The 72,089-nt window shown below is 38.0% G+C and overlaps 1 protein-coding gene across 1 annotated transcript; it reads right to left on the bottom strand.

Annotated features, from left to right (window-relative positions):
* Nucleotides 1-35,908: 35,908 nt before the first annotated feature.
* Nucleotides 35,909-55,105, bottom strand: LOC111889301 (germacrene A hydroxylase). The gene is made up of 2 exons (XM_023885440.3): nt 54,212-55,105; nt 35,909-36,577 (listed from the first exon to the last, which is right to left on the bottom strand). Exons 1-2 carry the CDS (start codon nt 55,097-55,099, stop codon nt 35,972-35,974), a joined length of 1,494 nt encoding a protein of 497 aa, XP_023741208.1. The 5' UTR covers nt 55,100-55,105; the 3' UTR covers nt 35,909-35,971.
* Between the last annotated feature and the right edge of the window lie 16,984 nt (nt 55,106-72,089).

Raw genomic sequence — 72,089 nt, 5'->3', positions numbered from 1 at the left:
AATTAGAAGGATTAGAAGAGGTAGAACGAGAGTATTTAGACTGAGATGTTTTCTTGACTTGAGGTTCTAAGTGACCCTTTTGTTTTTGATCATTAGTGGTACCGAACTTAGAACTTTGGTTGCTTTTGCTCTCAGAACCGAGCTTATGCTTTCGGTAGCTTGTGTTTTCTGAACCGAACCTTTGCCTTCGGTTATCATAATTTTCAGAACCGAACGTGTCCTTTCGGTTGTTATAACCCTCAGAACCGAACCTCTCCATTCGGTTGTTATTACTTTCTTGTGATCTAACAGTACTTTTCTCTGACTTTGAATTTCTGTCATGATAAGAGAAATGGGCGTTTTGAGATTGCCAAAACTGTTTTCGTTCTGAGAGATTCTTCTTGTATCTCATATTCCTTTGCTGCTTATGATTCTTCACTTGCTTCGGCTGTCGATGGATATTTGCTTTTTGCTTTTGCTTTTTGTCAGCTGGTTCACTCTAAACTGATGAAGTTTCGCTTGAAGGAGTGACTTCTTTTGCAGGATCTCCTTTTTCTTCAGGAACATCTTTTATACCACTAGTACTTGGCATGTCAAAGTTATCAGTCTTGTTCAGAGGCTCTGGTACATATCTGCCTTTGGTTTTCCAGGACGTCCGTTCTGACAGACCAACAGTTTCGTCAGCATTGTCGATAGGAGCGGACCAGAAGAACTCATCACAACCATCAGCATTGTCTTCGTTTACAATGGCTGTGAGTTCAGCTGTTTGATGTTCGGTTACACCTGTGACCTTATACACTTGATTTGGAGTCGTCCTTACCTTTTGGTATACAACAACCTTTTCTTCAAGGATCGGGGACTTTTGTTGGGACAAACGAGCAAACTCCACAGAATTTTCTGAAATAAGATTTTTGTGGTTTTCGGGTTCGCTCTTGACAAACTCAGAACAGTCAACTACATCCTCTACAGAAATTTCACTCATATCATCATCCTCATTAAGCTCAGATGCATTTTCAACATTAATTTTATTTTCTGAGCTCAAGTTGGCATTCAATGAGTCAAACTTTTGTATGGTTTCGGTCCTTAGTTTCAATTTATCATTTTCATCGAAAAGGTTTTTCAGTATGTCCTTATGGTCCTTGGACTTTATGAAAGATTCGATTTTGTCTAGTCCATACATATAAGTCGGATTTACATCCTCAGACGAAACTACACTTTCGCAATTATATGCTTCAGCGTCGATTTCATCCTCCTTAAACTCAAGGAAGGGCAAAATCATGCGATGAATTTTCTGCCCTATTTCACAGTTTAAATGAAGTTGTGTGATATTAGTGTAAAGACGCTTAGCAATTAAACAAAAGACATTTCTCTGTTTTAAAAGTTTGAAATTTTCTCTTTGTAAATAAATGTTTTCGTCCTTGGATCTGATTAACTCCGACTCCTTCAGCTCGACCCACATCCTCCGTTCCTCACTTTTTGAAGACGCCCTGCTTAATTGGTCAGTTAGGTTAGAATTGGTGACTCGTGTTTGAGTTAAACTGCTGTCTAGATGCGAGATTCTTGAATTTACATTTTTTAATTCTTTTTCATATGAGCTTTGTGGGACTTTGAATGAAACAAAAATAGATTGTACCTTCTTTATTAACTCATCAAGCTCGTTAAACTGCACGCTGAGAGGTTTTGCTGTGAATCACAAGTCCTCTCGCTCCTTTGTGTCTTCATTCCCACCATCTGTGTTGTATCCCCTCATTTGAGATACATCCGACACCATCAAGCACTTTCATCGCTTCCTTCATCCTTCGCAACATAAGCCTTTCCATGAGATGGCTTCCTTACTTCATCATCCTCAGAGTCGGTTGACCAGACTTCCACGCCACCGAACTCATCATCTACTACCAAACCCTACACAATTAAAGCATTCATTGAAGGGTTAGTGACAGCTTTCTTTTTCTTGATCTCTTCCAGCTTTTTCATTAACATAGCTTCTTCATCTTTCTCCTCATCCTTTTCTGCTATTTTCTTGAGGACACAATCTTTGGCATAGTGGTTCTTTCCTCCACAATAGTAGCAGTTCACACCCGAATCTCCTTCAGCTTTTGGTTCCTTCTTTGGTTCTTCTACTTTCGGTTCTTCCCTGACCTTTTCAGAACTATAACTTCCCTGCTAATTTCGGTTCTTATTGGTAGAAACCTTTTCTTGATGAACCTCTTCGGGTTTGACACCATCATTGCATAGTCTTCAGAGGTAAGGTCATAGTCCTCTAAGTTGAAGTCTTCATCTTCCATCACACCTTTGCTTTTGGACAGAAGGGCCAATGATCCCAAGCTTGAAACTACATTTTTCTCCTGCAAGACAATCTTTTCTTGGGATTTCAAAATCCCTACCAGCTTTTCCAATGAGTAAGATTTGAATTGCTCATGTGCTTTAACGGTGGACACAACCGCTCTCCACTCGGATCTAAGACCGTTTAAAAACGTAACCATTTGTTTAATCAACTTCCTTTCAATATCATGTTTAATCATCTTACTAAGAAGATGATTGAAGCGATCGAACATTTGAGTTACAGTTTCTTCAGGACTCTGCTTGAATTCACTAAACTCGGACAAAAGTAGGGTTTGAATGGAATGCTCGAGATCTTCATCTGTGGAATATAACTCTTGCAGCCTATCCCATATCTCTTTAGCAGTGTTGCACGAACTCACTAGCCTGAAAGTATCAGATTGAAGAGCGAATCTGATCAGTCTCAATGCTTTAATATTGCACTGAAATTTATCTTTTTCGTCTTGGGCAACATCTTTTACATCTTTCAACAGATCATTATACTCTTTCTGAGTTTTAATGATTCTTAATGTTGCTGAATGAGCGAATGGTCCAGACACGGTTGCCTCCCAAATAAGATATCCGTTGTCCTCAGATCCAATGACATAATCTTCAAAGTGATGTGCCCAGACTTCGTAATCATGGGTGTAAAGGATGGGAATCTTCGTCGTTGATCCAATGTTGTTTGAGATGTTAATGGGATTTGATTGTGACTCGTCCATGCTAGATCGAATAACCTGTTTAAAAGATCAGAATTGTAATATATTAAGTTAGGGCAAAACGAATAAATGTTGAGTTACGTCAATTATGGGATGACAGCTCAATAAATATTAGTTAATGCAGAATAACCCTAATCGCAAACTTTTTCACAGAAAAGATGTGTATGAATTACACAGCCTCCGGCTCTGATACCAATTGATAGGACAAAATTACAAACGTGAAGATCGATTAGATCTATGAAACAGGTATTACGATGAACTCAAAACAATAAATAAAATAAGAGTGGATCAAAATATGTCGAATGATTAGATCAAACAATCCTCAGCAGAGCTCGACTAAGAACTTCCGCTGTAGAGGATTTAGGGTTACAAGAACGATAATAATAAACTGCTGAATAATGCTCTGATCGTTCTATTCTATCGTTAACCTAAGATGCATGCAAGCACCTATATTTATATTCAACCCTACTAAACTCACAGATGGACAGGCCCACACTGGAGATACAAAATTGGACTAGCTAACGAGCCCAATAGACACAACACTTACAAAACACGACCCAACAGGGGGGATAAGGTGACAACCCGAAGTTGTTCATCACCGATAACCCGTTCTACCCGTAAAGATTCGTCGTTTGTCAATCGTTCCATTTTCATTTTCGGTTGAATAATTTAAATTTATATATATTATTACAAATCCAATGAGTGTCCAAATTCTTTAGGAACTCATGAATCTAGCCCAAAAACGTTTATTTCAAAAAGTTAGAAACATCCCCGCCGGGTGACGGAAACTTAATCGGGTGCGACCTAAAGCCCCGTTTAAAGCCGGTATCGGGTAGAATTCCACCGTGTCCAGGTTTTAGGACCTATATAAACGTGTTTAAACATTCATTTGAAGCTTTTTCTTCCTCTCTCTACTCTCTCTCTAACCTCTCTCCTAAATCCAAGTTTAAGGGTCCAAAACTCAATTTTAAGGCCTCAAATCTCTAAGGTACCTTTCTAAACTCATTGTATAGCATATTTGGCCTTCAAATTCGAGATTAAAACATGAATTAAGACCTTGTAGATGATTTTACGGCCCTGGAAGGAGCTTGGGCCGTAAACACATAATTAGTGGGTTTTTATGCCTTTAAACCCCTCCTAAACAATTTTGGGACTTAGATATGGTTAGATGGCTTTATGGAATGGACCTAGAATGCCTAAAAATATAATTTGGAGACTTGTATAGGAGTTTACGGCCAAGGATGGTGTTTAGGCCGTAAACTCATAATTATAGGGTGTTTAAGCCCTTAAACCCTTCCTAAACCTCAACAAGACATGGATATGACTTCTAGAATAATTGCTTTAGCCTTGGAACACTTTAAACATAAATTTTGGGGGATTTATATGAGTTTACAGCCAAGGCATGTGCTTGGGCCGTAAACTCCTCAACCTTGGGTGTAAACTCAATTTAAGGTGTTAGAAAGCCACTTTAACACCCCTAAAGCCTTAGAATAATTTTTAGAAGTGTTTACAAACAAGTTTTTGGCCTTAAAACATAATGAATCCCTCTCTAGGAGAGTTCACGGCCATGAGGGGGGTCTCATAGGCCGTAAACTCCAAAAAAACACCTCAAAAGTCTCATAAAATTTCATGTAATGCCTTGGAACAATTTTAGAAATCACGTGTGATTGATTTGGAGGCATTAAAACAATTTTTCATGGGTTTATAGGAGTTTACGGCCATGAGTCCTATGCTAGGCCGTAAACTCCCTTAAGTAAGTCAGTTGGTGTTTAAAATTTATTCCAAGCCCTTAGACCAAACCTAGAAATTATTCCCTAAGTGTCCGAAATCGTCACGTTTCTTGTTCGGTGAGTTCATACCCCTACGCCTTTTCTGTGTTTTTCAATGTTTTCAGGGGGGGAATACAGACAAACTATAACTGTTTTCAAATCATAACATTGATATGTTTCTAATAATATCTGGCAAATTATTAAACTCTTTTACTCCTTATGTATTATGCTGAGCATAAGGGATGATTTATCAATTACAACTAAATGGATTTTAGTTAAGAAAATAACCAAACTAATCAAATTATTATGGGAATAATTTAGGAATTCTTTAGTGTTCGTTTCATCATGTACTGATATCTATATAAAGTTATTAGATAAACTATGTCTGATTCAGTTTATCTCCGTATCATTTGAATGTATTGCCAGATAGTTTCTTTGTATGTATCTATTTTCACTGCATCATGTTTCATAATCTTTTGTATGTTTGATATCGTATGAGAACCCTATGAATAGTTTAGTACTAGCTTGTGAGTTTGTCACTACCCTTTATGGATGATCAGTAAATCCTCCCCGGAAGTGTAACCAGAGTCTCCTGGAGGGAGAGCGAGGAATTTGTGAATAGATCTATTCGGGACTGACAATCCCACACCTTAACTGCTAGCTACAGTTAGGCGGGCACGCCTGGGGTGACAAATTATGGATATCGTCCGACGTCTGACAAACGTCAAGGAGGTCTCGTCGTCGTATCAGCATGGTTACCCGACTCACAATATGTATTAATATAAGTTTATTCACAGCTTCGATATTAGAATTTATATCTAGTACGGGATGGTAGTCCCATGGCTTTCAGTCTATCGAACTTGTATCTAGTGCGGGATGTTATTCCCATGATTTCAGTATATATATATATATATATATCTTATATCTAGTACGGGATGATAGTCCCATGATTTCAATCTATATCTTGTACGGGATGGTAATCCCATGGTTTTGAAACCATATCTAGTACGGGATGGTAATCCCATGACTTTATCCAACAACCTTATATCTAGTTCGGGATTGTAGTCCCATGGTTTTTAATCTAAAATTTCAAGTATATTAAACTATCTTGTAACTAGTTCGGGATGATAGTCCAAAGGTTTTCAAACTACTTTCTATCTACAATTCGTGTATATCAAAGTATTTCATATCTAATTCGGGTAGAAATCCCATGCTTCTCAATATATAGTTTTATGTATTAAACTATACCCTGTGTTATTCAATCAATCTTGCATTTAGGAAAATATGGGATTTTCCTGGGCTTAACATATATCAAGTAATTGAACTGTAACGAAAGATAACCAAACTAACTTTACATAAGAAAATATGGGATTTTCTTGGATAACAAACCTTTTCGGAAAACTAAAGGAAACCGATACATTTTCATAAAACAAAACCGCTTATGAACTCACCAGCTTTATGCTGATTTTCAAACTGCTTGTATTCTCAGGTCCACATTACACAGGTAGCCAGCGATATCTTTTGGAGAAGACGGAGTGCTCAGAAGGCTCGTCTTAACTTTTGTTCATATGATATATGTATAAAACTTGTATAATTTACTTTTGAAACAAATGTAAACTTTCAAATATATGTAATGTAATGGTTGTTTACTGTGATTACGATGTACATTGGATTTGATACTCAACATGGAGTCAACCCCGAAAATGTTTCCGCCTATGGTTTTCGGGGTGTGACAGCGTTGTTCTGGGTTGAGTTGCCAGAACTATTTGGGTCGATCAAGACCGCCATCGTTGAGTATTTTGATGAGCGCTATGTAGCTCTCACAGAGACGGCTGCCGCGGCGGCTACAGCGGCTGTAGCAGCGGCAGGGGGAGGAGCTGGTGGGGGTTTTCAGTATCGGGACTTTGATAATACGAAGCCTCCCACCTTTGATGGAGTTCAGGACCCGATTGTTGCTATGCGATGGTTGTCGTACGTGGAGGGGTGTTTCTTCACGTGTTCATGCCCTGCTGATGAGAGGGTGAGGTGTGCTCTGAACCTGTTGAGGCTCGTGGCGAAGGATTGGTGGAGATTAACCACGGGGTCATATTCGGATGCACAGAGGGCTGCGGTTTCATGTGATCAGTTTAGAGAGATGTTCAGCACTCGTTATGTTCCGTGAGTTGAGAGAGAGAGATTGGCTCAGGAGTTCCTTAAGCTGAAGCAGGGTTTGAAGTCGGTGACTGAGATCACCAGGATGTTCACTGAGAGGGTGATGTTCTGCCCTGAGTTCGCTTCAGAACAGGCTCAGATGTCTCGATATCTGAGTATGCTCAAGAGAGATATCAGACAGTTTGTGTCTACGCAGAGGTGCGAGACTTTGTTGGAGTTGCAGGAGGCTGCCAGGCGGCGTGAGTTAGAGATTGAGTTGCAGTTGCGTGAGCTGAGGCAGGCTCCGGTGCAGTCGCAGCCAGCGCCGAAACGGTCCAAGACTATTGATTCTAGGGTGGGAGATCAGAGCATCCACGCTTATGGGAAGTGTGGGAAGGGTCACACCGGAGTTTGTAGGTCCGGTGGTGCATGCTGCAAGTGCGGAATGGAGGGGCACTATGCGAGGGATTACCGGCAGTCAGCGCCGGTTCGAGATTTGAGGATTTGTTATCATTGTCATCAGGTTGGACATTTGAGGGTCAACTATCCACAGCTCGCTGCAGGACCGGTGCAGGCTCCAGCACCGACCACTTTGAGGATCACGGGTGGAGGTCAGGGTGGAGCGGAGCCCCCAAGGGCTCAGGGTCGTGCTTTTCAGCTTGCAGCAGAGGAGATCAGAGCAGTGCCGGATGTAGCTGTGGGTATGTTTCTTTCTTGATGTCTTTTTTATCTTATGGTTATTGTGGAGTATTGTTTATCTTCTAGTCTCATTGTGTGATTTTTGGTGCGATATTTGTTGTTCTTTGAGGTTTATGGTTTGGTTATGGGTTAGTGTTGGGAATTTCGTTGGTTATCCTTCATGGGGGTTATTAGTGGAAATCTGGCGTTGGTCTGAATGTCAGGTAGCATCTGCGTTCTGAGGAGTGGTTAGCCGCAGATTGAGGCTCTTTTGAGCTCGGGTCGATCAGTGTTGATATGTGATTTTGTGCAGGTTGTTAGTGCTAGTGGGAATCAGTCCGCGTGTAAGTGTTGGTTTTGTGCAGGGTTGTTTTGGGAGGTCGGTGATAGCGACTGGTGGTTGATAGTCAGTGCCCTAAGTGGGGGAGAATTGGAAATTCTCCGGAAGATCGATGACCATGTGAGGTTGTTTAGCTATTTGGGATTCAACAGTGTTCTGTCAGCCAAGAGTGTAGGCTGGTATGAATAAGTGACAGGCATGCGAGGCGGGATACAGACCAAGGGTATTTGATTGTGGAGGGCCTGGGATCAGGCCGGGATCGAGGTTGTATGATGGAGATAGAGTTCGGAACCCCTAGAGGGCTAGAACAGTATGCATGGGAGGATTTCCCGGAAAGATAACTCGGAGTGATGAATGCTAGTTGAGTGGTCCGGATAGACTGAAGGCCAGCAGGCGTATCAGTCAGGCCGAAGGCTCGGAGGACGGTCCAGCCAGGCTGAAGGCCCTGGAGGGTGGCCGAGTGGTCCAGATTGGCTGAAGGCCTGGTAAGGCGGTCCAGTCATGCTGAAGACTCTGCATGTATTGTTAGATCAGTTCAAGGAAATGGATTGAGTATGTCGCGATATGTTAGCATTGGAAGGTCTGGCCACGGGTATTGATCTCGATTAGTGGAGATGGTGCATGGACTCGAGAGTCCTTGCAAGCAGATTCAGAGCATGTGTGTTGCATGATAGCGGTTATGCTATGAGGGAGTGGTGTAGCATCGGGCGAGCACCGTGGCACATGTCGCAGTGACAAGGTAGCCAAGTGGATTCCCTTGGTAGGGAAAGATAGAGGAATGTAGCTCCGAGAGGGAGTGTAAATTCACGGAAGTGAAAGAGGCAGTGCAGAGCTATGGTTGGAGTGATCCAATTATGGTTATTGAGCAGCGTGATTGCGGCAGTGGTATGGAATCACATCCGGATGGGATGTTGGTTGAGGTTGCGGAAGGATTTCTGCGAGGGTAGAGCCAAGAGGCTCGGAAAGGATGTTGGGATGGAGTCTTAGATTTCCAGTTTGATTCTGATCAAGGAATTGTGTATGTAGTGGCGATTCATCCTGGGGGATGTTTAGAGGTGTCGTCCATGTGACGAGTTTTCCTATCCCGAGGGTCTTAGAGCTAGTGCAGCATGTGCACGCGATTGCAAGAGGAGAAATCATGGGAGTTGCTCTGAGGCTGAAGAATGTGTTGTTCTGTCAGCATGGGATGGTTAGAGTTGAACCCGGATCGGGAATCTGGTGGTTTAGGGTTATATCAAGCTCGTAAGAGCCAAGTGATTGTTGTGATCAGGATCAAGGAAGTGCCATGGATTGGTACTCGGTCGATAAGTGTGGAGCCTGATAGGTGTGGTTATCAGAGGGTGAAGTCAGTGGCCGACTTAAGGCGGTAGTCAGGACATCGCTAGAAAGGAGAAAGTAAGTTTCGGGTTTCAATAGTTGCGTATTGAGGAACCTGGTTGGGTTAATGCTAGGTGGTGCGTGGCAGGAGAAGTTCTGGAGTAGAGATGTCGAAGGCTTCGAGGGCGAAGCCTAATTTAAGTGGGGGAGAATTGTAACGCCCCGTTCCTAAGAGTACCTAATTGTGAGTCCCCGGGATTTAAGAGAAATGATATTTTAGTCATCTTGTGGGAAAAGTGGAAAATGAAGGGCAGGTATGAAATTGGGGACTCACCGAGTACGCCCATCGTAATTGGGTAAGTGACGCGGGTGCAAGGTTGAGTACACCCAGCGTACTAGAGGTACGCCCAGCGTACTAAAGGTACGCCCAGCTTACTCTCAGAGTTCTAAAACCCTAAATTTAGGGTCAGCCACAATATAAGGAACATGTTGGTGCATACCCTAGCCTCCTTAAGCTCCTCCTTAACCTCAGAAACCCTAGAAACCCGTATTCCCTCCATTTTTGGGTGTGTTTGGCCTTGGAAAGCTCATTTTGGCAAAAGAAAAGTTAGAAGAAGAAAGGAGATGTTGTCAAAGAAGGAAAGGAACGATTGGAGCTTGTAGATCTGAAGAGATATCATCCTTTGGAGCTTATCTGAGGTATAAAGCTTCTTGCTTTCCTTTTATTTTGCATAGATCTAAGTGTTGTGAAGTTTTAGCATCTTTCTTGTCCCAAAGTTCTCATCTTGATTCATGCTTTGTTTTGGCCGAGATTATCTGTCCTTTCAGACCTTTGGAGAGGTCTTGAGCGAGAAAAATGAGGTCCCAAGGGCTATAGTTGTTCCATGTGTGAGATATATAGGTCTTAATGGATTAAGAGCTTTTGGACGTCCCAAGTGATAAAGTTTGAGATTTTATGAATCTTAGGCGTATTTAGCCTAGGGATCTGAAGTTTGGGCTTATGAGCTTAAGCGATTAAGAGGTTATAAGGACTTTATGAGTAGCGAAGTTACGCCTCGCGTAACATGGTTGTACGCCCCGCGTAGCGGGTCAGGGCCCCGATCCTCAGCTGCGTTTTAGTGTGTACGCCCCACGTACCAAGGAGGGTACGCCCAACGTACTCCCCCTGATTGGACCTTAATATTGGGCCTTAGAGTTTGGGCCGTTTGTGGGTAGTTGGTTTATGGGCCAAGTTTGGAAATTATGGATAGAGTGTTTTGGGCCTAATTATTGTTATGGACCTTGGATCTAGGCCCATTTTGTGAGGTGGGCCCAATTTGGTAAATTGGGCCAATATTGGACTTTGTATAAGATTTGGACTTTGGCCTTGGCCCGATAAATCGATGTATGCTTGGCCTAATGTTTATTTTGTTATGATGGCTAGTTCGGGATTTTGCGGTGAGTTGGTGATTCGAGAATCTGCTCTTCAATTCAGAATTTCGGCAGTGCGAGGTGAGTTATCCTCACTATATCGACAGGTTCTAAGGCACCATGGCCGGCCCATTATCGGATTGAGATCCGGGTATTTGTTGTTATGTTATTGCTTTGATATGTTTGCATCCTGGTAGCTAGGATGGTATATGTTAGAGACCTGGTTAAGGTCGGTTCCCTGATATGTAGGGTGATGCTATGCTAGTGACCAGTTAGGTCGGTATCCTGGTTAGGATGATGATATGTTATGTGATCTGCTTGATCGGCTTGTTGACTATGAATTCTTATATGATTGTATGTTTATGTGCACATGGTTGTTTGGACTAGATTTGGGTTGAGGCAGGTCCTGCTTTGTGCTGTAGGCCAAGATACCCAGGGCGGACCGGTTGTCCCGAAGGCCCAGCGAGCAGTCCGGATAGGCTGTAGGCCCCAAGAGGGCGGACCAGACATGCCGAGGCTCGGAGAGTGGACCAGGCCGACTGAAGGCCCGGTAGGGGCGGACCAGTCATACTGTAGACTCAGAGAGTGGACCAAGTGGGTTGTAGGCCCGATGCGGGCGGACCAATCACACTATAGACTCGATGTATATGGCTAGACTCAGAGGGTGGACCAGGTGGACTGTTGGCCGGTGCGGCGGACCAGTCTCACAGTAGACCCGAAGTGCATGGTTGTTTTTTGTTCTATTATGTTATGTATGTTATGTATGATATGGGCCGGAAGGCATTATGATTTCGACCAGAAGGTCGTAGCCTGGAAGGGCGTATGTGTGGTTGGTATTTTGGGGATATCTCACTAAGCTTTCGGGCTTAAAGTTGTGGTTTTATGTTTTTCAGGTTCTTCAGGAGACCGTGGCAAGGAAAAGGCGTGATCGTACCGCTCCTCATGTTTATGTTGTGATGTGATTCTGGGAATACTATAATTTAACTGTATTGAAAACCTTTTTGTAATAATTTAATGAAATCGGGTTGTTTTGAAAAGTTTTAGTTGGTTAAAATTTTTCGGTCGTTACAGATAATATGATTGAAAGTTAATTCTGTGAATGTAAGTTAGTTGTTACCTCATAAGGATTCCTAATAACATCAACCCACCAAGAAGGTTGTCACAACTGGAAATTTTGTGTCATGTAACCTATACATTCAAGTTAATGTGAATCAAAAACTTCAATCAAATACATCATACAAGTACTACAAATAGTCATCAAACAATTGGAAACCCTAAAAGTCCTTGTTTAAGTCCATTTTGGACTAGGACTCCCCTATTGGATCCAAATGAATCAATAAACTTCGAATTAGCCTATCATGGGCTTAGAACCCTAATTGGGCTCTAATTGGACCCACATTTATTTATTTCAACATTTTAGGTCATGTTGGACCTAGAATGAAATGAATTAAAAGCCTTGATACATGAATAACCTAAGCTAGTCCAATAAAAATATAAAAATCCTACTACATTCTTTTAGGCTTAAAACATACCCAAGATTAACTCTAATAGTGGGCTTAGGAGTAAAAGGCCCAAATTTCTTTTTTTCCCTCCATGTTTTCGGCCCAATACCCAAGCCCAAGAGGAGTGAAGATAGTTGACTTTTAAGTGACACATCATTATTATCCATAGGACATCCATGCAACATCTCATACCTCCATGCAAGCATCACTTCAAAGATCACTTCACTTCTTCTCTTCCTCTCTCTCACTCTCGGCCACATCTCAAACACACACACACATTTCACAAATTCCCTCAAAGAACATTCAAGAAAACTCTCTCATTTCCTTCCCATAAATTCGAGATTTCAAGAAGCTTTCAAGGAGATCTTTCAAGAAAAATCACCATCTAAGGTAAGTTAATGTTTAATTATGATCTAACTCCCTCTATTCCATTAAAATCTCTTCTAAATTCATTCATATTTGTGATCTTGCATCCTAGAGGTCGAAATCTTCACCAAAGGGTGCTTAGGCCAAAAATCACTTCATTTTCCTTCCATTTTCTTTGCAAAGCCGAGCCCCCACACCAAGGTGAGCTTCATACCCCCTATTTTCTGTTTTTATGAGTTTTATGGGGGGGGGGGAATACAAGTGAAAGTGTAGATCTATATGTGTTTTGTATGCCTTGTATGATTTCCATGCTTATATGTATGCTTTTATGTGTTTTAATGTTGGATCTAGCCATAAAACCCCTCAAAACCGAGATATAACTTATGTTTTATGATTTTAGCTTCAAATATATTTCTACATACAAAGTGTTTCAAGAAAAATGGCTAAGTGGTTTAGTAATAATTTTCTTTGGGTTAAAAACACAAATTTTGGGCCTAAAATGTGAAAAATACAAAATTAAGGGTCCAAATTGGCATATCACGGATTCTGCTGGATGAAGTGTGCCAAAACAGTTTCCATAAATCAATTTCTGGAAATATACTCATTTAGGGGATTAAAAACATAAATTCCAAACTTAATGGGCTAAAAATGACATTTTTGGCCCAATGAGGCCCATTATGCGAATTTTTCTGTTTTGGACGGCCAAAACTGTGATTTTCTGTAAAACAGTGGACTATAAGTGTTCCAAATCCTTTTCAGAGGTTTAAAATGCTTTTTAAATTTAAAAAGGACCAAAGTTGCAAAAAATTTCCAATTTGGGCCAAAATTGCCAAAGTTGCGAAAAAGAAGGGTTAAAACCGAGAAAACTGCATTTTCAGGGACTTAAACTGTTTTCTATGAGAAATATGCTAAAAAATATTAATTTCAATAATTTTTGGTGTTAAAATGTCAAGAAAATTAACAATGAGGGGCTGAAAACAGAAAAATTTCAAGACTAATTTCATATACACAATTTGATCAAATAATGGCACCACGGCTATCGACGAAATACAATACATCACAATACCAAAAGTTGTTGTTAAACGAATTGGCTCGGTCTCGATCCAATAGAAATCTACAACTACTAACACTACGACACTACGATTTATACAAGTAACGTTTGGTAATACATTATATGTGCGAGTGTGCACAGACGTCTACGCACCATCTTTGGGCCCCAAAAGTGTAAAATCTTGTTCGTTGAGCCTAGCTAGCCCAATGACCTGATCTTAAGGCCCGAAGACATTTTTTTTACGAAGTGTTGGGTTTTACCGATCCGACACAACGTAAATGGACTTTCAATGGCTTGTATACCACCGGTCCCCAAGGGTCCTTTGGTATAGCTAGTAAATTCTACATTTCATGCGAGGCGGGTCGGGGACCCCTCGTACATTTTTATCCCCAACCGGTTAATGGAGTCACCGGGGTCTTCGTGACCTCTTTCTCTTCGGATGTGGGACTACACCTAGTCAGGGCGATTGGATAACGTGATTAGTATGAACGACGCCTTCGGGATCGTTAGTATAGCTATAAACTGGGCGTTTGTGTAATGCGGGTTTGTAGTAAATAATCATGCTCGAGAACTTTCCAACGTCGCCTGGGACTGACACTATACGCTACGCAATGGTTTCAATGTAACTTCATGTAATACAAGAAATTAGGAAAACATCGGGTTTTCCTAGGGTTTTTCCAATACATACAGATTCAAAATGCATACAACCTTAACGAACAAATTTTCTTTAAGTGTAGAAACAAACAAGCATACCTATGGATCTTCACAACATTTTCAAAAGCTTTTCTTTTCAGAAAATATCGGATTTACTGGTGGTTTTCAAACAATACAAAACGTTGGATTTCAAACACTACTTATGAACTCACCAACATTTCATATGTTGACGTTTTTCAAAATACTTGTATTCTCAGGGAACCAGTGAACCAAAGGAAAACATATTCAGTGACGGTTGCAGTTTACTTATGTATGAACCGAACAATTTAATTTTTGGAAATGTAATGATTTGAGACAATGTAACGAATGTAAACCTCATCAGTTGTAATATTCAAATGTTGGTGATGAATGATGTTATGTTTCATGTATATTCATTGTGATGGTATTCAATTGAGTCACGACAGCCCCCGGACGTTTCCGCCGTCTGGTTCGGGGGTGTGACAGGTTGGTATCAGAGCTTTGTTTATAGTGAACTAGCATGTCGAGCCACACATTGATATGCAACTATAAACTAAAAAAGGGACTAACATAACTCTGAACAAAACAAGTAAATAAAACACACTTGCTTGCATTAGGGATAAAGACCTAACGCTGAATCAAACACAATAATGCTGGCATCTCGGTTAATTCAGGACTGTCCTTAGTGATACCAAGGAGTGAATGTAGCCTGATCAACTACATTCTCTCCAAAGTAAAACTAACACACGTCTTGATGAGATCGGGATGGCTAGGGAAACTAAAACTGTACCCTTATCACCAAAAAGAGAACGTATGATTAGTCTGCAATAGTGGAAGAGACATAGGATAATATTAGTGAACTTTTACGTGTTTGCTATGTGTTGCGAATCTAGGATTGTGTGCTAAATGATAGAAGTACTTAAGTCTGTACCATACCCCTAGTTAGTAGGATCACAACCTCACCGAAACCACGTACACTCAACATCTTTTCGTTTCGTGACAAGAAGATGCCTCTCCGACCTACTCGCGGAAATCCCGAACCAACTCCACCCGAAGTTGACTCCACTGCTTTCCAGGCAGCCGTGTCTGCTGCGGTCACAGCAGCTATGGCACAACTTCACCGAGGGAACAACGGAGGAGGTAACGGGCAAGGATCCGGAAGTAAGGACCCACTAAAACGTGCACCTACAAGGACTTTGCGAACGCTAAACCCCGAACTTTCAACGGCACTGGAGGAGTGATCGCTCTGAAGCGATGGATCGAGAAGGTAGACTTGGTATTCGAGATATGCGAGTGCCCCGAACAGATGAAGGTGAAGTTCGCGGCCTGCACTTTTGTGGACCAAGCACTCACCTGGTGGAACGGACACGTGGAAGCTATGACGCTCCCTGTCGCCAACTCTATCCCCTGGGCAGAAATGAAAGAAATGTTAATGGCTGAGTACTGCCCCCGAGGCGAAATACAAAAGATGGAGCAGGAACTATGGAACCTCACTGTGCAGAATGCGAACATCGATGCTTACATATCGAGATTCAGCGAACTATCTCTGTTGTGCCCGGGTATGATTACATCAGAAGGAAAGAAGATTGAACGATTCATCTGGGGACTGACATCCCCCATTCAAGGGAATGTGATAGCTGCAAACCCTGAAACGTTTGACAGTGCAAAGAGATTGGCAAAGGGACTATATGATCATAACCACAAAAAGGGCGAGAAACCGGTAGAGACTGAGAAGAAGAAGGAGAGTGATGGTAAGAAAGGATGGAACAACAAGAGAAAGGGGCGTCAGGGCCCCGAGACCTCTAAAAAGCAGCAAACGGTGGCAGTTAACGCTGTCACTGCGCCGGTTCCAGTCACATCACATGCTCCAGCCTCAGCTGCTTCAAATGCTTCAAGACCCTATTCCGGTAATTCTCCCAAGTGCAATAAATGCAGTTTCCATCACCATGGAGAATGTAAGGAGTTCCATTGCACCAGTTGCAACCGAAAGGGACACACTGCAAGGTTCTGCAGGACTTATCCTTCTCAGAACCAAAGTCAGGGAAACAACCAGAACAACAACAACCCCCGCAATAACATCAACGCCAATACCGGCGGCAACAACACAGGGCCTAGCCACACCTGCTTTGGGTGTGGAAGGACGGGACATTTCCGTCGAGATTGCCCTAAAAACAACAACTCAGGAAACAGGGGAGCTGGAAGAATGCTGACTATGGGTCAGAGTGATGCAGTTCAGGACCCCGCAGTTGTGACCGGTACATTCCTCCTAAACCACACTTATGCATGCATCTTATTTGATACCGGAGCGGAGCGAAGTTTCGTAAGTGAGAAGTTTAAACATTTATTAAAACAACAACCCCAGAAGCTAAATGAAACCTATACGGTGGAAATGGCCAATGGGAAAACCGAATCCACTAGGGAAATCTACATCGGATGTACCCTAACCCTCAACCAACGCGTCTTACGAATAGATCTGATGCCAGTATCAATTAGGAGTTTCGATGTGATTATCGGCATGGATTGGTTAAGCCCCCACCATGCTGAGATTATGTGCCATGAGAAGGCCATTCGCCTTCGCCTCCCAAATCACGAAACCCTAGTAATTTACGGAGATAAACCCAGTACGAATCTTCGTCTCATCTCGTGCATCCAAGCACAAAAACACTTGCGAAAGAACAACTTGGCGTTCTTGGCTCACATAGTGGACAAGACCAAAGAAGAAACTAACATCCAAGACATTCCAGTAGCGTGTGAATTTCCGGACGTGTTTCCCGAAGATCTTCCAGGAATACCCCCAGAGAGACAGGTTGAGTTCCGAATCGACCTCGTTCCAGGAGCAACTCCTCTCGCTAAATCACCATATCGATTGGCTCCTGCTGAAATGCAGGAATTGTCCAGCCAACTCAGTGAGCTTCTGGACAAGGGATTTATCCGACCTAGCTACTCGCCATGGGGAGCTCCGGTGCTCTTCGTCAAAAAGAAAGACGGATCTTTCAGAATGTGTATCGATTACAGAGAGTTAAATAAACTCACGGTTAAAAACCGCTACCCACTCCCGCGAATCGATGATCTATTCGACCAGCTCCAAGGAGCTAGCTATTTTTCAAAAATAGATTTACGGTCCGGATACCACCAACTCAAAGTGCGAGAAGAGGATATTCCTAAAACCGCTTTTCGAACCCGCTACGGACATTATGAGTTCGTCGTAATGCCCTTCGGTCTAACAAATGCACCTGCCGCATTTATGGACCTAATGAATCGAATCTGTCGACCGTTCCTAGACAACTTCATCATTGTGTTTATCGATGACATCCTCGTCTATTCTCGAAGCAAAGAGGAGCATGGCCAACATCTCCGACAAATCTTAGAGACTCTGCGAACGGAAAAGCTTTACGCCAAACTCTCCAAGTGCGAGTTCTGGCTCCGGAGTGTGAATTTCCTAGGTCACGTAGTTAGCCAAGACGGAATTCATGTGGATCCTTCTAAGGTCAAAGCTGTGGAAGGATGGGCAACTCCGACTACGCCCACAGAAATTCGTCAGTTCTTAGGCCTAGCAGGCTACTATAGGAGATTCATCCAAAACTTCTCTAAGCTCGCCAAGCCGCTTACCTTACTTACGTAAAAAGGCGTGCCATTTGAATGGACGGACCGACAAGAGGTTGCGTTTCGAGCCTTGAAGCAAGCTCTTTGTAGCGCTCCTGTACTATCTCTACCCGAAGGAACGGAAGATTTTGTAGTCTACTGTGACGCGTCAAATCAGGGTTTAGGTTGCGTTCTCATGCAACGTGGAAGGGTGATAGCATATGCGTCCCGCCAGCTAAAGACGCACGAAGTGAATTACACGACCCATGACCTAGAACTGGGAGCCGTGGTCTTCGCCCTAAAAATTTGGAGGCACTACCTGTACGGTACAAAGTGCACCATCTTCACGGACCACAAGAGCCTCCAGCACATCTTGGATCAGAAGGAGCTGAACATGAGACAACGAAGATGGATGGAATTGCTAAACGACTATGAATGCGAGATCAAGTACCATCCAGGCAAGGCCAACGTGGTAGCTGATGCATTAAGTCGGAAGGAGTACTCTAGTCGCCGTACGAAAACGCACTCGATAACCATTCAATCTCATCTGACCACTCAAATTGCATCAGTCCATTCAGAGGCTATGAAAGCGGAAAATAGAACTAGCGAGGCATTGCACGGGATGGAAAAGAACCTAGAAACAAGAGAGAATGGGGTATACTACTTCATGAACCGTATTTGGGTCCCAAAAATCGGAGGATTTAGGGAGGTCGTTATGAAGGAAGCCCACAAGACACGATACTCCATTCATCCCGGTTCGGACAAGATGTACTTGGACATTAAACAACACTATTGGTGGCCTAACATGAAGGCGGAAATCCCGACCTATGTTAGTAAGTGCCTTCCGTGCGCCAAAGTAAAGGTGGAATACCAGAAACCTTCCGGATTGTTACAGCAACCGGCAATCCCTGAGTGGAAATGGGAGGGGATTTCCATGGATATTGTGACCAAGCTGCCCAAGACGTCGGACGGACTGGACACCATATGGGTAATAGTCGACCGACTGACGAAATCTGCCCATTTCCTGCCAATCAAAGAGTCCTACAAGATGGAGAGACTGACGCGGTTGTACCTACGAGAGATCGTAAGACTCCATGGAGTGCCAAAATCTATCATCTCGGATAGGGACAGTAGGTTCACATCGCGCTTTTGGCAATCGCTCCACAAGGCAATGGGAACTCATCTCGATATGAGCACCGCGTATCACCCACAAACGGACGGTCAAAGCGAACGAACCATTCAGACACTTGAAGACATGCTTCGTGCTTGTGCAATAGACTTTGGAAAGTCTTGGGACACCCACCTACCGTTGATCGAGTTCTCCTATAACAATAGTTACCATTCGAGCATCAAGGTGGCTCCTTTCGAAGCACTGTACGGGCGTAAATGTAGATCACCGTTATGTTGGGCTGAAGTAGGTGACACCCAACTAGCACGAACGCATACGTCAGACAGGGCACTAACAGGACCGGAGATCATTCGCGAAACCACAGAAAAGATCGTTCAGATCAGAGCTCGATTGCAAGCATCGCGTGACAGACAAAAGAGCTACGCCGATAAACGGCGAAAACCCTTAGAATTCCAGGTCGGTGATCGAGTACTGTTGAAAGTCTCACCCTGGAAAGGAGTTATACGTTTCGGAAAACGGGGAAAGCTGAACCCGCGATACATTGGACCTTTCGAAATCGTCGCCCGAATAGGCCCAGTGGCATACAGACTACAACTACCCGCGGAACTAAACGGTGTACACCACGTGTTTCATGTCTCTAATCTGAAGAAGTGTCTATCAGATGAAACCCTTGTCATTCCTCTTGACGAAATCGAAATTAATGAGAATCTCCTGTTCGTCGAAGAACCAGTCAAAATCATGGACAGGGAGGTGAAGCGTACTAAACAAAGCCGCATCCCGATCGTGAAGGTACGGTGGAACGCAAAGCGTGGGCCAGAATTCACTTGGGAACGCGAAGACCAAATGAAGCAGAAGTACCCTCACCTATTCTAGCACTCTCAAATCTAGCTTTCAAATAGAATTTCGGGACGAAATTCCCTCTAACGGGGGGATGATGTCACAACTGGAAATTTTGTGTCATGTAACCTATACATTCAAGTTAATGTGAATCAAAAACTTCAATCAAATAAATCATACAAGTACTACAAATAGTCATCAAACAATTGGAAACCCTAAAAGTCCTTGTTTAAGTCCATTTTGGACTAGGACTCCCCTATTGGATCCAAATAAACCAATAAACTTCCAATTAGCCTATCATGGGCTTAGAACCCTAATTGGGCTCTAATTGGACCCACATTTATTTATTTCAACATTTTAGGTCATGTTGGACCTAGAATGAAATGAATTAAAAGCCTTGATACATGAATAACCTAAGCTAGTCCAATAAAAATATAAAAATCCTACTACATTCTTTTAGGCTTAAAACATACCCAAGATTAACTCTAATAGTGGGCTTAGGAGTAAAAGGCCCAAATTTCTTTTTTTCCCTCCATGTTTTCGGCCCAATACCCAAGCCCAAGAGGAGTGAAGATAGTTGACTTTTAAGTGACACATCATTATTATCCATAGGACATCCATGCAACATCTCATACCTCCATGCAAGCATCACTTCAAAGATCACTTCACTTCTTCTCTTCCTCTCTCTCACTCTCGGCCACATCTCAAACACACACACACATTTCACAAATTCCCTCAAAGAACATTCAAGAAAACTCTCTCATTTCCTTCCCATAAATTCGAGATTTCAAGAAGCTTTCAAGGAGATCTTTCAAGAAAAATCACCATCTAAGGTAAGTTAATGTTTAACTTATGATCTAACTCCCTCTATTCCATTAAAATCTCTTCTAAATTCATTCATATTTGTGATCTTGCATTCTAGAGGTCGAAATCTTCACCATAGGGTGCTTAGGCCAAAAATCACTTCATTTTCCTTCCATTTTCTTTGCAAAGCCGAGCCCCCACACCAAGGTGAGCTTCATACCCCCTATTTTCTGTTTTTATGAGTTTTATGGGGGGGGGGGGGGGGGGGAATACAAGTGAAAGTGTAGATCTATATGTGTTTTGTATGCCTTGTATGATTTCCATGCTTATATGTATGCTTTTATGTGTTTTAATGTTGGATCTAGCCATAAAACCCCTCAAAACCGAGATATAACTTATGTTTTATGATTTTAGCTTCAAATATATTTCTACATACAAAGTGTTTCAAGAAAAATGGCTAAGTGGTTTAGTAATAATTTTCTTTGGGTTAAAAACACAAATTTTGGGCCTAAAATGTGAAAAATACAAAATTAAGGGTCCAAATTGGCATATCACGGATTCTGCTGGATGAAGTGTGCCAAAACAGTTTCCATAAATCAATTTCTGGAAATATACTCATTTAGGGGATTAAAAACATAAATTCCAAACTTAATGGGCTAAAAATGACATTTTTGGCCCAATGAGGCCCATTATGCGAATTTTTCTGTTTTGGAGGGCCAAAACTGTGATTTTCTGTAAAACAGTGGACTATAAGTGTTCCAAATCCTTTTCAAAGGTTTAAAATGCTTTTTAAATTTAAAAAGGACCAAAGTTGCAAAAATTTTCTAATTTGGGCCAAAATTGCCAAAGTTGTGAAAAAGAAGGGTTAAAACCGAGAAAACTGCATTTTCAGGGACTTAAACTGTTTTCTATGAGAAATATGCTGAAAAATATTAATTTCAATAATTTTTGGTGTTAAAATGTCAAGAAAATTAGTTTAAGGACCAAACCGGGAAGTATTTAATAAAAGGGTTGAAAAGGTAAATTTTACAAACAATGAGGGGCTGAAAACAGAAAAATTTCAAGACTAATTTCATATACACAATTTGATCAAATAATGGCACCACGGCTATCGACGAAATACAATACATCACAATACCAAAAGTTGTTGTTAAACGAATTGGCTCGGTCTCGATCCAATAGAAATCTACAACTACTAACACTACGACACTACGATTTATACAAGTAACGTTTGGTAATACATTATACATGCGAGTGTGCACAGACGTCTACGCACCATCTTTGGGCCCCAAAAGTGTAAAATCTTGTTCGTTGAGCCTAGCTAGCCCAATGACCTGATCTTAAGGCCCGAAGACATTTTTTTTACGAAGTGTTGGGTTTTACCGATCCGACACAACGTAAATGGACTTTCAATGGCTTGTATACCACCGGTCCCCAAGGGTCCTTTGGTATAGCTAGTAAAGTCTACATTTCATGCGAGGCGGGTCGGGGACCCCTCGTACATTTTTATCCCCAACCGGTTAATGGAGTCACCGGGGTCTTCGTGACCTCTTTCTCTTCGGATGTGGGACTACACCTAGTCAGGGCGATTGGATAACGTGATTAGTACGAACGACGCCTTCGGGATCGTTAGTATAGCTATAAACTGGGCGTTTGTGTAATGCGGGTTTGTAGTAAATAATCATGCTCGAGAACTTTCCAACGTCGCCTGGGACTGACACTATACGCTACGCAATGGTTTCAATGTAACTTCATGTAATACAAGAAATTAGGAAAACATCGGGTTTTCCTAGGTTTTTTCCAATACATACAGATTCAAAATGCATACAACCTTAACGAACAAATTTTCTTTAAGTGTAGAAACAAACAAGCATACCTATGGATCTTCACAACATTTTCAAAAGCTTTTCTTTTCAGAAAATATCGGATTTTCTGGTGGTTTTCAAACAATACAAAACGTTGGATTTCAAACACTACTTATGAACTCACCAACATTTCATATGTTGACGTTTTTCAAAATACTTGTATTCTCAGGGAACCAGTGAACCAAAGGAAAACATATTCAGTGACGGTTGCAGTTTACTTATGTATGAACCGAACAATTTAATTTTTGGAAATGTAATGATTTGAGACAATGTAACGAATGTATACCTCATCAGTTGTAATATTCAAATGTTGGTGATGAATGATGTTATGTTTCATGCATATTCATTGTGATGGTATTCAATTGAGTCACGACAGCCCCCGGACGTTTCCGCCGTCTGGTTCGGGGGTGTGACAAAGGTAACCAAACTGTAATGTATGGAATACATGGTAATTAATGGATTGAATTTTCTTCAAATTAATATGCTATAATTAGAAAAAATGCTTATTAAATACTGTAACTAACTATTTAATTTATAATTTAAAAAATTCATACATACCATACTCATGATAGCCAAGCTTCTAGTGTAATTAGTCCGCCTATCTAACCACACTTCTGAAGTTTGACTTTTTGGCCAAAGCACCTTCAAGCATACACTCAAATGACAAGTTTCAATTATGAATATTCTTGTTTCAATCTTAACACCAATTTGATACATCATTATCATTATCATATATAAAAAGATATGTGTGTTGCATACCCTTGCCAAGTTATTTCATTCAGTATTCTGAAGAAAATAGAAGTAGAATTAGTTCAATGGAAATCATAAATAACACCTGTTGCAAGTATTAAACAGGTTAATTTTCTGAAACTGAATTATTTAAACATCAGAAAAACAAATATGAAAATAGAATAAATATACAAACACTATTACTAAACCTCATTGGATACACAATTGATCTTGGAGGAAGGCCCTGAAAAAAATATATTATTAAATAAGAACAAGTTTGAGATTGACAACCATAACAATGGTCTGAATTTTTTATGAAAAAAAACATCAGTGAATATACCTCAAACATTTCTATTGCAGACACCCTAAGGTTACAAATGCAATAAATGCCCAACCATCGATCCAAGATAGCTTCAAAGTTTGAGGAGGCGACTCAGCTGCGGTTAACCAGATGTGGCGTTAAAACGAGATGCAAGAGTGCCAACACTTTCGGCTTTCAATTCCATATGGAATTAACCTTTCCCACAGCCTAATTTTTTTATAAAATCTAAAAAGATTTATAAAAAAGAATATAAAAGTTTACAATTTCATTTTATATAAGAATAATATATACCTTGGCAGCACCAGTGGAACTAGGAATGATGTATTGTGCAGCGCCACGTCCTCCACGCCAATCCTTCGTTGAAGGTCCATCAACCGCTTTTTGTGTAGATGAAAACAAATAAAATAACAACAATTTAATAAATTTAAATGAAAATTTTATATATAAAGAGAATGAAAAGTGAAGGTTTGAATAAATGTCAACACCTGTGGTTGCATGTACAGTTGTCATCAAACCTTCAATGATACCAAACTCCTCATGAACCATCTATATATAAAAATAAAAAGAGAACCATTATATAAAAAGCATTAAGAGCTGTTTATTTTTGAATTAAGCATTTAACCATTCAGCCATTTTATCCATACATACAGGAAAAGATTAGTACCTTGGCTAAAGAAACTCATCTTCTCCAACTGAGATCAAGAAAGAAGGAAGGAAACAGTACCTGGTGATTCTCAGTTACAAAATCAGAAAGAACTTCTGAAATGAAGTCTAGCACAGCTGTTGCTCCAACAGAACATGGGCCACCACCATAACCGAAATCATCCACATCAAGAAGCAGCTTTGGATGGACTGTGAAAATTGTGTTTGAAATGTTTGGGATTTGTGGGGACCATCTAAAGTCTAGAGTTAAATCAAATTCAGTGACAGATAAAGAGGAAGAGTCCATGGAAAGAGAGGCGAGTGGTTGATATTGCACTCACTGGAGGGAAGCTTCTCATGTTGATGGAAGTCTTAACAGAGCCTTCCGCCTCTTCACCATCATTTATGTTTTTCTCTTCTGCCTTTATCGAAATCTGCTACGCCATCATCACACCATGAGCATCCCTAAAAAACCAAAAAATAATAATAATAGTAATAATAAAATTAGCAAACTAAGAAGAAAACAATAATTATAATCTTTCCTAGACAAAAAGGAAAGAGAAAAAAGTATATGACCTGACACAGGAGAAATAAAGATCCACATAGCTCTCAATGAATTCAGCTCATCTACATACAATAGAAATAGCGGGACACATTTTGGCTAAATCCACCATGAATCTAAGAACAGATTATGTAGCAGCAGGAGCAAAAGCTTCTCCACCCATAAGACGTGCTGCATAAGTTTTATGCATCAGAGGTTCACCCCTGAAGCTCTCCAGTCACTTCTACATTTCTTTCCACAAGGTCTGCAACAAGTCCACCACCACCCTGATTCAGACTCCCACTTCTATAAGCCAGCATTGTATGGGCAAACAACTTGTTAAATGTCGATTTTGCCATTGCTATTACAGAATCCAAAATCTCTAAGAACTTTAGTTGTACATTACTTCCATCACTTGGCATAAGGGCATGAAAGTCCAGCATGTGAGCTTCAGGTAATCTTGGATACATGGGCTTCCCCAACTTTAGTTCATGTGTTTGTCATTGAGCAGTTGGGTCTCTAAGCTTACTGTCAGAGGTCAATGGCACATTTGAAGAAAGGAAATCACTTACTGTTAGAGGTCTTTACCCCATGCTTGCTGATCCCCGACATCCCGTAAGTTTTTTTATTTTTATTTTATTATTTAATTTTACGTAAATATGATTTATTAGTACTAAATTTGTAAATGATTATTCTTCAATAGTTCTTAGTACCTTTTATCTGTTTTTTTCCTTTTTTTCAAGATATGGAGTACAAACTAGAAGTTATCCTCGAGAATCAGGTAAGTAGACATCTAGCATATGATATAACAAAACCTAAACTAAAAATAGAAACATAAATAGAAAATCGTACTTGTGTTTCATTTTGTCTCACCAAAATCAATCACAAACAATAAATGGCTTGATCAATTTGGGGAGGAATCTATTTTATCTCAGTTCCAAGTTCCTGTTCAATCATATACCTGTAAAATTTCCACAAAACCACACATTATATTAGCATTGATTTAACATTTAATATTTAAAATACGAAAGAAAATACATACAAGTTAAACCGATCTTCATAAGTTATCAGATTCACAGCTAATCCCAGATGTCCAAACCTTCCCGAACGTCCCCACCTACAAATAAACAATATAATAATTTTTCATTTTCAAAAAAAAAATAATAAAATAATAAAATATTTTTAGTTTACCCTGTGCAAATACGTCTCAACGTTCCTTGGAAAGTCAAAATTGATTACAACATTCACGGCTTGAATATCTATACCCCTTGTAAACAAATCTGATAACAATTTCAAGATTAGGGTATATTAGGGTAAATAATATTTTATAATTTGAGTTTTTTTAATTATATATATATATATATATATATATATATATATATATATATATATATAAGCAAGAATATCCAAGCTCTGTTATTTTCTTTGCTAATAGCTCTACTTGATTTGCAGAGTTGCAGAATATCATAGATTGGTTGATTTGTAACTTTCATAACAATCAATTCAATTCAATTCATCAATTCAAGAAGGAGCAATATGCTTGCATACTGATAGAGTTGATAGTAAACATGGCCTTGAAGCTTTCAGGAACTTGTACCCCAAACTTTAAATTGTCAATTCTGCCCTTCTTAATGATTCTACACATGTTGAAAACATAACTCAAATGCTTTACAAAGTGGGTTTTCAACGGTTATTTGCACATGAAGTTTTAAAAGCTCACATCTTGCCAGCTATTACAGATGAAAAAGTTGTTTCATAAAGTAAAGAATTAATGACTGAATATCTTTCTTTTATAATGTTCCATTTTGAATCAGCTTGCTCTAACTGTATTTCCAGAAAGAGAGAATCTACTCTCACAGGTGCGTGACACTGCTTTTATCTCCACAAATCAGGGGTACAAACGACTTTTCGACATGACAATTCATTTCAGTAAAGAATTCTGGAACCCAATTGATATGAGGAAGTTAATTCATGGCACTGATTTGTAGTGGTTTGAGAGTGATAACTATTTGAAGCACCCAATTTCCAAATCCTTAAATTGAGCAAAATCAAAATGGAGAAAATTCTTGCAAGAGTTAGGGGTGACTGATTTTGTGCAAATGGTGATTAAACTACTTGGGAAAGAGCTTACTTCAGATGCATACATGAACATTGGCTTTAAACAGAAAGAAAAGTTGGTAAAACAAGAAACGTTATCTTTAATATTTTCTACTTACCGTGGTTTGTAGTCATCTTCATTGGATCTTTCTCATTGTTCCCTTTTGAAAAATACAAAGCAATCAATCTGTAGCACCAATTTTACCTTGAACCTCTGATGTCTGATCTTCAACATGTGAATGGTTCAAAAGCACTAATTAGAAATTAAGAGGATATGGCAGAAATTGAACTCTGACATGGGGATGAGGGAGAAAACAAACTCTCATATGGGTTTCTTTTTGAAAAACAGGTTCGTTGGAATATTGGAGAAATCAAACCAGGTTTTAGGGATAAATTTTTGAGGCGATAACCTAAATAGTGAAGAGTGAAGTTGGAATTAGGAGAAGTCGTACTAGGTTTTAAGGGAGAAATCAAACTAGTTTCTTCCTTATTTTGGGAGGAAGGACCTGAAGATATTGAGAAAAAAAATCCCTAGTTGGATGACTTTATGACGAGGAGGATGGACGTAGGGAGGTGATCCTATGCTCACCGGAGAAGAAGTAAGCGTGAAGTGAGATCGTCGATTGTTGCAGAGGCCTAGGAGAACTAATCCAGAATCGGAGAGCATTTTAAACTTCCTTGAAAAAGCCCTAGGTAGAATGGTTCTTGAAAAAGCCTTAGGAATGAGTGAATGAAGGGAGATACGGAGAGATAGAACAAGCAGGCACTTCAAAATTTTAGAATTTGAGAGGATTTCATTTTTGCCCTTTAAAAACGCGTGTTTGATAAAAAAAATATAAAGCGACATTTCTAGAGGACATGCATTTAAAACAAGTGCCCTCCGTGTTTTTTTTAGACATTAATTTTCAGGCACGCAAAAATGCGTGTTCTCTTTCCTTTAAATTTTTGAAGGTTGACATTATTTTTAAGGACAAACAAAAATGTGTATTGTAAATCAGCGAGTGTCATTGTTTGCGTGTCATTAAAGGGTATTTTTCTTGTAGTGATTGTTGCTACTCGCCAGATATGGCAAGAAACATCATTTCATTTCATGGTTTGTTTAGACAAGGATTTAGATATTCGTTTAATAATATGAATGGTTCTATTTATGCTTATGTAAATGGTGTTTTATACTTTGAAGCAATGCCTTGTAATGGAATTTATGAAACTGTTATGGTTGTAGATAACCTAGGAAATGATGTGTTGTGTATGGATTTTTCCAATAGTATGGATAAAGCATCTTTCTGGCATTGTCATCTTGGACATGTCAACAAGAAGCGCATAGCCCAACTCCAAAAGGATGGAGTGTTGGAGTCATTCGACCTTAAGGAAGATGAAACGTGTGAATCTTGTTTACTTGGAAAGATGACCAAGTCACCGTTCACTGGCACTTGTGAAAAGGGTAAGGGTTTATTGGATCTCATACATACCGATGTATGTGGGCCCTTTAGATCCACCACAAAGGATTGAAACCGCTTCTACGTGACTTTTACCGATGATTATAGTAGATATGGGTATATTTACTTTATCAAGCACAAGTCTGAAACTTTTGAAAAGTTCAAAGAGTTCAAGAATAAAGTGGAGAATCAATTGGGCAGGAAGATCAAGATGCTTCAATCCGATTGAGGAGGAGAGTACCTAAGTCTTGAATTCCACGACTATCTCAAGGAATGCGAAATAGTTTCGCAATTGACGCCACCTAGGACACCGTAGTTAAATGGTGTGGCAGAAAGGCGCATTCGAACCTTGTTAGACATGGTTCGTTCAATGATGAGTCGTGCTTCGCTACCAATCTCATTTTGGGGGTATGCCTTAGAGACTGCCGCCCATATCCTTAACCGAGTCCCTACAAAGACGGTTGCCAAAACACCTTAACAGATGTGGACAGGGAAAGCTCCCTCGTTGGCACATATCAAGGTTTGGGGTTGTGAAGTTTTCGTAAGATGAGAAACTCATGACAAGCTCGAACCTCGTAGTGAGCGATGTATTTTCATCGGCTACCCGTAGAAATCCTTTGGATATCTCTTCTATAGACTGCGTGACAATGTTGTCTTCATTGCTAGGAGAGGGGTTTTCCGAGAGAGAGAGAGAGAGAGAGAGAGAGAGAGAACTCATAAGCCAAGGAGACAGTGGGAGGCAGATCCATCTTGAAGAGATTCAAGAGTCGAGTGATGAAGGAACCTCTACCGTTGACGCTCAACCCAAGGAGGAAACTCCGGTTGAACCGATTGACGAGTCATTACCTCTTAGACGTTTCGAAAGAGTTAGAGTTCAACCCCAGTTTTATGGTTTTCATATTACTACTGAAGGGGACACGTATATTAGTGATGGTACACTAATAAATCTAGATGAACCTAATTGCTATAAGGAAGCCATGGCAGGCCCGGAGTCTGCAAAATGGAAAGAGGCGATGAACAGTGAGATTCAATCCATGTATGACAACCAAGTTTGGAATTCGGTTGACAATGCGCCCGGACGTAAGACGGTTGTAACACCCCGTTCTTTCAGTGTTTAATTATAAGTCCCAGAGATTTAAGAGGAAGGGTAATTCTGGTCCTTTTGCGAGAAATGCGTTTCATCTGAGAAGGTTTCGAGCTGGTGTATGTGTTAGAAACATTTGGGCTTCTTGTCACCCCCGTATGAATGTAAAGTTAATTGGGAGTGGGTTTAGATTAGAGGAGTTACGGTGTGTTGAAGATGATCATTGTTTATAGCTCTTTGTGGTATGAGTGGATAAAGGGTCCCATGCATGCAATTATTGGTGAAGTCTGGCTGGGTACGCCCAGCGCAAGCTGGACGTACGCCCAGCGTAAAGGGGCGAAAAGTTGCGGATAGCCGGGTGAGTACGCCCAGCATAGCAGGGAGGTATGCCCAGCGTACTCTCAGAAACCCCAAACCCTATTTTAGGGTCAGCCACTATATAAGGAACATGTTGGTTCACCCCTTAGCCTCCTTATGCTCATCTTCAACCTCAGAGAAACCCTATATCTCGTGTTCTCTCCATTGGTGGGTGTGTTTGACCTTGGAAAGCTCTTTTTGGCAACAGAAAGGCTTGAAGGAGAAAAGAGAAGTTGTCAAAGAAGAAGAAGAACGTATGGAGCTTGTAGATCTTAACAGATACCATCCATTGGAGCTTGTTTGAGGTATAAAGCTTCTTGCTTGACCTTCATATTGTATAGATCTATGTATTTTGAAGCTTTGTCACCATTCTTGTCCCAAAAGTCCTCACCTTGTTGCATATTTCGATTTGGTCAAGATTATCTGTCCTTTCAGACCTTTGGAGAGGTCTTGAGTGAGAAAAATGAGGTCCCAAGGGCTGTAGTTGTCCCATGTGTGAGATATATAGGTCTTAATGGATTAAGACCTTGGATTAAGAGCTTAAGGACGTCCAAAGTGATAAAGTCTGAGACTTTATGAATTCTAATCATATTTGGCCTATGGATTTGAAGTTTGGGCTTAAGAGCTTAAGCCATTAAGAGGTTAAAAGGACTTATTGAGTATTGCAGTTACGCCCCGCGTAGCGGGCCAAAGCCCCGATCCTTGTTTGTGTTTCATTGTAGTACTCCCAGTGTAACAAGGAGGGTACGCCCAGCGTACTCCTCCTATTGGACTTTCATTTTTGGGCTTTGAGTTTGGGCCGTTGATGGACAATTGGTTATTGGGCCAAGTCTGGGAATTTATGGATAGAGTATTTTGAGCCCAATTATTGATATGGACATTGGTTCTAGGCCCATTTGGTGAAGTGGGCCCAATTTGGTAGATTGAGCTAATGTTGGACTTTGTATGAGATTTGGACTTTGGTCTTGGCCAGATAAGTGGAAGTATGATTGACCTAATGCTTATTTTGTTATGATGGTTAGTTCGGGATTTGCGGTGAGTTGGTGGTTCGAGAGTCTGCTTCCTCAGTTCAGAGTATCGGCATTCGCGAGGTGAGTTATCCTCACTATATCAACAGGGTCTAAGGCACCAAGGTCGGCCCTTATCGGATTGAGATCTGGGTATTTGTTGTTATGTTATTGCTTTGATATGTTTGCATCCTGGTATTTAGGATGGTATATGTTAGAGACCTGATTGAGATCGGTATTCTGAGATGTAGGGTGATGATATGTTATGTGATCTGTTTGATCGGCTTGTTGACTGTGAATTGCTATATGATTGTATGTTTATGTGTACATTGTTGTTTGGACTGGATTTGGGTTGAGGCGGGTCCTGCTTTGTGATGTAGGCCAAGATACCCAGGGCGGACCGGTTGTTCCGAAGGCCCAGCGAGCGGTCCAGATAGGCTGTAGGCCCACGAGGGCGGACCAGACGTACCGAGGCTGGGAGAGTGGACCAGGCCGACTGAAGGCCCGATGTGGGCGGACCAGTCATATTGTAGACTCAGAGAGTGGAACAGGTGGGTTGAAGGCCCGGTGCGGGCGGACCAACCACACTGCAGACTCGAAGGACATGACTAGACACGGAGGGTGGACTGAAGGCCGATACGGCGGACCAGTCACACAGTAGACCCGATAATGCATGGATGTTCTATGTTCTGTTATGTTATGTATGCTATTTATGTTATGGGCCGGAAGGCAATATGGTATGGGCCAGAAAGCAATATGTTTTGGACCGGAAGGTCGTAGCCTGGAAGGGCGTATTTGTGGTTGGTATTTTGGGGGTATCTCACTAAGCTTTCGGGCTTACAGTTGTGGTTTAAATGTTTTTTTAGGTTCTTCAGGAAACCGTGGCAAGGAGAAGGCGTGATCGTATCGCTCCTCGTGTTTATGTTTATAGCATGATTCTGGGAATACTCTGATAATAAATGTATTGAAAACCTTTTTGTAATAACGTTATTAAAATGGATTGTTTTTGAAAAGTTTAAATTTTGTTGAAATTTTTGGTCGTTACAAGTTGGTATCAGAGCCTTGGTTTGAGTGAATTGGAGGAACACTCGTGCGACTCCAGTCTCAAATCGAGGAGAGTTTTCAAAAGAGAATTTAAAATGATTTTCAAAATGAGTAAAGGAGGACGGGGAGGTACAATCAGCCGGAGCCAGTAAGTAACCCCAAAATACCATACATGATATGTGTTTTTGCGAAGGTTGCTAGTGCTATTAGGAATCAGTCCACGTGTAAGTGTTGGGTGAGTAGCAGGCATGCGGGGGGGGGGGGGGGGGATACAGACCTATGGCATTGATTGTGAAGTGCCTGGGATCAGGCTGGGATCGAGTGTGTATGATGGAGATAGAGTTCGAAACCCCTAGAGGGCTAGAACAGTATGCATGGGAGGATTTCCCGGAGAGATAACTCGGATTGATGAATGCTAGTTGAGCGGTCCGGATAGACTGAAGGCCGGTAGGCGTATCAGTCAGGCCGAAGGCTCGGGGGACGGTCCAGCCAGACTGAAGGCCCTAGAGGGCGGCCCAGATTGGCTGAAGGTTTTGAGAGTGGTTCAGATTGACTGAAGACCTGGTGAGGTGGTCCAGTCATGCTGAAGACTCTGCAGGTATTATCGGATCGGTTCGAGGAAATGGGTTGGGTATGTTGTGATGTGTTAGCATTAGAAGGTCTGGCCCCGGGTATTGATTGTGATTAGTGGAGGTGGTGCATGGACTCGAGAGTCCTTGCGAGCAGGTTCCGGACATGTATGTCGCATGGTTAGCGGTCATGCTAAGGGAATGTAAATCCACGAAAGTGGAAGTAGCAGCATAGGGTTATGATGGGAGTGGTCCAATTATGGTCATTGAACAGCGAGATTACGGCAGTGGTATGGGAGCACATCCGGGTTGGATGGTTGCTGAGGCTCGGCAGGAATGCATGGGTGGAATTTCGGAATTCCAAATAGATTTGTCTATGTGGTGAAAATGCATCCGGAAGGGTGTTTGGAAGTGTCAGCAGTGTATCGGGGTTCTCCTAACCCGAGGACACTAGAGCCAGTTTGGTGCGGTTATGAGATTGCGGTGGAGAACTCGTGGGAGTTGCTCTAGGGCTGAAGCTTATGTCATCCTATCAGCAAGAAAGATAAAGTTGGGTGTCGGATTTCGATGGTTGAGTCTTGGTTAGCCTGGTTTGGTGAATGCCAGGCGGTGCATTGCACGGAGAGTTTCGGAGTAGAGTTGTCGCAGGATTCGAGGACGAAGCCTAATTTAAGTGGGGGAGAATTGTAACACCCTGTTCTTTCAGTTTTTACTTATAAGTCCCTGAGATTTAAGAGGAAGGGTAATTCTGGTCCTTTTGCGAGAAATGAGTTTCATCCGAGAAGGGTTCGAGCTGGTGTATGTGTTAGAAACATTTGGGCTTCTTGTCACCCCCGTATGAATGTAAAGTTAATTGGGAGCGGGTTTAGATTAGAGGAGTTACGGTGTTTTGAAGTTGATCATTGTTTATATCTCTTTATGGTATGAGTGGATAAAGGGTCCCATGCATGCATGGCATGCATGCAATTATTGATGAAGTCTGGCTGGGTACGACCAGCGTAAGCTGGACGTACGCCCAGCGTAAAGGGGCGAAAAGTTGCGGGTGGCTGGGTGAGTACGCCCAACGTACTCTCAGAAACCCCAAACCCTATTTTAGGGTCAGCCACTATATAAGGAACATGTTTGTTCACCCATTAGCCTCCTTATGCTTATCTTCAACCTCAGAGAAACCCTAGATCTCGTGTTCTCTCCATTGGTGGGTGTGTTTGACCTTGGAAAGCTCTTTTAGGCAAAAGAAAGGCTTGAAGGAGAAAAGAGAAGTTGTCAAAGAAGAAGAAGAACGTGTGTAGCTTGTAGATATGAAGAGATACCATCCTATGGAGCTTGTTTGAGGTATAAAGCTTCTTCCTTGACCTTCATATTGTATAGATCTATGTATTTTGAAGCTTTGTCACCATTCTTGTCCCAAAAGTCCTCACCTTGTTGCATATTTCGATTTGGTCAAGTTTATCTGTCCTTTCAGACCTTTGGAGAGGTCTTGAGTGATACATATGCTTTAGTTTGTGTTACCAAGCACTTGGAACTAAATACAACTCATGTTTCCGTTTAAGAGCTGCTCCAAAACTCTCGCTCATATCTAGGGTATAATTGTTGTTATATTCAATTTTCAGTGGAAGAATGAAAATTTCGAGTGATTTTACCATTTTGTTTATTTTTATTTCATTTATTGTTACTTCATTTATTCATTTGTTTTAGTCATAAAGTTAATGCAGGTGCCTGCCAATTGTGTACTATTAGAGAAATGAATGACAACGTACTCTTCTCCATTAGGTCCAAAAGTTGAAACCAGCATGTTGTAGTGGCTGCTTAGTAAGGTCATTGACCAATTAGGAACTATTTACCAATAAATTGGATTTTAAACCATACTATTTATAGGTTTGTTGTCAACTTTGCTTATATTGTTGAGGTTGTTTTACAAATCAAGTGTGTCAAACATTGTAAGTTCATCACTTTCCATATTAAGTGTATCAAATAATGAATTTGTACGTTTGTTTGGTAACTTTGCTTGATTATTACGTTGGTACTAATTAAATGTTAAACTATCCTCTACTTTACAAATGGAAGCAAGCTATCTCATCTATTAAATAAAAAGATAATATATTTGTTATCTTTTTATTTTATAAAATAAATTAAACCTTCTAAATTATTTACCTATTTTCTCATATACAAAATTTATAGTGATAAAATATAAATTAGTTGTTTAAAGGGAAATAACCATATTTCTTTACAAGAATAAATATATTCTCTAAAAGTATATTTAATTCCATATTTCAAAATTATTTTGATAACTATATACCAAACATCGGTTTTAATGAATTAAGAAATTCATTTGCAAATGTAAATCACCATCTTCTTTAACATTTCTTTATGTTAATTGTGATAAGGATTTTTATATTTTGAATTTGAACTTTCTTGCCGAATATATCATCGAGTATAGTTGTTTGTCTTTGAACAATATTTTGTAAATAAATTCTTATAATAACTTACTTTTATTTTTTATCCAAAACAACCCTCACTGTTTACTTCCAACCATATATAGTAGAGTGTTTTTATTTTAAACATAGAACATCAACATCAAATAATTTTTTATTCAAAACAACGTACATCGTAAATAATATTTTGATGTTATTATTTGTAATATGACATATTTATGAAAAAAAATTATGGGCAGACAGGGCAGACACGAAACTATAAGAAATTTTTTATTATTGCATTTTACTTTCAATTTTTATTTTTATCGTCTAATTGAAAAAAACTATGTACAAACCTTTTTCACGGCAGTACTCTCGGGTTAAACTATCAACTCTTATTTCACGGTCTACATTTTCGATTTTTAAATTTTGAAAGATTTCAAAATTTCAAATATTACATCCAGAATCTCAAAATTTCAAAATTTCATATATTTATTTTCTTAGAATATATAAATTTTTGTCTATATGTCAATTAGTTGCTTGACCTCAATCGACTACCTAGACCAATTAACGAACTCTACCTAAGTGTCGATTTATCTTTTACCTATCTGTTGTGACAAAAAAAAAACAACATAAATCATAATTATACTGAAAAAAAACAAATATATTTAATCTGGTTTGTAATCAAGAGTGCACATTTATATATTATTATTTTTGACATTTGCACAGTTTGACATGTTGATTGTAGAAAAAAATAGGTCTAATGATGTGACACAACTTGATATAAATGTACAAAAATGCATGTATATGTGCAACATGATTATTATTTTATCATAAAGTATACTTCATCTAAATAAATATTTTTATCAAATGTGGTGTATTAAAATGAGTTGCACAATTAATAATGCACAATCAATCATGTCTTCATGTATATTTATAAAGAATTCTAACTTTTTATTTTTATTTTTTATTAATTTAATTTCCGCTACCATGACTGTTACTAATAATTGTTTATATGTAGTAAACTATTTGTGCAAAAGAATTAATCGTCTGTACAATTTAATTTTTGAATAAAATATCCGCACTCGGCGCTTGGCACGGGTAAATGGATAATATATATATATATATATATATATATATATATATATATATATATATATATATATATATATATATATATATATATATATATAAAGAAAATTATCATGTATTAAATAATCCTTAAGTCACATGCATCATGAAAAACATATGCTTTAGTTTGTGTTACCAAGCACTTGGAACTAAATACAACTCATGTTTCCGTTTAAGAGCCGCTCCAAAACTCTCGCTCATATCTAGGGTTTCTGATGTTGCTCCATCTGGGAGTTCCCAATTGAAGTGGTGAAGTAGCATAGCAAGTGGAAGCTCGACGTTGATCAACCCCAAATTCATGGCAGGACACATTCTTCTTCCAGCCCCAAATGGGAGAAACTCGAAATCTTTTCCTAACATGTTAATTGCATTATCACTAAATCGTTCAGGTATGAAATTGTTTGGATTTATCCAGTATTTTGGATCACGTCCTATTTTCCACACATTAATCATAACTTTTGTATTGGCAGGAATTTGGTATCCACCAATCTCAGACTTCACTCGAGCCTCCCTAGGGAGTAATAAAGGAAGTGGTGGGTGCAACCTCAAGGTTTCCTTGATTACTAGTTTTAAGTAGTCAAGGTCTTGAATATCTGACTCATAAATCCTTTCCCTTCCCTTTAGTACATGCCTCAACCCTGCTTGCGCTTTTGTCATCACCTTTGGATTTTTTATTAGTTCTGACATTGCCCATTGAAGTGTCACGGCAGATGTATGTGTTCCAGCGGAAAACATGTCCTGTGCCATAATAAAATAAAATTATAGATCAGAAACCGAATAATAGAGGTAAATTGTAATTGGTATAGACTTTAAAAAGATGAACATCGTTATTGTTATAAAGTATTGGCCTTGGCTTTTGTTGGGCCTTTTATATGGCCCTTTAGTTGGGTTAACCCCGATAACTTTCTTGTATATAATTATCTTTTCCTTTATATTGTAAATGTCATTTTCATCATAATAAAACCATAGACACGTCTTGTCTTTGCTATTACTTTGATATGATATCTAAGCATTATACGAACCTTTACTATTCATCACTATTTTAAGAATTTTTTTATTGTAGTTATTTTCTTGTTCGTCTTTTTCTTCATTTTCGATATTCGTATTCATTTGGTTTGATTATTGTAATGCCCGCAGATTCGAGCTAGTCAATTTAGAGATGATAAACATTAAAAATGACTTTTAAATAGAAGATTATTTAGGATAAATAATCTTAACAAATGTATAGTATATGTCAGAAGAATTACGTACATATAAAGAACGTTGAAATCTCACGAATAACAAAGAAGTTATTACGCATCGAAGTTTTATGACTAAACCGACATGACACCGCATAATGTAATAAGTGAGTTTTTGATAAATTACTTCTTATCCTTAGAGATCTAAATGAAAGTCGTATTAGATGTTAAATCGAGAGTGTGCATATAGAGAACGTCAAAATATGACTTTGTATGAGGAAGTTATGATTTTTCTAAGATTTTACATAAAAATATACAACCCGAAAATCAAATTTTAGATCGATCAATTTTTAGCCAACACAAACTAAATGAGAAATGAAGATCTCATTAATAGGAGCTCAATGGTATAAAGACAGTCGAAAACGGACGTCAGATGACAAGCTTATGAATTTTTAACGGACTTTAGCTATCTAAGCATGTTAAAGTATAACTGTAATAAGAAATTCAAAATTAGCCGACGGAGTCTAAAAAAAGTTATAGATAACGTCACTACCTACGGGTGAATATAAAGAACGTCAAAAACGGAGCTTGTATGTGAAAGTTACGGATTTTAGAAGATAATTAGTTTCTGGAGTAATTTGTGAGTGACATGTGGCGCAATCTAAATCACTGCTTCTTCACCATGCCTTGCCACCAGATAGTGACACTTGGCACCTTAAAACGACATGATGGGGATCAGAACATGTCGTGTTGGTCAGTTTCAAGCCTAAAAATAGAGGCTCAAGTCACCCCATTTCTTCACAACTTTCTAACTCTTCTCTCCCAAATCCTAAAAAGCCTCAAGGCTTTTCTGTAGCCCTTCTTAGGAGTTAGTAGCGAGTCTCAGAACGCCAGAAGGCTCCGTGAAAAAGAGATTTTGGCTTAGAAGTTCTGCCCGTAAAGAGCCTGATTCCTCGCAAAACCCCCTTGAAAGTGAGTTATAGTTACCTTACTTTAAGTATAACTTATGTTTAAGTTCATTATCGTTATTATGAACATATAAACAAGAATTATCAGTGATTCCAACTCATTATACTGATTGATCTACATACAGGGATGATGTCTAGGTTGTGATTTCGTGAGGTGTTTAAAGTTGGCTTTCCAAACAGCATACTTCGTATACCAAACAAACCCTACCTATGATATGATCCTACCTGGTTGCTGCTTACTAATAATTAGTCGCAATAAATTTAGACTAAAATTTAGTAATAATGATACTAGGTTTCGTCGAAGATAAAGAAAATTGTTAGAAGCGAAGCGCTGCCCGAATTTCGAGTAATCACCTTAACAAGTGATTACATAGTTACATTCATCTTACACATAGATATGAAGTACTTAATATTAATACATGCTATATGTGTTTATTATCCGTGTTCTTGGTATCTATGCTAAATGAATGATTTATACATGTTTTACATGATTTAAAATGTATATGTATTTTTTATACGTATAAATATATTGGGTAAGATAGGTAGACAGGTGATGAGAGATAGGTGTTGATAGAAGGGTTTTGATAATTAGGTGATGATAGAAATGCAGTGATCAATATGAGATGAAAGATGTGATATGATTAGGAGATTCCATAACCTAGACCTGCGATGTTGTGAAGTTGCGATGTAGTCATCTACCAGAGTATAGATGGCAACCACTAAGCAATCTGAACAAAGTTAACTGGAAACACCGGCAGCCTCATGACCTGTAGGTGGTGAATTACAAGTTAAGGTGACGCAGTAAATACGTATTCATGCGATGATACTCTAACCCTTACTGTACATGTATTGGGGGAGTAATCCCTGAATCAATACTGTCTATGTGATGTAGGCGACGATCCTTTGGAAAAATCATATAAGGAAATGCGATGTAAGGCGATGAGAGGTAAATATGATATAGGAGATAACCCTTAGGGAAGAATAAATAAAAATAATGGGGAGGGGGTAATCAGGTTAATTGTTTGCCATGAAGTATTTGAACAAACAAAGTAACTATATTATTATGGGTTGAAAACCCTATATACTCACCAGGTTTTGCTAACCTTATCCACTCAGTTTATTTGTATCACAGGTATCGATGTGATGATATATTACACTGAGAGATTAAAGGAGATATAAATCATTAGTATAAATGAATTTAAGGTCTGTTTATACTTATGTTTCTATGACTATGACATCCCCATGTTTTAATATAAACAAAAATACATTTCTTCAGAAATGCTTTGATAATATCTTTAGCAAGTTCTCTGGGAACAAATTCCGCCATACTATTTTTCAAAAAGGATACTCTGATTTTCTGATAAGCATAAGAAATTTTTTTAAAATGACCGTGAATTTGGGGATGTCATAGTTGGTATCAGAGCATTTGTTTAAGCGAACTAGGTGTATGGAATTATTTCTAGACATAAATGCAGAATGCTAAGCGATGACCGTGAGGAGTGTGTCTAATATATTTTTGGTAGTACACCTGCATACACATAAGCACTAGCTAATTTAAGGAAGATGCCTAAAATGCTTTTATGTGCTAAATGATTTGTGATGCTTTATGATGTCATTATTTGTTCGGATCTGTGGTCTGTTGCTGAAAGGATCTGGAAATTTTATGTGTTTTGATTTCTAAACGGTTAATTACGGTATTAGAACTACTATGTAATTTTCTTGAGTAATAAGGAGCATTACACATCTAAACCTTCTCTATCTATATTCTTGTCCCGATACACTGAACGCATGCTTCCATGAACATATCGTCACAGTGAAAATATTGATAATGAACTCAATAAATTTAAGTAATATGAGGACTTACGATAGTGAATGACACCAAACAGAAGATATCATAAGAATGGTATCTTTCCTTTAGAATGTGTTTGATATTATAATAGTACATTTAGAGTAGTACGATACATCCGAATGTACACATTTGATTGGCGGGATGATACAACGATTGGTGTAATTCCTAAAGTTGTCCTATCATCTGGCATTTCCATCACCAACTAAGTTGAAGCAAAATTGATGATTAAAGATATGCATGCAAGAAGTCCTAGAAGAGTCTATGGAATTTTTTATGATTATTTACACACATTCGTATATGTTAAATTGCTTTGTGACTTTAGGAAATAAGAACTTAGGGACTGGGAGACAATACTTGGGGCAAGTATAGGTAGGTGTGAAAGGTAGTAAAGGCCTATACTACCAGAAGCACAGGACTCGCACTTGGATTAGGGAAAGTCACAAGGTTACCAATGTGTTAGTAATTGATTTTGTTTTGTTCATGTACTTCATTACCATTGTTTCGGTAATGACTAAGTTGATGTTTTATTCTGACCGTAGTGGTCATATCAAATCAAATATGGATAAGATGAGTATGTTACCTGTTAGGGTGTAAAGTCACTCTTGTATGTCATGTGTGCTTACACCTTTTTATGTGTGTAATGAGTTGTCTTTGTTTTATAAGGGAGTGAGTGACACTCACCTTATCAAAGGAAGAACTATATAGTGATTAGATTAGAGAGAAAATTATTGCAAACCCACTTGTACTCTTTCTAAAAACTAACGAGAGCTTAAACAATTTATTTACTATTGTGTTATTCATGTTCATGGTTTCTTAGAGTGATTCACTAGATGTTATCAATTTCACATATGTCATCATGATTAAAACTAGTACGGTTGGTATCAGAGCAAGTGTTATTGATTTGATCAAGAATTGAGGCATGATAACATTTTTGATTTGTTGATTCTTCATTGTGTTTTGATCTTCGTGTTTTAGAGAGATTTTGGATTCTAGAAATTGAACTGTTCATTGATTCTGTTTATTACTCGATTTTCTTCACTATAATTCAAGTGATTTTTTCTTTCTCTCTCTAGAAAAGCCATTCAAAATCACTTTATCTGTCTATAAAAACATAAGATCTTATTGATTGATCAAAGATGGTGTAATTTCCTTATGATTCTTGGGTTGTGATCATTGATGATGTCAAATACAAAGTCAACGAAAGTCAATTCTATGGATTATTGTTGAAAGGTGGGTTGATTTCATGGAATACTATGGTTTCTTATGGAGGTTTGAAGGATGATAATGGAAGATTGATTTTTAAACCAGTTTTGAAGTTTGGACGCTTGGTTGAATTCTCTATGAGTGTGGTATCTTGGAGTGAATATCAGAAGGAAGGAGAAGAAAGAGATTGGTTTGTTAACAAATATGTTTCTCTTGTTGAAAACCCATGTGATCTCCATGATCTTAAGTATGTTTAAGTTCAAGATTATGGAGTTCAATGTGATGTTCTTGGTGTTCTTCAAGTTCATGATTAGAATATCAAGTTGATTCTCATGAAGATGAAAAAGTTTTTTGCTCGATTGGAGTTCAGATCGATGATATTTTGGGTTCTTGTGATCCGTTTGAAGGAATGATTCCTTATTGAAAACCATCAATCCATGAAATTCACAAATATTAAACTCCAAAATACATTATGCAAACTTGTCAAGTTAAAGTTGTGGAAAGTAGGTTTGTTCATGAATTCAAATCTTCAAGATCTAAGAATATTAAAATGTAAAAGAAGAAGAAGATCAAATGTAAGAACAAATGGGTTTATTCACAAAAATTGTCAAACGTTGTTATGAAGCAAAAATCTATGAAGCAAATTTGGGTTCCAAAGCAACAATCTCCAAATGTTGCAATGAATTTGAATTCAAAACCCAAATGTGTTACTCGTTCTTATGAATATGACTTTATATCGTTGAAGAACATGAAGAATGAGTTGTACAACACACATCGTGAGTGGTAGAATGTTCAAATTGGAGATTTTCTTCTTCCAACAAAAAACCAAGATCTTCAAAATTTTATTCGTTCGTTGAAAATGGAACTCAGATCATTAAAAAGGTATCTCAAATTCTCAAATGAATTCCAAAACGTTCATGTTTTCAATTCATGTTTTGTGTTTTGTGTTTTTCATTTTGGATTGCTTTGTTTCATTGGATCAAATCTATTTCAATCCCCATTGCTATGATCCAATATTTTTCTTTCAGTAGATCAAGAACATAACAAAAATCATATTCATTACTGTTCACCAAAATTATAAATCCCAATTTTGATTGTTACTGTTAACAGTTACATTCAAAGCCCAATACAAAATTAATCCATTCGTTATTGATTACTAACCCAATAACTCATATTCTTAATGTTCTTAAAAAAATCAAAGCCGAATATCATAACACAATTATCATCAAAATTACTTTCAATGCGTTAACTTCTGAATCTAGTCAAGTGCATTTTTTTTTTGTTTTGGATTAGAAATTGAACTCGATTATTTAGACATTGTAAAACATATTTGAGTCAATTGTGTTTGCTCAGGGTCGAAATGAAATTTGAGGTGATGTTATTGTTCGATTCGGTTGAAATTGATGTTCGTTATTTGGTCTATTAATGGAGTATCAATTTTGTTTGATGCGTTATTGGAGTCAAAACCATTTCCGGTTTTGATGTTTAAGATGAAGAAGGCTTCGCTATTGATTAATTCTTTTGAATTTATAGTTGAATTCTGAATTTTGATTTGGGGTTAATCGATTTAAGCCTGAAAGTTTTACGGTTAAAAGCATAGTTTGAATAGTGACTTGCAATTCCGACTTCAAATGAGTAAATGGTTCGATTTTGATGGTCTTATGTTTTTTTTGGTGTCAATAGTCAATTTTGGCAAGGAGGATTGGCATTGAGTTTGAAGGTGTGTTGATCGATGGTTTAGAATCGATATTGAGGGTCAACTGTGTTTGGGTGTCGATATTGTGGGATGAATAATTTTGGTTTCGATGTCGATGATTATTAACTAAAGAAACGATGTCCTAGTACTGAAAAAGGGATTCAATATCGAGTGTTGATTTTTGTATACTTCGAAATAGGTGTATTGAGATATACAATCGAATGGGAAATAGTCGATGGCTTGGGGTCTAAGTCGATTTTGTGGACATTGAACATGTCTTCACATTACTTGATGTCGAGGTTTAACTGATCGATTTTGAAGTATTGCTTATTGATTTTGAAATGGTAGTATTGATTTCGAAGGACTTGTTGGGTATTGATGCTGTTATAGACATGTATCGAGTTTAAAGGACCTGTACACGGTTCGATGACGAGCTTACTAACACAATGTCGATGGCTAATTGCTGATTTTGAATTCTTGGAGTTGAGCTTAGGAGTCGATAGTCGAAGTCGACGGGTTGGAGTCAAGAATCAGACTCGAAGGATTGATTTGGAAGGCTGAGAATCGACTTATTTCGAAATGGGTCATATAAGAATCAAGGTTGAGAGGCTAATTTTTAAGGGTTGGAGTCGAGTATCGATGCGTCTTGTTGAAGGTTGGATGTCGAACTCGAGTTTCGATGTTGCAGACTTCGCATAGGAGTTTCAATTTTGACTTTTTTATGGTAAAACATCACCATTTGTTTATGGGCAACGAAGTAAAGAAGAAACACAACATGTCGATTTGAATCCCTGATCTTTCAATGAAGTGACAGAAAAGGTCCACATTCGAAATGGGATCAATTTGTTGAAAAGAATGCATACTATTTATTTCGAGTACTTGATGTTTCGAAAACATGGCAGAATTTATGCAACTTTGAAATTGAGCAAAATTTTTTGAGAAATGGAGGAATTTACATTTCAGGCCCCTATAGTTAAAGCAAATTAACACTTTATACCTAGTTTCATGATTAGAATATCAAGTTGATTCTCATGAAGATGAAAAAGTTTTTTGCTCGATTGGAGTTCAGGTCGATGATATTTTGGGTTCTTGTGATCCGTTTGAAGGAATGATTCCTTATCGAAAACCATGAATCCATGAAATTCACAAATATTAAACTCCAAAATACATTATGCAAACTTGTCAAGTTAAAGTTGTGGAAAGTAGGTTTGTTCATGAATTCAAATCTTCAAGATCTAAGAATATTAAAATGTAAAAGAAGAAGAAGATCAAATGTAAGAACAAATGGGTTTATTCACAAAAATTGTCAAACGTTGTTATGAAGCAAAAATCTATGAAGCAAATTTGGGATCCAAAGCAACAATCTCCAAATGTTGCAATGAATTTGAATTCAAAACCCAAAAGTGTTACTCGTTCTTATGAATATGACTTTATATCGTTGAAGAACATGAAGAATGAGTTGTACAACACACATCGTGAGTGGTAGAATGTTCAAATTGGAGATTTTCTTCTTCCAACAAAAAACCAAGATCTTCAGAATTTTATTCGTTCGTTGAAAATGGAACTCAGATCATTAAAAAGGTATCTCAAATTATCAAATGAATTCCAAAACGTTCATGTTTTCAATTCATGTTTTGTGTTTTGTGTTTTTCATTTTGGATTGCTTTGTTTCATTGGATCAAATCTATTTCAATCCCCATTGCTATGATCCAATATTTTTCTTTCAGTAGATCAAGAACATAACAAAAATCATATTCATTACTGTTCACCAAAATTATAAATCCCAATTTTGATTGTTACTGTTAACAGTTACATTCAAAGCCCAATACAAAATTAATCCATTCGTTATTGATTACTAACCCAATAACTCATATTCTTACTGTTCTTAAACAAATCAAAGCCCAATATCATAACACAATTATCATCAAAATTACTTTCAATGCGTTGACTTCTGAATCTAGTCGAGTGCATTTTTTTTGTTTTGGATTAGAAATCGAACTCGATTATTTAGACATTGTAAAACATATTTGAGTCAATTGTGTTTGCTCAGGGTCGAAATGAAATTTGAGGTGATGTTATTGTTCGATTCGGTTGAAATTGATGTTCGTTATTTGGTCTATTAATGGTGTATCAATTTTGTTTGATGCGTTATTGGAGTCAAAACCATTTCCGGTTTTGATGTTTAAGATGAAGAAGGCTTCGCTATTGATTAATTCTTTTGAATTTATAGTTGAATTCTGAATTTTGATTTGGGGTTAATCGATTTAAGCCTTAAAGTTTTATGGTTAAAAACATAGTTTGAATAGTGACTTGCAATTCCGACTTCAAATGAGTAAATGGTTCGATTTTGATGGTCTTATGTTTTTTTTTGGTGTCAATAAATTTTGGCAAGTAGGATTGGCATTGAGTTTGAAGGTGTGTTGACCGATGGTTTAGAATCGATACTGAGGGTCAACTGTGTTTGGGTATCGATATTGTGGGATGAATAATTTTGGTTTTGATGTCGATGATTATTAACTAAAGAAACGATGTCCTAGTACTGAAAAAGGGATTCAATATCGAGTGTTGATTTTTGTATACTTCGAAATAGGTGTATTGAGATATACAATCGAATGGGAAATAATCGATGGCTTGGGGTCTAAGTCGATTTTGTGGACATTGAACATGTCTTCACATTACTTGATGTCGAGGTTTAAGTGATCGATTTTGAAGTATTGCTTATTGATTTTGAAATGGTAGTATTGATTTCGAAGGACTTGTTGGGTATTGATGTTGTTATAGACATGTATCGAGTTTAAAGGAGCTGTACACGGTTCGATGACGAGCTTACTAACACAATGTCGATGGCTAATTGCTGATTTTGAATTCTTGGAGTTGAGCTTAGGAGTCGATAGTCGAAGTCGACGGGTTGGAGTCAAGAATCAAGCTTGAAGGTTTGATTTGGAAGGCTGAGAATCGACTTATTTCGAAATGGGTCATATAAGAATCAAGGTTGAGAGGCTAATTTTTAAGGGTTGGAGTCGAGTATCGATGCGTCTTGTTGAAGGTTGGATGTCGAACTCGAGTTTCGATGTTGCAGACTTCGCATAGGAGTTTCAATTTTGACTTTTTTATGGTAAAACATCACCATTTGTTTATGGGCAACGAAGTAAAGAAGAAACACATCATGTCGATTTGAATCCCTGATCTTTCAATGAAGTGACAGAAAAGGTCCACATTCGAAATGGGATCAATTTGTTGAAAAGAATGCATACTATTCATTTCGAGTACTTGATGTTTCGAAAACATGACAGAATTTATGCAACTTTGAAATTGGCCAAAATTTTTTGAGAAATGGAGGAATTTACATTTCAGGCCCCTGTAGTTAAAGCAAATTAACACTTTATACCTAGTTTCGCAATTAAGGTAAAGTTTCGCATCTAAGACTCTTTTTGGCACAACAGGTCCCTGCGGAATTCTGATATTGGTAGTTTTTACCCGGATTTTCAAAATTCTTGCAACTCTCACCCAAAAGTTGAAATTTTTCCCAAAAAATTGGAAAATTTTCATAACTTTTTCGTGATTGTTTTTCCATGCAAGTTTTTCGCGGTTTTATTTTTGGCACGCATCAATGGGGAGGTTTGTCAATATTATTCATTGGTCACTTCTCAACGTTAGTGGGTTCGTAATCACTTTTTTATTATAAAAAGGGGGAGAATGAAGAGTGGGTATTCGAAGCTTCTCAGGTATTCATTTGCGGATTTGAAGATCTGTATTACTTTGAGGGGGAGTTGGTCTTGATCGCGCGAGCTCATTGGATATTGAAGTAGGGACATCCAATCCTATCTTTGAAGGGGAGAATGTTAGGGTGCAAAGTCACTCTTGGATGTCATGTGTGCTTACTCCTTTGTATGTGTGTAATGAGTTGTCTTTCCTTTATAAGGAAGTGAGTGACACTCATTTTATCAAATGAAGAACTTTAGTGTGATTAATTTTAAAGAGAGAATTATTTCAAACCTACTTGTACTATTTCTAAAAACTAAAGAGAGCGTAAACGATTTATTTACTCTTGTGTTCTTCATGTTCATGATTCCGACATGGTTCACTAGATCTTATCAATTCCCGCATATGTCATCATGATTAACACTACTACATTACATGGTTCATAGAACCAAGATCGATGTAGCATATGACTTAAGTCAGAAGATTGAAGTAAAAGATAATCGAAGCGATCAATAGAAGTATCACAATCGTTGATAAAGTAAGAAGCTTGTATCTAGAAGAGTTGCATGCTAGAATATGATTATATCACATTTGAACATAAAGGAAGATATATTATGTCCTGAAATTTGACTCCAAAAGGCATGAGTCTAAAGCGTTGCATCATACGAAAAGAGGTCATTAGAAAATGATCCATCAGTCTGTTAGGATAATCGAAGTAAAGAACTTAAATTAAGTGAAGTTTGTTTACGAAGGAGCAAGAATCTCAAATAAAGATCGGGTTTGTAACTTGAAGGTTACCATTGAAAGTCCAACATATTATGAAGACCGGGTGCAAGATTGAGCATTGCCACTAGTCAAGAAGTCCAAGAGTTAGATAATCATTTGAAAGGACATAAGAGTTACGGTTATTACCTAGGATGAAAAGATAACATACGGAGTCATTATACAAGCCCTATTTTGTTGATGATTCTAGGATATAATCATCCTAACGGTAGATAATTGTACCACCCGAAGATTTGGGCTAGTCAATTTAGAGATAATAATCGTTAAAAATGACTTTTTGATATAAGATTATTTAGGATATGTAATCTTAACGAATGTTATAGTATATGTCAGAAGGATTCCGTACATATAAATAACGTTGAAATCTGATAAACTGACACGGCACCACGTAACATAAATAGTGAATTTTTGATAAAGTATTTTTTTTACGCTTATAGATCTAAATAAAAGTCAGAGTAGACATTTAACCAAGAGTGTGCATATAGAGAAAGTCCAAATCTTACGTCATATGAGGAAGTACGATTTTTCTTAAATTTTGCATAGCAGTATACAACCCAAAAATCAAATTTTAGATCGATCGATTTTTAGCTAACACAACCTAAATAAGATTCAAAGATCTCTTTAATAGGAGCTCAACGATATAAAGAAAGTCGAAAATGGACATCGGATGACAAAGTTATGAATTTTTAACGAACTTTAACTTTCTTAGCCTATTAAAATATAACTTTAAATATAAATTCAAAATTAGCCTACGGAGTCTAAAAATAAGTTGTAGATCACGTCGTTAGCTACACGTGGATATAAAGAACGTCAAAGACGGAGCTCGTATGCGAATGTTATGGATTTTAGAAGATAATTACTTTTTGGAGTAATCTGCGAGTGACACGTGGCCCGATCGGAGCCATTGCTTCTTCCCCATGCCTTGCCGCCAGATGGTGATACTTGGCACCTCAACATGATGTGTTGATGCTCAGAACACGTCGTGTTGGTTAGTTTCCAGCCTATAAATAGAGACGCAAATCACCCTATTTCTTCACACAATTCAAACTCTTCTCTCCCAAATCCCACTAAAGCCGCAAGGCTTTTCTCTAGCCTATCTTAGGAGTTAGTATTGAGTCCCAGAGCACTAGATGGCTCCGAGAAGAAGAGCTTTCGACTTAGAAGTTTTGACCGAGCAGAGCTCGGTTCCTCGCTAAACCCCCTTGTAAGTGAGTTATGTTTACCCTACTTTAAGTATAACTTATGTTTAAGTTCATTATCGTTATTATGAATAAACAAGATTTATTAGTGATTCTAAGTCTTTATACTTTTTGATCTACTTACGTGGTGATGTCTAGGCTGTGATTTAGTGAGATGTTTAAAGTGGGCTTTCTAAACAGTATACTTTGTATACCAAACGGACCCTACATTCGATATGATCCTACCTGGTTGTTCCTTACTTGATAGATCATGACGCAGACCTTGAGTTAATAATAAATCTAGACTAACAATTAGTCGCAATAAATATTAGACTAAATCTTAGTAATAACGATACTAGGTTTCGTCGAAGGAAAAGAAAATTGTTAGAAGCGAAGCACTGCCCGAATTCGAGTCATCACTATAACAAGTGAGTGCATAGTTACTTTCAACTTACACATAAATATGAAATATTTTATATTAATACATGCTATATGTGCTTATTATCTGTGTTCTTGATAACTATGCTAGATAAACGATTATACATGTTTTACGTTATTTAAAATGTATATGTTTTTTTTTATATCTATAAATATATTGGGTAAAGATGGGTAGACGGGTGATTAGAGACATGTGATGATGGAAAGGTGATGATAACTAGGTGATGATAGATATGTGATCATAACTAGGTGATACGAGATGAGAAATGATTAGGAGATGACATAACCTTGACCTGTGATGATGTGATGTAGTCATCTACCAGAATATAAATGGAGACCGCTGATTAACCTAAACACGTTATATGGAAACATCACCAGACTCATAACCTTTAGGTGATGAATTATAAGTTCAGGCGATGTAGTAACTACATATTCATGTGATGATACTCTAACCCTTACTTGACATGTATTGGGGGAGTAATCCCCAAATCAGTACTGTCTATGCGATTTATGCAATGATCCTTAGGAAAAGTCCTTAGGAACAAACATATAAGGACATGTGATGTAAGGCGTTGAGAGTAAATACGATATAGGAGATGACACTTAGGGAAGAATAAATAAAGATAATGGGGATGGTAATCAGGCTAATTCTTTGGCATGAAGTATGTGAAGAAACAAATTAACTTTATTATTGTGGGTTGAAAACCTTATGTACTCATCAGGTTTCCCAACCTGACCCACTCAGTTTATTTGTATCACTGGTATCGATGTGAAGATATATTACATCGAGATATTAAAGGAGATGTACATCATTAATGTAAATGAATGAAAGATCTGTTTAAGCTTATGTTTCTGTATTGACGATAGTATTCCAATGTTTTAATATTAACAAAAATACATTTCTTCGGAAATGCTTTGATAATATCTTTAGCATGTTTTCTAGGAACAAATTTCACCACAAGGATACTCTGATTTTTTGATAAGCATAAATAAAAGTTTTAAAATGACCGTGAATTTGGGGATGTCACAAGTATGTTCAAGATGGCTCTCAAATATGACATTATGTAGTCTATTAGCACTCAGCTAGCTTGGAAAATCATATGTATTGGAGTTATGTGATGAAGAATGTTATGAAGGGTAAATAAATATAGGGTATCGTTACATGTGCCAAAGGAAAGCCATCAGATGAGAAAGCTGCTAACTATGTAATATTACTTGATGCTTTGGAAACCGATAATTCTAAGGTTATCACTTGGATTAATAACTTTTTGTTTCAATCACTTAGCACCCAATTGGTAAAATATGATTCAACATAGGAAGTTTGTGATCACTTGGAAAGACTAAAGAATAAATCTAACTTTACTAAGCAATATCAATTAGAAACTACTATTGGATCCCTCCAACAGAAGACCAAGAGTATTCATGAATTTTATTTTATTATGCCTAATTTTTGGGATTAGTTGGCTCTCATAGATTGTTCTGAATTAAAATCTTCTAAACCCTATATTGATAGAAGAGAAAATGTGTTTGGTGCAATATTTTAAAGTATTATTGTATAATTTTGAAGTCCTATATCAAACAATGATCCATTACACCCCTCTTTCCACATTTGATTTAGTTGTTGATGATCTGATTACATAAGAAACACGTATCAAGTCTTATATTGAAAAAGTGTCTAATGTTTCCACTACACCTATTGTTTTTTATTCCACTATATAAAATATCCTAAAAGATTGTTTAGGATAAAATTTAACAATCCCACTAATTGTTATTCCAAAAGAGAAATTCTTAGAAAACAAATTTCTATGTGGGAGAAATATTGAATCTGAAGAAATTCATGTACCAAAAGTTAAATGCATTAGTTTTGGCACTAGCAATCAATAATAGCTTGTTGAACCAAGAATTAATAGAACACAAAGTGTTCACATCTATGGTAGAAATCATTAGAAGCTAGAGAAATTTGGATTTATCATATTTGATGTTGAAAGTTTTATGGTAAACACTTCAGACTGCCAAACTGTTATATCATATTTTTAATTTGACAAATGGATTAAAACCATGAACATGTAGAGATGCAATCCATATAGGATAATCAAATGTAGGCTTTACTTGATTTTCTCATTATAGTAAGACTATAACGATTAATCAACATTTTAATGTGAAAAGTGACATGAATGAAAATTATGGTATTTAATATAGCTAGTGGGAGTGCAGTTACATTCCTAATATTTTATGTGAATGTCATATTAATTCTTGGAATAAATATCTATACAGATAGATCATGTCAACTTAAATAATTAAGTAAAATTGAACTAATTTTTAAGATCTTGAAAGGTGTAAGATGTAAGACTCGAAGAGAGTTTTTCTTTCCAGTACCACGTGACACCATTTTAAGCATGCCTCAGAATCTTATCACAAAATTCGAGCTAGATAGAATGATTATATAGCATTTGTTTATATGATTGGATTCTTCATATATAGCATGTCATGGATAAAGGGAAAACATATCGTATGTTTGAAGCATGGAGAAAAGATACAAGTATAATTTACAAATAAGTTATAAGACGACTGAAAGAAACATTCTAAAGTACTTACGAAGAACGAAAGAAATGTTTTAGATCTGCAAAGTATTTGAATGAGAGTTAGGTGTAAACTGTTACACATTTGCTAACTTCTAATTAGATCGAGATGTTCATCGCTCACAATCGGTCATGTCCTTAAAATGAATGATGGAATAGTTGTGTTTAACCAAAAATATATTTTCAAGTTTTCATAAAAATGACATTTTTGTATAATATGCTATTAAATTCTTATGAACCTAAAACATATTTTTAGGTTTTCATAAAACAAAAAGTTCCGTTTTTTTCCCTTTCACGTAGAAAAATAAGATTTATATCTATTTTTTTTATGTAAAATATGTGTTTTATTCATTTAAAAAATATGGTTTCGTATAGTGTATTATTAAATTGTTGTAATCTGAAAATATACTTTTAAATACATAAAAAATTTAATAGAATATCATACAAAAACATATTAGTTAAACGCATAAAAAATACATTTTTTCAGAATATGTTATTACACTACTATGATCTTAAAGCATATTTCATAATAAATAAAGTTTTTTGTTTCCCTTCACGTAGACAAAATAAGTTTTTTTTACGTATTTTTATGTATATAAAAAATACGTTTTCGCAAAAAATAGAGTTTTTCTTTTATTATTTTTGAAAAAAAAACTTTATTTAATTGCTTATATTAGTGATCTAAAATCATATAAATAAAAAACTGATATGATCAAAAATACTATGATGGAAAATAATTTGATTCAAAATGTTATTATCAAAAAGACTAAATTACACGAATGGTCCCTATGATTTTGTATAATTTGCATGATTGGTTCCTAACTTATTTTTTCAACTCGGGAGGTCTCTACTGTTTATTTCTGTTACGTGTTTCGTCTCTTTCTTACCTAAAAAGACTAGTATTTAAAAGAGAAAAATATATGAGGTAGGTAAGATAAGGTGAGGAGGTGGGGTAGGGGGTGTTTTTATTTCAATAAAATAAAAAAAATCAAGAGAAAAATAATCTTTTTAGGTAAAACAGGAACCAAACGCATAACAAAAACAAATAGTATGAACCTTCTGAGTTAAAAAATAAGTTAGTAACCAAACGCGCAAATTACCCTAAATTATAGAGACTATTCATGTGATTTACTCTATGATCTTAAAACATATTTCATAATAACAAAGTTTTTTTTTTCTTTCATGTAGACAAAATATGTTTTTTTACGTATTTTTTTTATGTATATAAAGAATACGTTTTCACAAAAGATAATTTTATTTATTATTGAAAAAAAAATTATTTAATTTTATATATATTATTGATCTAAAATCATATGATTAAAAAAATAATATGATCAAGAATGCTATGATGGAAAATAATTTGATTCAAAATGTTATTATCAAAAAATAATATGATTCAAAAATAGTAGGAACGAAAAATATTATGATGCCTAATGTTTTTATTATTTAAGACTTTTATAATCGTTAAAATTTAAAACTTAAACCGATATTTAGTTGAAAACATAAAAAAATAACAAAAAAGTATCTAAATATCAAAAAATCAAAAAAGTAAAAAAAAATACTACTAACTTCAAATATGTAGTAAATGATTAAAAACCAAACAAAAAAACAAATTTCTTTTAAAGAAAACGAAAAAACTTAGAAAAAAATAAAAAAGGGAAAAGAAAATCAAAAACCTTAAAACCGAAAATATATTAGTTTAAAATGTTCTTAAAATTATTCTCGTTAAAAAAATAAAAATATTAAAAAAACGAAAACAAACGAAAATAAATAATAAATCCCACTTGAATGACGTTGCATTGACGTTCGTTGCACGTGATTAAATTTTCGAGTCCGTATTAATTAGAATGGATTTGCGTTGCATGCGAATGCGTGACGTTCAAATATTGAGTTTCAACGTGTGTGTGTGTGTGTGTGTGTGTGTGTGTGTGTGTGTATATATATATATATATATATATATATATATATATATATATATATATATATATATATATATATATATATATATCGGTTTCATCCGGTATTGACCGTGGAAACGATCGGACCAGTTGAACTATTAAAACAACAAGACAACCGATTTGATTTCTAGGTAGGTTTTCCAAAAACTTTGGTTACATTAGGCCGGACGGAGTGGGGAGCGGGGAAGCCACGGGAAGGCTTCCCGCATGGTGAAACACCGCACCGGGGGTGCAGGAAAGAAGCTGCGGGAAGAGAGTGGGGGGAGAGAGTCCCGCTCTCTCTCTCTCTCTTCTAACGATTGACTATGCATTTTTTTCTTTTTTCTTTTTCTTTTTTATTCCAAAACGGGGGAAGTGGTTTTATTGGACCAAAGAGTGAGGGAAGGGTTTCCACCCATCCCTTGGGTTTTTAGTGAGGGAAACGAAAGTGAGGAAACGGGGTATGGTCCGCTAAAAGTGAGGGAACCTTCCCTCCCACACTCTCCGGTCTTATGTATAATCTGGGTGGTATTTAAAGCGGCTCAAAGTTTGATACCGCTAAAATATGATGTCTAAAAACTAATTACGCGAGATCATCATTAATTTATCTATAATAATTAGATTCAATAATAGATATTTATCATTTAAAACGTTAATCATGTGTTAATCACCAATTAGAAAACAAATTATTATTTCCGAACGTAGATGTGATATTTAAAGTTTCACAAAATTTTAAGTAATTAACGCTTTAAAGTAAAGCAACTTTAATATATAAAGGAGTTAATCATGGGAAGAAGATCCTCTTTAGCGAAGGAATTTTTGAAACGATAAACCAAGATTTTACATGAAATAGTTACTAACCAGGATTACTGCTTTGACGTTGTCCGAAGTTAACGGAAACTGTAGCCCGCCATCTTCTTTAAGCCTCAATATAACATCAAGAAGGTCTTCATTGTCTATGATGTGTCCACCTGCACGACGTTCTTGGTGGTCCTCTACGATGCTATCAAAAATCTGATCGATTTTCTTGTGTAACTTCACTAACTTTTTCCTCATGCCAGCAACTACATGTAGTACTTTGAGAGATGGAAATATATCAACCACATCAAAACCACCGGATAAAGATACAATCTTTTCAATCAACGCAATGAGTGTTGCCTGCTCCTTGCATCTGCTCCCAACCGCAACTCTACAAATGATGTTGTTTATCAACGTGAAAGTCTTGTCAGAAAGATTGATTGATTTTGATGTCTGCATATCTATGGATTCGATGAGGTTCCAAGACTCTTCTTCACGAATAGATCGAAACGATTGGACCTTTTTTGCACTCAAAAGCTCCAAGACGCATATCTTACGAATCTGTCGCCAGTATTCCCCATAAGGGGAGAAGGCGATGTCTGTGTAGTTATAGGCAATGATTTCAGCAGTTAAAAGTTTGGGTCTGTCTGCAAAAGCGAGATCATGAGTTTTCATGACTTCTTTGGCCAAATGGGGAGATGATATTACCACAGCGGGCACTTCACCGAGTTGAAGATAAAAGACTGGTCCTAGCTTATCGGCTAAGTTTGCTAGAGCTCGGTGAGGGAGTGTGCCAATGAAATGATGCATGTGTCCAATTAGAGGGAGCTTCCATGGTTGTGGAAGAAGCTTTTTGTTTGTATCAAGGGAGTTGGAGCTTCTAAGCGCCTTGAAGAATAAGAAGAATATGGCAGCAAAGAAAAGGAGAGAAAAGGGGATCTGGAGTTCCATTTTTGATTGGAGAAGTGTCTCTTAGAGAGTTCTAATAGAGTAATGTCTTTTTATATAGGTAACGTGGGTTGACTATAGGATAATTTGCTGTAATTCACAAAATTAATATTACGAACCAATATGTATCTAAATATTAATATCTAAAGTGAATAAGCCACAAATAATATATCAAGAATTATACGTTGATTTGTTGACATAAATAATAATAATAATTTTATAATTAAACTAGGTATAAAGTAATACATGGTTGCTTAATTAAAAATAAATTCTAATTTTTAAAATCTTAGTTTTGTACAGTGTTTTTTTGACAACAAATATTGAAATAACATATAAGTTTTTCCTTTTTTCTATTTTTTTAAAGAGAAAAAAAAAAACAAACAAGTTAGGACTTATTAATCATGAAATGTAATACTCAATAAACTTAGTTTATTCCTACATTACATGTTATTAAATTAACAATATAAAAACTTACTTGCAATATTGTTCCAAGCTTCTTCATCCCAATTCCACGTCGTTTCACCTCATCTTTCGAAACCAATGAGTCTTTCAACACCTAAAAACAAAAATAAAGAAAATCACGACATGACAGGATGGAACAAGACATGACAGAACATAATTTACCGCTTGGCAAACATGGGATAATGTCGTTTCAATATCAACAACATTGATCTACCACAGGGAGTTAACCATTTGATCATTTTTCTCTTCAACGGTTTTCATTATCTTGTAAGGATGTAAAATTTTTAACCAAATTTTTACATTTCAAACACATTCATTCCGATAATAAAACCACAAAATGTCACAATGTTAATTCATCAAAACTCATGTCCAAAAGAAAATTGTATATAAAACTCTAGGATCCTCTCAATAATAAAACAATCTCCGGTGTGTGTATGTATACAATCAAGTTGGCGCCTTTTCATGATCTTGAGAAGTACCAGAAACACAAAACATATAACACAGTAAGCACAAAGCTTAGTGAGTTCTTCAAAATACCATACATAACTCATTAGCCACTCTAGGTCATAATTGAATAAGGTCTTTCGGTCGATGTGTCTCAGTGGAACCCTCCGGTCCCAACTCAGTAAACTCATAGTAACAATATTCAACATAAATCACAAAGACAAAAAGCAGAATATTACAATACACAGATAAACACATAAAACAGCTCAATCACATAAAGATACCACTCTTGGTAAGTATAGTGAGAAGACTCACCTCGTAAACTAGCAAGTAACAGACACATACTCGGAAACCCCGAACTAGCCTCCGCCTAACACATTAGATAATCATCTCTAATCAATACCCCACTCTTACTCAAATACACCAAAAGTTTCTCTTACTTTCTCACTCTAACTCTTGGAATAGGCAAAAGACCATTTTACCCCCCCCCCCCCCCCCCCACGGTCTCCATTACTTATGTTGGCCAAACCCTAAGTCAAAAGAAGTCAACTTGAGTCAACGTTCCCAGTTTGACCTGACTCGCGGAGTGCACTCATGTGACTCGTCGAGTCCAGTCGTTACTTAGAGGTCCTTGTGATGGTCCAGCTCGTCGAGTTAACCCCTAACTCGTCGAGTAACAACATCAACATCTCATCGGGACCAACCCTAACCGACTCGTCGAGTCGGCTCCTCGACTCGGCGAGTCCATTCAAACTCTTTCCTTACTTAGATGATTTTAAGGCAAAAAAACATTCCCAAACTCTGGATCTACACTCTCAAGGCTCATTTATCACGTAAAGTCACAGACTTTACGTCCATGCATGGCACTTTGGGCATGAAATGCCAAGAACAAGTTCTAATAAGGGTTTTTCACTCAAGAGTTCCATCAAGGCTGAATAAAGCAGGGAACGTTGGATTCTAGGGACCTCACAAGGTCCAAATCTAAAGTCCAAACCCCCATATGAACTCAATACCCAAAAAGCCCCAATAATATATAGAAAAGAAGCCCTAATCTCCAAAAATATGAGATATATCCAAACAAATGAGAAAGGTTTAAACTTTATACCTCTATCAGGAGCTCTTGGATGAATAACAACAGATCTAACAGCCTCCTCTTGCTCCTTACTTGACATCCTTCTCTTCTTTTCCAAAGATACACCAAAATACTCAAAGTTAGCTCACACACTGAAAGACTATAATATTGTGGTTTGAGCTAGGCATTATTCCTGTATAGATTTTATTAGGGTGGCAGTGTATGTAGTGTAGTGGTGTCATGGTATACACTCAACAACCTCAAGACTTGTTCTCTATCCTTGAATTTTATTGCAGCAGTGGCGGTTTCATCGTCGTAAGCCCAAAATTCCATGTTATCAACATATCCCTCACTGAAGTGTTCAGGAATAGGAATTTCCTTCTGCTGTTTAGTCGCAGGCCAGAGGATAATCTGTTGGAATAGTGTCTAAGGCTGCAACTATATTAGGCAAGTATTTGACCCGGTTGTGCATAGTCCTTTTGGGTTGCCTTCACCATAACAACTTGATAGGATGATTTATTAAGAGAGAATAAATATTATTAATATATTATGAGAATAATATAAAGAATAATAATATTGTTATTTGATTAATATAAGTCATAGAATTAATTGGAATTAATTTGGTGACTTAAAGAGATTAATTAAATAAGAGGGTATAAACTGTCAATTGTTTGATAGTTAAACTTTAGACTGTAAATCCATATTGGATAGAAGTGGACGGATTCTAGAAGCTAGGGATAGTTTCAAATCGTCCAAAAGGTTATCTAAGGAATGGATTTGGATAGCTTTAAGAGAAGATTGTCCAATTAGGGTTTAAGTTGTAACCCTTAAGAAGTCTACAAGTATAAATAGACCCTATGGCATAAGGAAATCGGCACTTCATCTAAAGTAGAGAACCCCTGGCCGATTTCCTCCCCTCTCCTCTCTCCCCAATCATCCTCCTTGCTATTTGGTGTTTGTAAGCCATTAGAGGAGTGACAATTGTGACTCTAGAAGCTCCAAGACAACAAGATCAAACAAGGGATTCAAAGGTATGATTCTAGATCTGTTTTAACATTGTTCTTATACCTAAATAGTCATTAGAAGTCTTGGTATCAAAGCATGTTTTATTAGAAAGCCTAGATCCAAGCATTAGGGTTTTGCATACGCACATAGGAAAGTTCTTATGGCTAAAACACATCAGTGGTATCAGAGCCTAGCTTGGTTTTCATTAAATTGTTGCTTTTTTGTTTGAAACTTAACTACAAAATTCGATTTTTGTGTTTCTGAGTCATGGACTCGGCGAGTTCCACAGTGGACTCGGCGAGTTGGGCTGACTCGGCGAGTCCCTTGGTGCACTCGGCGAGTCCAAGCGTCAGGAATGGCCAGATTTGGGATTTCTTCATGATTATCTTATGGAAACTTACCTTAATCATATTAGATCAACCCTAATCCGATTTTTTGATATATATGACTATTATCTTGATCTAATTAAAGATATTTATCAACTAATAAAATATTTAATTTCCTTATATGATAATTAATTAATTATATTGATTATTTTGGTAATTATCTTGAAAGAAATCTTGAATAAATCAAATATAGATAATTAGGAAATTAATTGTTAATTGAAATTATTGGTTATTTGATCCTCCATGTTTTAAATGTTTAAAACTTGTCCTCAAGTTTTGAAATTTATATTTTGTGATTAAAAGTTTTAATTTAGACAATTTAAATTTCAAACCCTAGATTTTAAAAAGTTTAAAATACAACCCTATACTAATATAATATTACAAGAATAATATGTATATATATGTATAACTAAAATGCTAGTCTTACCGTTAGTAGGCCTCATTCACGAAGCCAATCTATAAGGTGGGTATAAGGTTGCGACCTATAAAATGGCGCTTAATGGGTGTACACTCATACCCACCGCTTGCGTGATCGGTGGAGGGTCGTTAGTCGAACGGGTAGGATAGGGCAACCTCATCCTCTCATTAAAAGTATAATAAGTAATACAAAGTAACTACACATTTTTTTTAAAATTTCCCAATCTTAGTTACTTTAGGAAAAGTGAATCGACACAATCCCATGAAATTACACTTTGCACCCTTGCTAAGAAGTTAGTGGAGCGTGTGTGGTTTACCGGCACACTAATTGATTCTAAGAAAAGGTGGCAAAGGGTGATTCATTGTTTATCATAGTTCGATGGAGCGTGTGTGGTTTACCGGCACATCGAATAGGTGATTGTTACAATGAAGGCACCATGTGAATTTGCATGGTAATTCACACCCGCTTTGTGATCCTCGGTACCCCAGTCACAAACAAGAGGGGCATATCGAGATTTAAAGATGCCATTGAATAGTTTCAATGAATCTCATCCGATCCTAGGAATTCTCAATACATTTAGGACTAATAGTTAGGTTTTTATGGTGGAGAATTAGTGAATCATCATTCACTTACCTTCAATATATTTGCATGTTAGGTTACGACATCCCTTTTCTAATATGTAAATGTTGTTGTTGGATCCTAGCCCTAACTTTTCTTATTGGGTGATAATTAGGGATTCATATTCTAATCTATCTTTGTCCTTTCTATTTGTAGATGTCGAACGCAAACAACGCTGCTGCTAGTTCTTTCACGTTGATGAGCCTTTGCCAAAAGGTCACCTTCAATGGAATGAACTTTAACAAACGGATAGGATACATTCGCACCATTGCTCGCTATGAGGATGAGGAGTATGTCCTCGATGAGAAGCTCGAGAAAATCAACCCTGAAATCGCTACTCCGGCTGAAATTACTGCTTTTAAAACTGATGAGAGAGATGCAACGAAGGTACATTGCATCATGATAGCCACCATGAACTCCGAATTCCAAAAGTCCTACGTGGACATGTACCCGTACGAGATGCATCAAGACTTATTATATAGATACCACCAGAACGCGAGACAAGAGCATTATGAGATTTTCACTAACATGATTTCCGCTAAGATGGGTCATGGAGAATCTCTTACCGTGCACCTGCAAAAGATGCAAAGGTATGTCGACTGCCTTCGCAAGTTAAATGTTGACTTTGGGGAAGACTTGGCGATCGACATGGTGCTTCACTCTTTGCCTCCGACGTACAATCAATTTAGGATGACCTACCACATGAACAAAGAGGAGGTCACACTAAGCAAACTCCAAGGTCTCTTGAGGGTCGCTGAGAGCAACTTCAAAGACAAGGCTGTTGCACCAACTCCCAATCCACCCGCTGCTCCTGTCTTGGCTATTGGTCAAGGAAAGGGAAAGAAGAGGAAGGCTTCGTCTAAGAACTATCGCAAGGTTAAAGCCTGAGATGGTGCCTCTTCTAGTGGGACCAAAGTTGATCCCGCTAAGCCCTGCCCTAACCCTAAGGAGGCAGAGTACCACCACTGCCACAAGATAGGACATTGGAAGAGAAGCTACCTAGAGTACCTGCAAGCAATCAAGGAAGGAAAGATCAAGCCATCTTTCGCAGGTATATACACAATTAAATCTAACGATTCTAATCATGCTATTTCTTGGGTTCTTGATACCGGTTGTGGTTACCACATTTGTTCTAATGTGCAGGGACTAAGAAGAAGTAGGGATGTGGAGCAAGGAAGAATCAATCTAATCATGGGGAACATAAGATCGTCGCATGTAACCAAGATTGGAGTGTATTCTTTAGTGCTTAGGAATAATTTATGTTTAGATTTGAACAATTGTTGCTATTCGCCAGAAATGGCTAGAAACATCATTTCATTTCATGGTTTATATAGACAAGGTTTTAGATTTTCTTTTAATAATGAGAATGGTTCTATTTTGGCTTATCTAAATGGTGTCTTTTACTTTGAATCTATACCATGTAATGGAATTTATGAAACTGTTATGATTGTTGATAACTTAGGAAATGATGTTTTGAACATAGATTCTTCCACTAGTATGGATAAAGCATCCTTGTGGCATTGTCGTCTTGGACATGTCAGCAAGAAACGCATAGCCCAACTCCAAAACAATGGAGTGTTGGAGTCATTCGACCTTAGGGAAGATGACACGTGCGAGTCTTGTTTACTTGGAAAGATGACTAAGTCACCGTTCACAAGTACGTGTGAAAGGGGTGAGGGTCTATTGGACCTAATACATACCGATGTATGTGGACCGTTTAGATCAACCACGAAGGATGGGAACCGCTTCTACGTGACTTTTACCGATGATTATAGTAGATATGGGTATATCTATTTAATCAAGCAAAAGTCAGAAACCTTTGAAAAGTTCAAAGAGTTCAAGAATGAAGTGGAGAATCAATTGGGCAGGAAAATCAAGATGCTTCGATCTGATCAAGGAGGAGAGTACCTAAGTCTTGGATTCCACGATTATCTCAAGGAGTGTGGAATAGTTTCACAATTGATGCCTCCTAGGACACCGCAGTTGAATGGTGTGGCAGAAAGGCGTAATCGAACCTTATTGGATATGGTTCGCTCTATGATGAGTCGTGCTTCACTACCTATCTCTTTTTGGGGGTATGCCTTAGAGACTGCCGCCCATATCCTTAACCGAGTCCCTTCTAAGAAGGTTGCCAAAACAACTCACGAGATGTGGACAGGGAAAGCTCCCTCGTTAGCACATATCAAGGTTTGGGGTTGCGAGGCTTTTGTAAGACGAGATACTCACGACAAGCTCGAACCTCGAAGTGAGCGATGTATTTTCATCGGCTACCCGCAGAAATCCTTTGGATATCTCTTCTATAGACCGAAGGACAATGTTGTCTTTGTTGCGAGGAGAAGAGTTTTCCTAGAGCGAGAACTCATAGGCCAAGGAGACAGTGGGAGGCAAATCGAGCTTGAAGAGATTCAAGAGTCGATAGATGAAGCAACCTCTACCACTGGTACTCAACCCGAGGAGGAAACTCCGGTTGAACTGATTGGCGAGTCCTTACCTCTTAGACGTTCCGATAGAGTTAGAGTTCATCCCCAGTTTTATGGTTTTCATATTACCACCGAAGGGGACACGTATATTAGTGATGGTACACTAATAAACCTTGATGAACCTAATAGCTATAAGGAATCCATGGCAGGCCCGGAGTCTGCAAAATGGAAAGAGGCAACGGATAGCGAGATCCAATCCATGTATGATAACCAAGTTTGGAATTTGGTTGATAATGTGCCCGGACGTAAGACCATTGGGTGCAAATGGATCTTCAAGAAGAAGACCGACGCGGATGGAAACGTACACACATATAATGTGCGATTGGTTGCAAAAGGCTTTACTCAAACTCCCGGAGTTGACTATGATGAGACCTTCTCACTAGTTGCGAAGATAAAATCTATTAGAGTGATGCTAGCGATTGCCGCATTTCATGATTATGAGATTTGGAAAATGGATGTCAAGAACGCTTTCCTTAACAGAAAGTTGGCTAAGGATGTTTACATGGCTCAGCCAGAGGGGTTTGTGGATCCGAAGCATCTGAATAGAGTGTGTTACCTTGTGAAGTCCATTTATGGACTTAAGCAAGCGTCTCGCAGATGGAATCTTTGCTTCAATGAGAAAGCCAAAGAGTTTGGATTTGTACGAAGCGAAGATGAGTCATGTGTATATATCAAAGCCAGTGGGAGTATAGTAAGCTTCCTCTTTCTATATGTCGATGACATATTACTCATAGGAAACGACATCCCGACTCTGCAGGAGGTTAAGTCCTGGCTCGGGAAGTGCTTCGTTATGAAGGACCTCGGAGAGGCTTCTTACATTTTCGGAATAAGGATAGTAAGAGAAAGAAGTAAGAGACTAATTGGACTTAGTCAGAACACTTACTTAGAGAAGGTACTAAAATGTTTTAGTATGGAGAACTCGAAGAAGGGAGAATTACCGATGCAAAGTAATGCCAAGTTGAGTAAGACTCAAAGTCCGAGTACCGAAGCTGAAATAGCATAAATGAGCCGAGTACCATACGCTTCCGCAGTTGGATCAATCATGTACGCTATGACTTGTACTCGCCCTGATGTAGCCTTCGCTTTGTGCATGGTTAGCAGATATCAAGGGAATCCTGGCAGAGCACATTGGATTACGGTGAAGAATATCCTTAAGTACCTTCGGAGGACGAAGGAATGGTTCTTAGTCCTCGGAGGGAGTGATGACTTGAAGGTGAGAGAGTATAGTTCTGCCAGTTTTCAGAAACACAGGGACAACTACCGTTCGCAGTCAGGCTGGGTCTTTACCCAAAATGGAGGAGCAGTGACATGGAGAAGTTCCAAGCAGGAAACTGTAGTTGATTCTACGTGCGAATCAGAGTACATTGCAGCGAGCGAAGCGCCGAAGGAGGCAATATGGCTGAAGAACTTCATCGGTGATCCTGGAGTTGTACCTGCCATAAAGGAGTCTATGGAGATTTTCTGTGATAACGAAGGAGCGGTTGCCTTGACCAAGGAACCGAGGGATCATGGTAGATCAAGACATATCGATAGAAAATATCACTTCATTAGACATCGTGTAGAAGAAGGACAACTCGTAGTGAAGAGGATATCATCAAAAGACAACCCAGCAGATCCGCTTACGAACGGACTGAGTAGGGTTAAGCACTTGCAGCATGCTAGGAGTATTGGGCTGGAGGATGATATTAGCATAGGTTAGATAGTATTAGAAACGTGTAATAGATAAATGTAATTAACATTTGATGATTAAATAAAGGAGTTTTATTTATGAGTAATGTTACTATCTTATGTTAATTCTTTAACTATTGTTTCACTTTGCATGTTTTGACTTCCAGAATAATTGAGTTTATTAAGAATAATCGAATTATTCAAATTGTCCACAATCGTTCATATGTTGGAAGTAGATATGAATGAAGATTGTCATGAATTGGTATGTAGATTGTCTAAATGGTGTTAGACATAGCAAAGGGTTGCTGCAACGTTCATGAGTGCTTATGAACTAGTTTTGAGCATTGGAACAAACCCGCGCTCGCTCGAATCACCTTTTGGAATATGGTATAAAGGGTGATCGCAAGACGATAATATCATATAGTCTTAAAACCTAGATATATGGTTTGTTATTTGTTAATTGATTGTACATTGATAATGCGAAAACGCATCAGTAACTCGGTGTTATAAAACGCATTGTTGTGTATAGTTGGTTAATGAATAAGTAAATGCATATAAGTCGAAGTTTATCTGTAACTTTTATCTAAGAAGGTAAAAGCGATATCTCGGCCGCTCGATGATTTGATTTGACTTATGTGTCGGGCCCGGTCAGAACTGAATTGATGTGTTCGATTAAGTTCTATGTCAAATAAATCAGAGATCGAGAAACCTAAATGCTTGACTAACCATTCCATAGGATTGTTAGCATGATATCTAACAGAGGACTGTACGATCCCTTGTCTAAAGGACAAGATTGATTAGATCAGAGTTTGACAGCGTCTTTGAGAGCTACGATTGCAAACCGAATTGTACTTACGCATATAGTTACTAGACTTATCCAAATGGGAGACTGTTGGAATAGTGTCTAAGGCTGCAACTATATTAGGCAAGTATTTGACCCGGTTGTGCATGGTCCTTTTGGGTTGCCTTCACCATAGCAACTTGATAGGATGATTTATTAAGAGAGAATAAATATTATTAATATATTATGCGAATAATATAAAGAATAATAATATTTTTATTTGATTAATATAAGTCATAGAATTAATTGGAATTAATTTGGTGACTTAAAGAGATTAATTAAATAAGAGGGTAAAAACTGTCAATTGTTTGATAGTTAAACTTGAGACTGTAAATCCATATTGATAGGGATTGGACGGATTCTAGAAGCTAGGGATAGCTTCAAATTGTCCAAGGTTATCTAAGGAATGGATTTGGATAGCTTTAAGAGAAGATTATCCAATTAGGGTTTAAGCTGTAACCCTTAAGGAGTCTACAAGTATAAATAGACCCTATGGCATAAGGAAATCGACACTTCATCTAAAGTAGAGAACCCCTGGCCGATTTCCTCCCCTCTCCTCTCTCCCAAATCATCCTCCTTGCTATTTGGTGTTTGTAAGCCATTAGAGGAGTGAGAATTGTGACTCTAGAAGCTCCAAGACAACAAGATCAAACAAGGGATTCAAAGGTATGATTCTAGATCTGTTTTAACATTGTTCTTATACCTAAATAGTCATTAGAAGTCTTGGATTCAAATCATGTTTAATTAGAAAGCCTAGATCCAAGCATTAGGGTTTTGCATGCGCACATAGGAAAGTTCTTATGGCTAAAACCCATCATAATCTTCATAGGCTCGCCTGATTCAGGATCTAGAATATCTTTGTCTTTTCAGTACAAGGCTCTTGCAGTCTTCATTTTTGGAAAGTTTTCCTTGACCTGTCTATCAAGAAATGTTTTGAAGTTTGTAGCACTGGGATCTTCAGAGGGATTATGGAATGGGGCTATCGATAATTCAGCATGATCTACTTTGGTCCACGAGTTAAGATCATGGATGCTCTTGTAAAACTCAGGATTTCCTGAGTTTCTTTTCACAACCCACATATTTGACTTTGGATCAAAGGCCCACATTCGAATTCCCGATCTATCTCCGAACTCATCACCAAATTTTCTTTTCTTGAGATCAGTCACATTAGCACAGGGTCTTTGGCTTTGCGATTCTCATTTGAATTTTTCATGAAGAGTAGCCCTACGCCTTTGCTAGCCGTTATAGTTCTCTTTTCCTGTTTGATTGTGATTCGGGCTCTGCTGCCTTCTGGTTCCTTTTCAAATCTATTGACAATTGTAGTTGTTCTAGGAGCAGGTGGATCAACTGGAAAGTCGCCAGAAGTAGATTTTGTGGGGGCCATGGTAGGATCCTCGATTTCGTGTGGCTGCTAAAATAGGGCTTTGACTTTATCTCTAAAATCATCATACATAATGTTCTTTAAATTGAAGTAGAAAGCAGTCACAGAGCCAAGATTCGTCTGTAGATACTTAATATGCTTTGACTTATCTTCATCCTTTGCTTTAAGCACTTCTATGTGAGAAGTGAGTTGATCCATCTGAATGGTCTTTTCAATATGTTCCTGTCGGAGAACACCAATCTCTTCTCGAAGTTCTGACACAATAGATTTGTCATCACCTGAGTGCTCTTCTCTAAAAGATATTCCTTTGCCACGAGAAGAAGAGGTTGGACTGTGTTGAGCCAGGTGCTTTGCCAGTCTGATTGAAGCTTCATCCATTGATGGTCTAGTAAGAGAATATTCTGGGATAGAGGATAAGCCGCTTTCTCAAACATTTTGCTAGGGCCTTCATCTGATTGTATTGGTGGAGTGAAAACAGTAGTAACGGTGATAGTGGAAAAGACCTGAGGTGCACTGCTCACAATGGGTACCTTCAGACTCATATTTGATTGACTTCTTTGCAAGGAGGACTTGGAGGTTTGAGGCTAAGATGCTTCAGGAACAAGAGGAGCAGAAGTTGAGATAGTTGAAATAGAGGGAGGAATCTCTGAATTCACATCTCCTTAACTTGAAGGGATCTCCATGGGCTTAGATGTGGAGAGCAAAATTTTGAGAACATTACTTTCTTCCCCAGTCTTGGTTGCCGAAGGAGTAACTTCATTGACTTTAGTAAAACAGCTGCTGGCAAATCCTGGAAGAGGACCAAATTCTTCATCAACAAGATCAAGCTCAATATTTGAAGGGACATCATCACTGATCCTTGTGAAGTCTATCTCTTTCAAAAATTATACATCTTCATAGAGGTCTTCATCATCTTCCTTGTGAAGAGATTGTGTTTCATCTTCCTTATGATGTAGACGATCATGTTCCTCAGCCACTATAGCTGTAGGAGAAACATGAACCTCCTCAATTTCTGGTTCAGAAGTTGAAAACACAACGTCTACAGTCCCTGTAGGAATGGATTGATCTTCCGAGTCTGACTGATCACTTTCTTCAAAAATTCCAAATTTAATTAAGGGGAATTTCCCTTCAAAAACAAATTTTCCTCCTCTTTTCTGCTTCATTAAACCGAATGCACTTGGACCAACTGATTTAAGATCTAGAGTCTCGTTCCCTCTTTGCAGCTCAGGATGCATGACGTTAAAGATGATCTGAAGAAATATTGGGTACATCAAAAACTTATCTCTCTTGTTCCCTTCAAGATTCAGAACCAGTTCGTGCAGTATAGAATTTGAAAAGTTAAATTCAATTCCCGAGGCCAAAGCTGTGATGGCTCCTGTGTTGGCCAAGGAGATTTCATTCACACCAGATCTCTTACCAAAAATACAGCTCACAAACACATGAGCTAGATATTTCCAGCAGGGAGGAAGCAGTTTCTTGATGGTAGGAGGAAATGTTCCCTCATACCCCATATGGTCTAGAACATCCTGAGTTTGATGCACATTAATTTCCATAGAGTATTCTGATCTGTCATCAATTTGGAGTGACTCCCAAATAATACTCTCTGAAACTTGAAGCTTGTTTCCTTGGATTGTGGCTTCAAGGTACTTTTCATCTTTGTCAACCTTCTTCATGACTGCACTTCTCCAGAAATCTTTGATCATGTTCTGATAAATTGCAGGGCTGGATGTCAATGCATGGACCAAACAACATTTCTTCAGACCGTCAATAATGAACTTTAGATCATTGTGAGCTGCTAGAGGATTTTCAAGAAATATAGCTGAGTTGTGAACTTTAGCGAATTCTAGATCTCCCATTTGAAATAGAAAAGAAACACATGCAATCATTAGGGCAAAAATAATTTTAACCATATATATTTCAACTACTCATGATTGATCACACATGAAGAAGTGTACAACCGCACATGTGAATGCACACAACCGCACACATGGATGTGTGCAGCCGCACACAATATTTATTAAAAAATATATATATGCAGCCGCACACGGTCCAGCCGTACACGAATATGTGTAGCCGCTGAAGGTTCATCCGCACTCGCCGTGTGCGGTCGCACTCACAGTCGAAACACATGATCATTCGATTAAACACCAGATATTGATCGATTTTGCCTACAAGATGTGTTATGGGATTCACTTTTACAGGAATTACCAGTATGGAGCTTTGATTTCAAGAAGATTGATGAGCTTTTAGGATTTTAGAGAGAGAGACAGAGAGAGAGAGAGAGAGTGGAAGCCGTGTGCGGTTGGAGCAAGTTCAAATGACAACAGTGGCGGTGATCTTCAAACCACACACGGTATATATATACTCTTAAAATTTTGCTTTTCCTCCCCCTCAACTCTTTAATAATCAAAAACAAAGCCCAAAACTCAAACTTTTCAAAAATAAGTCATTTTGAGGATTAAAAATTTTAAAATTTATTATTCCTAAAAATTGTAATCATAAAACAAAATAAAAATAAAAATAAAAATAAAAATAAAAATAAATTAAAAATAAAATAAAATAAAATGAAATTACTAACAATAACAAAAATTAACTTTAATTTTAATCCTCTAAATTGTTTAACCTTTTGTGACGTGGGATCAAAGTTGTTAGACAATCGTAGTCCATTTATCAGTTCCTTCTCCTTCATGAATAGATATGGTCAATCGCCAGTATCGTGGTCCACTTAAACACGAAAAATTGTGACAAATTTTAGGAATGCTATCAGTGACAGGACAGATTGATCCTAAGTTACTAGATAAAAATGATAGGTTTTAGCCATAAGAACTTTCCTATGTGCGTATGCAAAACCCTAATGCTTGGATCTAGGCTTTCTAATAAAACACGCTTTGATACCAAGACTTCTAATGACTTTTTAGGTATAAGAACAATGTTAAAACAGATCTAGAATCATACCTTTGAATCCCTTGTTTGATCTTGTTGTCTTGGAGCTTCTAGAGTCACAATTGTCACTCCTCTAATGACTTACAAACACTGAATAGCAAGGAGGATGATTTGGGAGAGAGGAGAGGGGAGGAAATCGGCCAGGGGGTTCTATACTTTAGATGAAGTGCCAATTTCCTTATGACATAGGGTCTATTTATACTTGTAGACTCCTTAAGGGTTACAGCTTAAACCCTAATTGGATAATCTTCTCTTAAAGCTATCCAAATCCATTCCTTAGATAACCTTGGACGATTTGAAGCTATCCCTAGCTTCTAGAATCCGTCCAATCCCTATCAATATGGATTTACAGTCTCAAGTTTAACTATCAAACAATTGACAGTTTATACCCTCTTATTTAATTAATCTCTTTAAGTCACCAAATTAATTCCAATTAATTCTATGACTTATATTAATCAAATAACAATATTATTATTCTTTATATTATTCTCATAATATATTAATAATATTTATTCTCTCTTAATAAATCATCCTATCAAGTTGCTATGGTGAAGGCAACCCAAAAGGACCATGCACAACCGGGTCAAATACTTGCCTAATATAGTTGCAGCCTTAGACACTATTCCAACAGTCTCCCACTTGGATAAGTCTAGTAACTATATGCATAAGTACAATTCGGTTTGCAGTAGTAGCTCTCAAAGACGCTGTCAAACTCTGATCTAATCAATGTTGTCCTTTAGACAAGGGATCGTACAGTCCTCTGTTAGATATCATGCTAACAATCCTATGGAATGGTTAGTCAAGCATTTAGGTTTCTCGATCTCTGATTTATTTGACATAGAACTTAATCGAACACATCAATTCAGTTCTGACCGGGCCCGACACATAAGTCAAATCAAATCATCGAGCGGCCGAGATATCGCTTTTACCTTCTTAGATAAAAGTTACAGATAAACTTCGACTTATATGCATTTACTTATTCATTAACCAACTATACACAACAATGCATTTTATAACACCGAGTTACTGATACGTTTTCACATTATCAATGTACAATCAATTAACAAATAACAAACCATATATCTAGGTTTTAAGACTATATGATATTATCGTCTTGCGATCACCCTTTTATATCATGTTCCATAAGGTGATTCCAGCAAGCGCGGGTGTGTTCCAATGCTCAAAACTAGTTCATAAGCACTCATGAACGTTGCAGCAACCCTTTGCAATGTCTAACACCATTTAGACAATCTACACACCAGTTCACGACAATGTTCATTCATATCTACTTACCACATATGAACGATTGTGGACAATTTGAATAATTTGATTATTCCTAATAAACTCAATTATTCTGGAAGTCAAATCTAACCTATGCTAATATCATCCTTCAGCCCAATACTCCTAGCATGCTGCAAGTGCTTATCCCTACTCAGTCCCTTCGTAAGCGGATCTAGTGGGTTATCTTCTGATGATATCCTCTTCACTATGAGTTGTCCTTCTTCTACACGATGTCTAATGAAGTGGTATTTTCTGTCGATATGTCTTGATCTACCATGATCCCTCGATTCCTTGGTCAAGGCAACCGCTCCTTCGTTATCACAGAAAATCTCCATGGGCTCCTTTATGGCAGGTACAACTCCAAGATCACCGATGAAGTTCTTCATCCATATTGCCTCCTTCGATGCTTCGCTTGCTGCAATGTACTCTGATTCGCACGTAAAATCAGCTACAGTTTCCTGCTTGGAACTTTTCCATGTCACTGCTCCTCCATTTAGGGTAACGACCCAGCCCGACTGTGAACGGTAGTTGTCCCTATGAACTTTTCCATGTCTGAAAACTGGCATCACTATACCCTCGCACCTTCAAGTCATCACTCCCTCCGAGGACTAAGAATCATTCCTTCGTCCTCCAAAGGTACTTAAGGATATTCTTCACCGCAATCCAATGGGCTCTGCCAGGATTCCCTTGATATCTACTAACCGTTCTCAAAGCGAAAGCTACATCAGGGCGAGTACAAGTCATCGCGTACATGATTGAGCCAACTGCGGAAGCATATGGTACTCGGCTCATTTCTGCTATCTCAGCTTCGGTACTCGGACTTTGAGTCTTACTCAACATGGTATTGCTTTGTATCGGTAATTTTCCCTTCTTCGAGTTTTCCATACTAAAACGTTTTAGTACCTTCTCTAAGTAAGTGTTCTGACTAAGTCCAATTAGTCTGTTACTTCTTTCTCTTACTATCCTTATTCCCAAAATGTAAGAAGCCTCTCGGAGGTCCTTCATAGCGAAGCACTTCCCGAGCCAGGACTTAACCTCCTGCAGAGTTAGGATGTCGTTTCCTATGAGTAATATGTCATCGACATATAGAACGAGGAAGCTTACTATAATCCCACTTGCTTTGACATATACACATGATTCATCTTCGCTTCATACAAATCCAAACTCTTTGACTTTCTCATCGAAGCAAAGATTCCATCTGCGAGACGCTTGCTTAAGTCCATAAATGGACTTCTCAAGGTAACACACTCTATTCAGATGCTTCGGATCCACAAACCCCTCTGGCTGAGCCATGTAAACATCCTCAGCTAACTTTCCGTTAAGGAAAGCGGTCTTGACATCCATTTTCCAAATCTCATAATCATGAAATGTGGCAATCGCTAGCATCACTCTAATAGATTTTATCTTCGCAACTAGTGAGAAGGTCTCATCATAGTCAACTCCGGGAGTTTGAGTAAAGCCTTCCGCAACCAATCGCACTGTATATGTGTGTACGTTTCCATCCACATCGGTCTTCTTCTTGAAGATCCATTTACACCCAACGGTCTTACGTCCGGGCACATTGTCAACCAAATTCCAAACTTGGTTATCATACATGGATTGGATCTCGCTATCCATTGCCTCTTTCCATTTCGCAGACTCCGGGCCTGCCATGGCTTCCTTATAGCTATTAGGTTCACCAAGGTTTATTAGTGTACCATCACTAATATACGTGTCCCCTTCGGTGGTAATATGAAAACCATAAAACTGGGGATGAACTCTAACTCTATCGGAACATCTAAGAGGTAAGGACTCGTCAATCAGTTCAACCGGAGTTTCCTCCTCGGGTTGAGCGCCAGCGGTAGAGGTTCCTTCATCTATCGATTCTTGAATCTCTTCAAGCTCGATTTGCCTCCCACAGTCTCCTTGGCCTATGAGTTCTCGATCTCGGAAAACTCCTCTCCTCGCAACAAAGACAACATTGTCATTCGGTCTATAGAAGAGATATCCAAAGG

Source organism: Lactuca sativa, chromosome 1 (genome assembly GCF_002870075.4).
Source record: "Lactuca sativa cultivar Salinas chromosome 1, Lsat_Salinas_v11, whole genome shotgun sequence".
NCBI lineage: Eukaryota > Viridiplantae > Streptophyta > Magnoliopsida > Asterales > Asteraceae > Lactuca > Lactuca sativa.
The sequence above is the reverse complement of the archived record's forward strand: the minus strand, read 5'-3'. Positions and strand labels throughout refer to the sequence as shown.

What these genes read in the sequence shown, in the direction of transcription:
- LOC111889301 (XM_023885440.3), bottom strand. Translation starts at nt 55,099, where the DNA reads ATGGAACTCCAGATCCCCTTTTCTCTCCTTTTCTTTGCTGCCATATTC. An exon ending in ACGTCAAAGCAGTAATCCTG is followed by an intron (nt 36,578 to 54,211) that starts GTTAGTAACTAT and finishes ATTATGGCACAG; the next exon opens with GACATGTTTTCCGCTGGAAC.